This window comes from Carica papaya, chromosome 7 (assembly GCF_054855325.1).
Source record: "Carica papaya isolate Zhongbai chromosome 7, ASM5485532v1, whole genome shotgun sequence".
NCBI lineage: Eukaryota > Viridiplantae > Streptophyta > Magnoliopsida > Brassicales > Caricaceae > Carica > Carica papaya.
Genome location: NC_142315.1, coordinates 18,216,292 through 18,277,239, shown reverse-complemented (window position 1 = coordinate 18,277,239; position 60,948 = coordinate 18,216,292). Strand labels below are relative to the sequence as shown.

At 37.2% G+C, this 60,948-nt stretch overlaps 2 protein-coding genes across 2 annotated transcripts; one reads left to right on the top strand and one right to left on the bottom strand.

Moving 5' to 3' along the window:
• The first annotated feature begins 11,888 nt into the window (after nt 1–11,888).
• Nucleotides 11,889–17,287, top strand: NADP-ME1 (NADP-malic enzyme 1). The gene is made up of 19 exons (XM_022044388.2): nt 11,889–12,108; nt 12,629–12,749; nt 12,849–12,923; nt 13,242–13,393; nt 13,469–13,574; nt 13,914–13,979; nt 14,196–14,291; nt 14,394–14,465; nt 14,568–14,651; nt 14,735–14,833; nt 15,192–15,239; nt 15,376–15,429; nt 15,548–15,646; nt 15,729–15,818; nt 15,926–16,003; nt 16,108–16,182; nt 16,297–16,387; nt 16,700–16,828; nt 16,926–17,287. The coding sequence occupies exons 1-19, from the start codon at nt 11,987–11,989 to the stop codon at nt 17,012–17,014; spliced, it is 1,746 nt and encodes a 581-aa protein (XP_021900080.2). The 5' UTR covers nt 11,889–11,986; the 3' UTR covers nt 17,015–17,287.
• Nucleotides 17,288–24,422: 7,135 nt separating this feature from the next.
• On the bottom strand, nt 24,423–32,524 carry LOC148253028 (uncharacterized). The gene is made up of 2 exons (XM_088208145.1): nt 31,520–32,524; nt 24,423–26,837 (listed from the first exon to the last, which is right to left on the bottom strand). Exon 2 carries the CDS (start codon nt 26,825–26,827, stop codon nt 26,069–26,071), a length of 759 nt encoding a protein of 252 aa, XP_088064271.1. The 5' UTR covers nt 26,828–26,837; nt 31,520–32,524; the 3' UTR covers nt 24,423–26,068.
• Nucleotides 32,525–60,948: the final 28,424 nt, after the last annotated feature.

Genomic DNA, 60,948 nt, shown 5'->3' with positions numbered 1-60,948 from the left:
CCAGGAACGACTTCATTTTAATTTTGTGTAGATTGAAACTCATTTCACCATTAAATTTTTTTACCTTATACTTTGCGAATGTCTTCTCAAATCCCTACACTATGCATAAAAAATAAATAGATAAAAATACCACCGTCAAAAGTAAAGAACCACTCATAGTAAATTACCATCGCATAAAAAACCACTGCACGTAATCACCGAAGCACCCACGTGCTTCCATGCGCCACCACGCATCAACGTACACACTGTTATCAAAATCCACACATGTCACTGCATACACCATCGTTGATCACCACATGCCACCTCGAACTAGCTGTAAATACCACAGAAATACAGGTTACTCAAATTTGGCACGAATCTAGTAAAATCATGCAGAAAAATGCCAGAAAATGCCATAGATATGGCTTTGAGCAATCCAAACACCACATGCTAGTTTGTCTGCTCCAGCCGCTCGCGTATTCTCTCTCTAGGTTTTTAGTTTCAAACGTGTACGTGGGCTAAGTCACTTAATTTACACTCCTTTTGGACCGTTATATGTAAGCAAGATTGGAAACAACACTACTTTGGCGCCTTAACACCACTAAATTACATGATTTGTCTTTTTATTCTGGACAAGGCTACTACGTGCACCGAACTGTTTCTATTGGAACAGAATGTGGGTAGCTCGTCTTCTTCCACATTGGCACACAAACTTGTCGTGCTGAAGATAGTTCTTTCGCTGCTTTCCCATCCACCACTGTTGCTGCATTGTTTTCTTGTTTCAAGCTGCGCTAAGACTTTTTGACTCCTTATGGGTGACTGCATACATCTGACTGAAAGAAATGTGTTTTGATGTCGCTTGAAAATTGTTGTGTGAGAGATGATCAGTCTTTTGGTTTTGCACTACAACTTTTTAGCTTCTTCTCCTTCAACTATGACTTTCTCTCTCTAATCCGGTCTCTGATATCATTTGTTGGAAAATTTATCTCTAAACCGGTATAATCACAACAAAGTATAGCAAAATAAAAAAAACACAATATTTTAACATGGTTTGTCTTACATCCATAGACAAGATTGATTAGAAACTTTTTTACTATGACCAAAATATTGTACATTATCAACAGAGTTATATGCCCTTAAATAGAGAAACTACGAGAGTTTTCATCTCACAAAACTCTCCAGGATGTACATTAAATATTCTAGGATAAATACGAAAAATTTTCAAGATATACATAAAATATCAATTAGGATAAATGTAAAATATCTCCTTAAATATAAATAAGATATTCCTAAAATTCAAACTACATCAACAAAAAAAGGTAATTTGTATAAGAATTATATTAGATTCTTATTTTACATAGAATAAAAACTCAAATCGATGAATCTAGTAGTCAAATGAATTCAATAAAATTGTTTACATAACAAGTATTCATTAATGTATGCCTAGAATAATATGTAATGAGATCAGGTGCTCCTCATGTATGGCATAATGTGTAGTCATCTATCAGGATTCAGTGATATATGTTCACATTAATCATATGGTTAGAGATGTGGATAGATTCTATTTAAAGTTAATTCTGCCATATATTACTATGATTTGATCACAATAAAATTGATGTTGCATAATTCAATGGGCATTTATTATACAAGACTATCAAATTAACAGCATATAGTAAAAATTCCAATAATTGTTAAGTTTTTAGTTATAAATGTCAAACTCACTTTCAAATGAATAATATGTTTTTAGTTATGAACGCAAGTAAAGAATTTTTTGCAATTTAAGTGAATAGAAAGAGGGGAAAAAGAGGCATTATCAGTATAGGTAGATCTTGATATTCTCAACCTAAAGTTAATCCTAACCATTATAATCATGAGCAATATTTAAGGCATAAAAATTTGAAGTCTTATTATGAATAATAATAGTGTTTAAATACCATAAAGCAATGGTGACACTAATAATATAATAAGATTGATAAATGATAGTGCCTTAAAATGACATTATTATCACCTACTTTTAGGCTATTAAACTTGGTAGTATGTTATCTAATCTGATTTATTTTCTATATTTTGTTGCAGGACAAGATATAAGGATGAACGAGGAAAAATAACACAAAAAGAAGTAGAGTTCGTAAAAAGAGTCATCAATCTAGAAACAAGTTTTTGGCAAGGCTTGGTCTAGCAGACAGACAACTTAGCCTTGGGCAAGATTAAGAGTCACGCATAATAGCATATTTAAATTAAAACTTACACTTTTTAAATCTAGAAAAAGATATCAATTCAGTTAATATCTGGAGCTGAAAATCAAGGAGAAAATATTCTGGAAGGCTTGGTATAAGCAGAAAATCAAGAAAAATGATCATAATCAACATAAGAAGAAAACCCTAGCTCTTTTTCTATAAAAAGGGTGGCTGCCAAGCAGGATCCTCCATCCATCTTCTTCCCGACACCACTCATAGCAGCGGCGAAGATTCTACACCCTCTTTTCATCTTCTTTCATCTCTTTTATTTTCTTTAATCTTCAAGAACTTGTTTTGTATTAAAGACCACCATGAGTGGCTAATTTGTTTATTTTTCTAATTGATAGATCTAATAAACTCTAGTAATGTATTTATAAGATCTAATCAAATTAATTTGAATTTTATTTCAGAGTTGGTATTTATTTACTTCCTACACCTACATATATTTGTTTTTTTGAATCCGTTTGAACTTGGCCCATCATACGAGAAGAGAAACCATATTCAGCTAGTCGAACTCTTCAAATCCGTAATTATTTGAGTGGTTTCGGCACCTAGTAGCGATCAGTGCTGCATTGAGGAGGTAAGTCATCTAGTTGACCGATTCATGTTGATGAATCTAACAACTTGAATCTGGTCCTTCTAGCTCTCAAGGTCATTGACAAGTTAAATCCTATTAACGTTCCCAAGACTGCTTGACAGCAAAGATCCAACTAACGAACCTTTCTTGGTTGGTTTAAGAATAAAAAATGATTGGTTGTCAGAACGTTTCTAACAACTATAGCTGATTTGTCATATTTTGGATAAAATAAATCCTTACATCTATAATTAATTACATTGCTAGAGCTAGTTATTTCATCAATTAGGAATCCTTTTTATAATTGTTTTTGTTTCTAACTTATAACAAGAGTTCATTTAATATTATTTTACTTATTATTTATTTTATATTTTGCGTATTATATTCTACAAAACTCTCCTTTTTTGTTTACTATTCATTCGTCGGTCAAGGAAAAAAATTATTTTCTAATTACCTATAGATTTGACCCTACTTCCACCACTACAATTTTATTTTATTGGTTAAATATGAATTTATTTTTTGTGGAGTCTACACTCATCAAATTTTGGCGTCGTTTCTTGGCAATTGAGATTAACTAATTGTTTTTCCTTTTTATAACCAAAGCTAATCGTGGAGAACCTCTTTTTTATGATCTAAAAATGAGAAAACCGCAAAAGGCTTAAGAAAACAGACTTAACTAAAGAGAAGAACGTGTCAGCAGGACACGATTTTTGCAGACAGCAATGCAACCGTTGAAACCAAAGTAGAAACTTAGCAAATGATCGAGGCATGTACCTTAAGGGATATGACAACACCACCTATCAACTAGTAGCCCCTCTGCATAACTTGTCTGTATCTGAAAGTAGCTTTTGAGTTGAAATTTGTCTAATTCACTTACTACACAAGTTCAGAGGTTTAGAGAATAAAAACTCGCAAAACCACCTCAAAGAATTTCATATCATGTGTTCAAGCATGAAGCCACACGGTGTGTCCAAAAACAGGATAAAATTGAGGGCATTCTCTCTTTTTTTAGATGATGCAGTCAGGATTGGTTGTTTTACTTATTTTTGGACTCAATCACTGTATGGACAAACATGGTAAAATTATTTTTAGATAGGTTTTTTTCCTACTTCTAGAGTTGTCGGGATGGGGAGGGAGATATATGGGATCAATCAAAGAGATTCAGAAAGTCTCCATAATTATTATGAGAGGTTTAAACAGTTATGCGTAAATTGCCCATAACATGTCTTAGAATAATCTCTCATTCACTATCTTTATGAATGACGACTGTTTGCAGAAAGAAGAATGTTAGATGCAGCAAGTTGTGGTGCCATAGTAAACAAAACACCTCGAGAAGCTAGAGAATTGATAGTGGTCATGGTTGCCACTTTGTAACAGTTTGGGAACAAGCAGACACCCTAAGAAGGGTGAATGAAGAAAGTATTTTCTCTTAAATCTCAAATTTCTGGACTAACTCATTTGGTAAAAATATGATTGTAGGAAATAACCCTCAGGCAAGAGTTTGTGGAATTTGTGCGCATCTCGGACATCCTACAGACATGTGTCCTACACTTCAAGATGATAACCAATAGTAAGTTAATTTGATTGGAGGATTCTCCAGCCAGCCACAAGGGAGATATAACCCCTATTCCAACACTTACAACCCAGTATGGAGGGATCATCCTAACTTTGGGTATAGAGTAAGACAACAAAATTTTTAACAATATTAACTAAGACCACCTTCACAACAACAACCAAAACCTCCAAAACAAGGTATGCCTCTTGAAAAAATTGTTAAATTACTTGTTATTAATACACAACAATTTCAATAGGAAATAAGAGCAAACATTCAAAATTTGGAGACCCAAGTAAGCCAATAGTAACATTTATGAGTAAGCTGGAATCCCAGGACAAATTATCATCTCAAACCAAAGTTAATCCATGGAAAAATATAAGGGCTATCACATTGAGAAGTGATAAAGAGTTGTTGAAAAATTTCGATCAATTAAGTCTTGGGCAAGGCTTACAAAAAAATAAATAACCAAAAATAGTTGTTGATGATAAAGCCAACAGAGATGAGCTAGATTCTGACCAATTAGTATCGTTTATAATCCCTCCACTATTTCCACAAAGATTTGCACAATTAAGGAAGAAAAAATAAGAGAAAAAGATCCTAAATTTTTTTGACAAGATTAAGGTAAACATTCTTTTACTTAATATAATTAAACAGGTACCTTGATATGCTAAGTTTTTAAAGGAGCTGTGCACCAACAAGAAAAAGTTAAATTGCAATAAAATGGTAGGTGTGGGAGAAAATGTTTCAGCTATAATTCAGAGGAAACTACCCTCCAAATGCAAGGATCAAGGTATGTTTGCTATTTCTTGCAAGATAGGCACCTTAAAAATAAAGAAACCCAATTGTGATTTAGGAGCATCAATAAATTTCATGCATTTGTCCATTTATTCAAGATTAAATATTGGTCCATTAAAAGAAACGTGTGTTATAATTCAGCTAGCTGATAGATTAGTTATTTATCCTGAAGGAGTTCTAGAGGATGTGCTTATCAATGTTGATAATCTCATTTTTCATGCATTTTTTTATGTGTTAGATATGGAAGACGATAAATTATTTAACCACTCTGATAATTTGCTCAGAAGACCTTTCCTTAATACGGCCAAGACGAAGATAAATGTGCAGGATGGTACACTCACTATGGAATTTGATGGAGAAATTATAAAATTTAATATTTATGATGATATAAAGTATCCTAATGATGTGTCTTGTATGTATGGTGTTGATACTGTAGATCTTCTAAGTCAAAAATATTTTTATTCAAGTCAATTGATGACAAGCTGAACATTGTGCTTCCGAATGATTTTGATGTGGATAGCTTAAAAGTTTTAGAAGAGGAACTTGTTGCTAAGAAAAATCCATAATGGTGTTTGAATTGGAGGTACTTAAGCTCAAAGGAGCAATACATCACGTGTTGACCTTCCTATTTCTGACATAAAACGTCTGCCTTCTATTTTGCAAGCACCCAAACTGAAACTTAAACCGCTGCCTGAAAATTTAAAATATGTGTTCTTAGGAGGATTGGAGACCCTTTCGGTGATTAATTCTAATGAGCTAAGCATACTATAAGAAAGTAAACTAATTTAAATGTTTAAAAATTGACAATGTCTAGCCTAGGACATTAAATAAGGGCACTTGATGGGAGACAACCCATTCATTTATTATTATTTTTTTAATTTTCGTTAATTGCATTAGTGATTTCTATTTATTTATAGTATTTTTCTCTGAGTTCTATGGTGATTAGAGTGCAGGAACAGGAAATTCAGGTGTTGGAGTTGAAAAAAGTCAAACTCTGAAACAACAGAACAAGCCTTCCCCAAGGTTTGCAATAGACCTTAAAGCATGACCGTGTGTTACCACCAAAGCGTTTTTGTGAGGGAAACAAGACCGTGTGCCTGTACAACACGGCCGTGTTGTGTATACAACAAAGAGAACAACAAAATTCTAAAGAAAACACGGTCGTGTGTTATTCCTCACATAAGCCTTGCCCAAGGCTTACACCACCTGACAACACATTTGGTGGTTCTCGAAATGCAATCTTTTCCAGTGCACCCCACCTTCAAATCAAGTAACTAGGGGAGTTATTCTGTCACTTATTTTTATTTTTCATTATTTACATCATATTGGGGACAATGTGTAATTGAAGTGTGGGGAAGAGATATTCCGTATTTTGTATCTTAAGTAACTAGTTTTTTCTTTTTAGCATTTCATTCTCGGTATTTAGACTTTTGCCTAATTTTTGCGACACCACACATATATCTCCAACCGTTTTTTTGCTCCAATCTTCACAACCATCTCTATGATTTTTAAACAACTCAAATGAAATATTTTAAAAATCAAATTGCACTTATAACCATTTCCTAGGAACTGTAGCTTATTTTTTTTATCCTTTCACACTATGAATGGTTATCTTTGATTATATATTGAACATGACTTATTTAAGGACTGCCTATTAAAAAATAATAATTAATTTTTATTATTTTTGGGTGAATATCAATGCTCATAAAGAACTCTTCTACAACTTGTCCATAATTGTGTGTTTTGAATGAATAAATCAAATTGGTCATCGTGTGATAAGTGAGATAGAGTGTAAAACGCACTTACTTTCAAAAATAGTTGGAGTAAAAGTGTGAAATGAAGCGTAAAATGCACTCACAATGAAAAAAAAAAGAACACAAATAATAATCGACTCCTCTAGCCAAATGACTACGAGTAGCACTAGTAGTTACTTGAAACTGTGACCAATTGAGTAACTGGGTGCATTCATCATAAATGTTTTCCATCATGTCAAAAGGTTGGTAACATTTTAAGCAAGCAAAAGTGCTCAAGTTTTTTTGTTTTTGGCATGAATCAATTGTATAAATCCTTATATCTGGACAGGTTTGGTGGTTGTTCTACTAGGTATTGGCTAAATTTGCAAAACTCTCCATCAAATTTTTATGTGCTAAATTTATAAAACTCTCTTATGTCGTATTTGGATGTTGTCAAAATGGTTATTTATTAGTATGGTTCCATGAAACTCAAGCCTACAAATTACTAGTTGATGGTTATTCTTGCAACTTGAGGGTTGTGATGAAATGATTGGGAGTTGGTGAGTTAAAGGTGAAGAGATGGGGATTGATGGAGTGTACTATATAGTGCTTGAGGGCAAACACAAGATAAGTATAAGGGAGTTTGATAATGCCTTAAAATAACATCATTATCACCCTTTTTTTGTTGTTAAACTTGATAGTATACTATCTAATCCGAGTTATTTTCTATATTTTCTTGCAGGATATGCTATAAAGATGAGAAAAGAGAAAACAATATGAAAAGAGGAAGAGTTCGTGAAAAGAGTCATTAGCCTAGAAACAAGCCTTGGGTAATGCTTGGTCCAGTAGACAAATAACTTAGTCTTGGGCAAGGCTAAGAGTCACGCACATAAAATGTGTGTTTTTTAAATTCGAAAAAAAATATCATTGAGCCAAGATTTGGGATCGAAAATCAAGGAAAAAATATTCTAAAAGGTTTAAGATAAGCAGAAATCAAGAAAAATGATCATAATCAACAAAAGAAAAAAAAATCATAGCTCATTTTCTATAAAGAGGGCAGCTGCCAAGCAAGATCCTTTATCCATCTTCTTCTCGATGTCACTCACAGCAGCAACTGAAGATTTTGCACCCTCTTTTCATCTCCTTTCATCTATTTTTTTCTCTTTAATCTTTAAGAACTCGTTTTGTATTATAGATCCCCATGAGTAGCTAACTTGTTTCTTTTCCTAGTTAATAGATCTAGTAAACTCCAGCAATATATTTATGAGATCTAATCGAATTAATTTGAATTTTATTTCAGAGCTGGTATTTATTCACTTCTTGTACCTATATATATTTGTTGTTTTGAATTCATTTGAATAGGACTCGTCATACGAGAAGAGAAACCACAAGCAACTAGCCGAACTCCTCAAATTTATAATCGTTTAAGTGGTTTTGGCACCTAGTAGCGATTAGTGTCATACTGAAGAGGTAAGTCATCTAGTTGACTAGTTCACGTGATGAATCCGAAAACTTGAATTGGCTCCTTCTATCTCTCAAGGTCGTTGACAAGTTAAATCTTGTGGACATTTCTAAGACTGCTTGACAACGAAGAACCAACTAACGAATATTTTTTGGTTGGTTTAAGAATAAAAAAGGATTGGTAGTCGGAATGTTTTTGACAACTATAATCGATTTGTCGTATTTTGGGTAAAACAAATCTTTGCATTTATGATAAACTACGTTATTGGAGTTAGCTATTTCATCGACTAGAAATCTTTTTTATAATTGTTTCATTTTCTAACTTGCAGTAAGAGTTTGTTTAATATTATTCTACTCATTATTTATTTTATATTTCATGTATTGGATTCTACAAAATCCCCCCTTTTTGTTTACTATTCATTTGTTGGTCAAATAAGAAAATTAGTTTCTAATTTCTTGTCAATTCGATCCTACTTACCATTACGACAATCTTATTTTATTGGTTAAATAAAAATTTATTTTTGGTGAATTAGACACCCATCAATAAACTAGAGAATAAAAAAAAATAGAAGCTTATGGTACAACAAAATGATCAACACAAATTTGGTGAGCATTCATTAAAACTCTAGAAAATATAATTTACAACATATGTTTATTGAATGATCTTTAAATTTAACAAGGATGTTTATTATACTTGGCTTCCCTTAAGATTGTTGTTATCTTCAATAAGTGATGTTAGATGGAGTAAACAATAATACATCAGATGAGGGCTGAGTCAAACTTTTAGTATCATATTTACAAGAGGTAGATTAAGATCTTCCATATCAAGGACTTGATGGGTTAGTAATTGACCATGTAATTCATGAAAAAAGATGGATGCACGCTTGTAATAACTTTGTGGAAATCGCAATCAATATTTTTATATATAATGACATTAAATTTCGTTACAGACAAAGTGCGTGGATCCAGTAAAATAAATATTTTGTTTTTTTTTTTAAAGAAATCACAAAGTTAAAATATCATTTTATTCAAATCCTAAAGTCCTATATGAAGCCGGTCAGTAATTTGTGATATAAAACTAGAAGCATGTACAAGCATATTGCATAACTCAAGATAAGAGTTGAGACTGACAACATAGAAAAAGACTTCTTCACAAAGTAAATAGAGTGACCGAGAATGAAGAATTTAGTTTTGTTGTGTTTTAATGGTAATAATCATTTGAAGAATGAAATATTTTTCTTGGTGTAGGAGTTGCACTGTCAAAAATACCAGCAAAGATCACTCAATAAAAACAAATATTTAATTTTTCATATCATATAGTTTCAAAAAATAGATTTGATAAAAAAAAAAAAAAAAAAAAAAAAGAACAAGTGAACATGAAGGGAAAAGACAAAAATGTTGGGTGATGACAAATCATCGTTGTAAAGGTTCTTTTTGTTACAAAAATAATTAACTAAAAATTTTGCAATAGATATATATGGAGCAAATACGTGCATTCCCGCCGTAAACACATACTCTTTTCGGTAGAAAATGGTTTATTCGTTACTCACATCACAAATAAATGAATAATTAAAAATCATAAATGTTAATCCAAATAAAGTGTAATTTAAAGTAATATTTAAGTATAATCTATTCAATAATAAACATAAAATAATATTATAAATATAAAAAATAAAATATTTGTTAATTAAAATTTGATTAAATTAAGTAGAACTTGGACAACACAGATTTATCATTAAATTCATATTCATTTTACAATTATATTTATTTAACTTATAATTTTCTATTTATACTCGATTACATCATATTAATTACAGCTTTTTTATCAATCTCGATGTGGACTTCTGTGACTACGCATATATAATAAAAGACCATTTTTCAGAAATAAAATACTAATCTTATATTTGGTGATTAATAAGGTTTGGTGAATGGATGAGTTTAAAAGTCAAAAAGAAATGGATTAGTTTTGTTGAATGAGTCAATGGGTTCTCTATCTCCTTTTATATTTGCCCGACACGGACAAAATATTTCCAATCTCGGCGTAATGTTATCCATTTTAAAACACTAATAATGTAAGTTGTATTTCTTTAATCATTATTTTCGTTAAATATACTTTTTAATTTCTTTAACGTCTAAATTAAATTTATTAATTTTAGTATATCTTTACAGCTATGAGTAGTTTTATTTGAAAATTATTAAATGAAAATATTTAAATTAATAAATTAGTTTATGTCCACATTAAACACTTATTTAATATCTAAAAGATTATAAATATTTTTTATATTACCATAAAAAATTAAAAGAAATTATTGTTTAACAAGAACAAATCATGAGTCAAGATTTAAACGTTGATTATTATTATTATTATTTTTTCCACTGACAGAAGGTTTAAAGTTGAATTTGCAAACTTCTCATTTTCATATTAAGCCCCATAAATCTACTTCTTGGTCCGGTAAACGTAGAACATTCTACTGAATGATTATTATTATTTTAAGAAAGATATTTACTATAATTTTTATAAAATTAATATATAGTTTTATTTTAATTCTCTTTCAAATAATTAAAAGACAAGAAAATACAACTCTAATACATTTTTAACAAAACTATATAACACTACAAAATAATTATATATCTTAAAGATATACCCATTATATATAGTATTATAAATATTAACTGACTGCAGTATTATATTATTTAATCTATAAAAAGACAATATGGCTATTAGAGTAAATAATTGTTTAGAGTATAATTATAAAGTTAAGATTCAATTTTTAATTTAATTCATCTTGTATAAATACCTACCTACTGTTTATTAATGAAATAATCTTCTCATTTTTTCCAAATTCAGAAGTCGAGCATCGCTTTTCTCTCAACTCAGTATTTTTCCGAAACTTTCATTTCTTCATGCTTTGATAGCTCTGAAATTAAAATTACATTCATGATGGTCAAAAGATCGATAAACAAAGACTAGAATTTTAAAATCAATTTTACGATTAGCAATTTATAAGAAATTTTTTGTCTGCTTTCATACCATGTCGAATTTGTTAATAATTTGCATTCAGATTTTACCTACTGTTGAAAAATTGATGAATTTGAAGAGATCTATGATGAAGAAATGAAAATTTTAGAAAAATATTTAATTGAGAAAAAAAAGTTGCTCGTTTAAATTTGGAAAAATAATAAGATTTTTTCACTAACGAATAGTAGCTGTATTAAATTACAAATTTAACCCTAATTTTATAGATAATTACAATTATGCACCAGACTTCTATTTACTCTAGTGCCAAAGACAAAAATAATTATATGCAAAATAATATTAATTTATTATTAAGAAACCCGTATATATTAGCATTTAGAATACAATTATCACCGTTGCTAATTCTTTTTTTTTTTTTTTTTTTTTAAAAAGACTAGTTTCTCATGCAAAAGATTTTTCAAGCACGTGGCAGCCACCTTCAATTATATAGAGCGAAGATATTTTTTATGATAGTTTATTTGGTTGATCAACTTTGACTTTGACTTAAAGCTACTCAGCTTCTAGTATAAAGATGGCCATGGCTCCCTTGACGTTTGCACAGACTCAGTTTTGCTTCTTCTTGATCGCAGAGTAGAAAAAGAGTTGTCGGTAGAAGAAAAGATTTCAACGCTCAGGATGGAGAGTACCGCAAAGGACGGATCATCAGTCACCGTTGGTGGCGGAGTCGAAGATGTTTACGGTGAGGATCGCGCCACAGAGGATCAACTCGTTACCCCCTGGACTTTCTCCGTTGCAAGGTTCACTTCTTCTAATCATCTTTCATGGATTACGGCACTGTATCATAAGATCGTTGGTTAAAAAAAACAAAAATGTTTGATGTGATTTTATGTGATTCACTGTGCTCCAACTGCCAATGGTTCATCCCAAAGAAATAGCTTTTGGTTTTATTTCTTCATGCTTGAGTTTTGTAAGCTGAATCCGATTTTATGCTTAATAGTTCTCTAAATTATTTAACGGGTCTCGTTTTCATTTTCTGGGAGTTCCTGGAAAGTGGGTGGATTTTTTTTTAATGATCTCTTCTGTTTTCTGTGCTGACTAATGTCTCAACATAGTCTCTGATTTGTTCATTTCTCTGTTCTTTTACTACTTTTTTGATAAACAGCGTATGAATTGGGAAAGTTACTACATATATATATATTTCTTATTCTCAACGGTGTTTTGAATTTTGGGGTCGATTGCTTAGAATTTTACGCCTCTGGAAGTAATTCAAATAATCTGAGATACTAAAGAGTTTGAGATTTATGGAACATGGTGCAGTGGGTATACGTTGTTGAGGGATCCACACCACAACAAAGGCCTTGCATTCACTGAGAAAGAACGAGATGCTCACTACTTGCGAGGTCTTCTGCCTCCTGCTATTTCCACTCAACAGCTTCAGGTTTACCCTTTGCTAGCAATGCCTTTTTCTTTTTCAAAAGAAAAATAATCTTTTAAGCCCTTATTAATCCTCTTTGGGTTTATTAATTTTGTGAATCAGGAGAAGAAATTGATGCATAATATCCGACAATATCAAGTTCCACTGCAGAAATATATGGCCTTGACTGAACTTCAGGTAACTGCTTTAACCACATTGTTTACTTTTCAATCTTGATCATAATCTGATTGTAATATTTGATGCCTTAGAATATACGTGCAAGTTAACTACTTTCAGTTTTTATTTTGAAGATTCTGAAATGAGATTAGCTTTATAGTTTATCATCTCAAGTTGAATGATTGGTTTTTGTGTCTTCGATGCTGTGAAGGACAACTGGGGGAATAGTAAAATTTTCTTTTGTGTTTGTGCTTACAGGAAATGAATGAAAGACTATTCTACAAGCTCCTGATTGATAGTGTTGAATAGTAAAATTTTCTTTTGTGTTTGTGCTTACAGGAAAGGAATGAAAGACTATTCTACAAGCTCCTGATTGATAATGTTGAGGAGTTGCTCCCTATTGTTTACACCCCGACTGTCGGTGAAGCTTGCCAGAAATTTGGAAGCATCTTCAGACGCCCTCAGGGTCTATACATCAGTTTGAAAGAGAAGTATGGAAATCCCTTTGTTGTGTGACTTCGTGCATGGAGTAAGTCAGTTTGTGACTCAATTTGATAATTCTGCAGGGGAAAAATTCTTGAGGTACTGAAGAACTGGCCTAAAAAGAGTATCCAAGTTATAGTTGTGACTGATGGGGAACGGATTTTGGGACTTGGAGATCTTGGCTGCCAGGTACCATATTACACTTCATTTCTCTCAGCTACAAAATTCATGGTCCTTTAGATTCAAATCTCATTCAATTCCATTCTTATTCTTTCATTTAATTACTAAACATATCTTCATATGTAGAAATATATTATGATTTTAATGTTTGAATCTCCTTCATTCCCATCTTGCATACTTTTGGTAGGTTGGAGGTGGTTTAATAATGAAAGTTATAATGCAATCCATGTATTAAAGATTAATATAGTAAAAGAATATGGTGGCAAACGATTAAATAGAATGGTAAATTCTTGACTTGTGGTGTTGAGCTTGTAAATCTTATGTTTGACTCTTTTGGAAATGCTCTAGGGAATGGGAATTCCTGTTGGGAAATTAGCTTTATACACAGCACTTGGAGGAGTTCGTCCCTCAGCAGTAAGCATTTCTTGATATAGTTTCTTGTTACTATCATAGTTGCTCTAATATTGTCTTTTATTATCTATGTTTTGGAAAAAAAATTCAGCATAATAGTAGATTAAAATTCTGGCCGAAATGGAAATGAAAATTGAAATTTTCAACCATGAAATCTGCCTCTGATTCATTTGTTTCCTCAACACCACTATAATTAATTGTTTTTTCAATATCTTGTAGTGTTTGCCTATAACCATTGATGTGGGTACCAACAATGAGAAATTGTTGAACAATGAGTTCTATATCGGGCTCAGACAGCAGAGGGCAAGAGGACAGGTTTCAACTCATTTTTGTTATCTGGATTTTATCTGCAGATTTTTGTTTATGTTTGAATTACTTTATTTCCATACTTCAGCAGTTTCGAATTTTTTGTTGCAGGAATACTCTGAGCTTCTACAAGAATTCATGACTGCTGTCAAGCAGAATTATGGGGAAAAAGTTCTCATACAGGTGGACATAATTAACTAATGGTTTTATTATATTTGGGTTTGCAAAACTGGAAATCTTTGTCCATTTCTGGTCATGCTTATTCACTTGCAACCAATTATGCAGTTTGAAGACTTTGCAAACCACAATGCTTTTGAGTTGCTTTCAAAATACAGAGCAACTCATCTCGTTTTCAATGATGATATACAGGTAAGAGGTAGAAGTAGTGTGACAGTGGATGCTCGTGTTTGGGAAGATTTTTAGTCTCTAATTTGCTTCACCTTTTGCTGCAGGGGACAGCATCTGTTGTTCTTGCAGGGGTGGTCGCTGCATTGAAGTTACTTGGTGGGTCCCTGGCTGATCAGACATTCTTATTCCTTGGTGCTGGTGAAGTAAGTCTTTGTTCCTTTCATTTCACTTCCCTGCTAATATCATCAATGATTCTGGTCCTGCTGCTAAAGTAGGGATAATCAAAGGTTTAAAGCGAGCATAAAAACTTGATTTTAGTATATAGGAGAATGTAACTTGAGAATGGGCCTACTGCTTGTTGTATGATTGTATTTTTTCGGTTGTCAAAGCTTCACTTTTTTACTTTTGCTTTGTTGTGCATCATCTTTCTCCTTTCTTTCTTCTTTTCTTTGTTCCAATAGATCATGTAATTAACTTTCAACAGATTTGTATTCTCTTCCTCTCTATATTCTAGCATTTGGTCTATCCACTTTATCTTATCGGTTAATGTCATTATTTCAGGCTGGCACCGGTATAGCAGAGCTTATAGCACTTGAAATGTCAAAGCGGGTATAGAAATGCAAACTTTTCATGTTTGCAAATTGGTTTTGGTTTCTGTTTCTGTTACATTTGGGGATTTGGAGTAATTTCAGTACGCTGATAGAAACTATTCCTTCATTTATTTCGTTGCATCTGTTTTTGGTAGATAAATGCTCCTGTGGAAGAAGCCCGCAAAAAGATCTGGCTTGTGGACTCAAAGGTAGTAGGGAACCAGATCAGAATTCCTTCCAAACAAAAGCTCTTGGATATCCATTTTCTTTCAACTTTATCATCCCCATTTCCTCTATATATTCAAATGGTTTTTCATTTTCCTTCAGGGACTGATTGTCAGGTCTCGTAAAAATTCACTTCAACACTTCAAGCAGCCTTGGGCTCATGAACATGAACCTGTCAATACTCTCTTGGAGGCTGTCCAGGTGTGAAATTTATGCTTTTCTTTAGGTTTCTATTTATTTTCAGTGTTTTTTTGGTCCTTACAGTACCTCCATATTTTGTCAGGCAATCAAGCCAACAGTTTTGATTGGATCATCTGGAGTTGGAAGAACTTTTACAAAAGAAGTGGTTGAGGCTATGGCCTCCTTCAATGAGGTATTTTCACTTTCTTCCTTTTAATGAGCTTGGCCAGTTTGACTATTTATTTCGGCCAGAACTATGTTCCAACTTGAAGATTCCAAATCATTATCTGTGGCCTACAGAAACCTATCATAATGGCTCTTTCAAACCCCACGACACAATCGGAGTGCACAGCGGAAGAAGCTTACACTTGGAGTGAGGTAATGTTCAAGGATTTTATATCCAGTAATTAAGGAATATGCCTAAAATTGCAAAATCCTCAGTTTCCATTCTTACCTTATGTTTACTTCCTTTGTTTGTGCAGGGTCGTGCAATTTTTGCTAGTGGCAGTCCGTTTGATCCTGTTGAATATGATGGCAAAATTTTTGTTCCTGGCCAGGTTATATGATTATAACTATTTAGTACTTGGGCAAGTTTTCCCTAAGATTTCATCTACTGCTATAATTGATTGAATAATCTTGAACTGATTTTTTTTTCTTTGGTAATAAATCAGGCCAATAACGCTTACATTTTCCCTGGGTTTGGTTTTGGTCTGGTCATTGCTGGAGCAATTCGTGTGCATGATGATATGCTTTTGGCAGCATGTAAGTAACAAGCATAATGGAATTAAGAATAAGCCTTTATACTTTTCTACTTTTGCTTCCAAATAGTGTCTTCAAGTAATAATTGATATGTGGTGTAAAAGATCCTACATACCCAAGGTGCACCAGAAGAATTTTGTATCATCGGGTTTCTGTAGGCACATTTTTCTTGTAGTAATAAGGAACAAATGCAGAACTGGGACACGTTCTGATTGATTCCCTAATAAAACACGATCTATCGAAATAAATAGTACTGTCAGAGCAGGTTTGGCAATGGCCTAATACCAGCCTTTGTTATTGTCTGATGTGTAACAGCTGAAGCCTTGGCTGAGCAAGTTTCTGAAGAGAACTACGAGAAGGGGCTGATTTACCCACCATTCTCTAACATAAGAAAAATCTCAGCTCATATAGCTGCTAAGGTGGCTGCTAAGGCATATGAACTTGGTAAGTCGCTTCTGTTTACCCTATAGTCAGGTAGATTACTATGGTTTTTCCTTTCATCTTTCAGACATGATCATATCTTTTTCTTGTGCTTTTGCAGGATTGGCTACGCATCTACCCCAACCTGCCGATCTTTTGAAGTATGCTGAGAGTTGCATGTACAGTCCTGTGTACAGAAGTTTCCGCTGAAAGAAAGACCTTTGAGTTACTTATTCAGAGTATCCCCTACACTTTGTTTTAAAGCTTCTTGTGAAGCTGCTTTCGCATAAAATGTATTATGTCCTTCAGATTAGGTTTCAGTAAAATAAACTTGTGTGAGATTAGTATTTTCCCTTAGCATGTTTTCTGTATCGTCTCATAAACAATAAGGAAGAGTGTGTAATATTAAGGATGTAATATCAAATAAGAGTTTCTTTGATATGTTTATCATTTTGTTGAGTAATAATATTACCATTATTGTTATTTTTGTTTATGAACCACTAAAATATAGTATAAAATGTGTCAATTCTATGTTGAGGTTATTGCCATTATGATGTGAGCATAGATGGGTTGAATCATTTCAACAACAATTTAAGTCAAGGAGGCCATGGGTTGGTCTACGGAAAGGAAGTCACAAACAGGCCAGGCCATCCAGAAGAAGCTACAAGCGGCCAAGAGAAAGATCAATGCGGCCAAACATGTCCAAAGAAGGATACAAATGGCCTAGGAAGAAGTTACATGCGACAAGGCCTATACAAATAGTAGCTTGAACCGTATACTCTTAATAGTTTATAACAAAGGTTGTTTTATGGGAGATCAAAAGTTTTGGGTTATAAACAACATCCACATAAAGGGAAGCAAAGCATGAAGGCTTCATGTGATGGACTAAGCACAAAAATATGAGCCAAGAGACTTGAGGAAGGTTTAACCATATCAAGAGATGGATTAATAAGAAAGAAGGGCTTGGACCAAGCATGGAAGCCCACAAGGAAAGAAGAATAAGCCCATTCGACTATGGAAAAATTCGGTTGTGCATCCTCACCCAATTAAGGGAGGAAGTTGAGACAAGTTTATGGAAAATTTCCTTAAACTGTAAGGGATCTTCCCCTAAGGAAGAAAACATTCTTCCCTTAAATTTTTCAACCCAAAACAGCAATTAAATATAAAGAGAATTGATAATTAATCCAAAAGATCTTCCTTGGCCGATCTTAATATTTAAAAAAAGGAAATCGAATCTTAAGCATTTAAAGGCATGTATGTGACATCCTAGGGGCCAATTAACGCAACTGGGTGTTAAATACAGATTCAGAATAACGAGTGCATAATAATATTTATGCAGCAGAATTAGGACCTTAACAAATTCCTTACAGATACATATATATAATCCTAAATACATACATCATTGAGGCAAGAAGTGACTACAGAATAAAAAACATAAGGACCACTTCTTTCACTATGCTACTGAAATTCATCAGAATGCGGGAACATACATGCACTCAGACTTGTAAATCCACAGGATCCGCATAAACTTCCAAGGGTAAGTTTGCCTGTGATTCCTCATTTTCTTCCTCATCTAGGGGTGAAGAGGAGGGGGAAAGAATGGAAAGAGTGAGTTCCATATGCTCAATAAGTAAAATAGTATTAAATTAACATCGTAAGATTTTAAAAGTATATTGTTTTATCTTACCGATTAATTTTCATGTTTACCCAACTCATCATTAAGAAAAAAAATATTTATTCGAATATCAAAATAGTACGTTCGCACAAAAAATTATATATACATAAATCATACTAAATAATAAAGAAAATCAAATAAATAATGAAATGCTCAGATTTTTTGTGTCATGCTTCGCGAAGTCGTTATAAACTTCCATCTCTGATGATAGATATAAATACAGATTTCCAACTGCCCAAGTAGAATGACCAAATCATATACAGATACGACAATTTGCTCAAATCCACTTCCGCCTGGCCAAACCATGGTACGATCTATGACCACGATCGTATTAACCATAGTGGTCCTAACAAATAACTTAACCACGAGTGACCCCTACAAATATTGCGATACCACTCTCGTCAGAGGGCACACTGTCATCCACTAGGAGCAGTCCTCTTACATCTTTCCAAACCAGATAGGGGGAGGAAAAACAGATACCCCGAATGGTAAGGGGAACAGATACCTCTCAGAGATAAAAAACTTAACAAGACACTTGATACAATATGCATGTCAATATAGATACACTTCGGACCATACAGGCTTCATTCTACTTTTCTCTTTTTTTTTTTTATTTTATTATTTTATTATCACGGGCTACATATTATGTAGCACCCGGAAAGGAGGAGGAAAAAAAAAAAAAAAAAAAAAAAAAAAAAAAAGGGGGCCACGTCAGCAGCCGCGTCAGCAGCCACGTCAGCAGTCCCGGCCAACCAGGGCCTGCCACGTGGCAAGATCGCGTCACTCCGAAAGGAGCCACGTTGGCGATCCGCGTGGGTGCGATCCGACGGCCCAGATCAATCACGCGATCGGACGGCCCAGATTCAATCGCACGGACGGCCCAGATTCAATCAAAAACGAACGGCCCAGATTAAAACAAAATGAACGGCTGTGATCAAAAGGCAAGGGGTTATAAATAGAACCCCCACACCAGACCACAAACCCTAGCCGCCAGCCGCTCGCCGGAGAAGACGAACCAGAGGCCGACCGCCGCCACCCGCCGCCGCTCGCCGCCGCACCGGGGAAATTTCCGACCGCCGATCGAGGTAAATTTCATACCCCCGACTCGTTTTTCCCCACTGATTCCTCCTATGGCCAAATCGAAGCCGAAATCCCGGCCAAACGGCCGGAATACGCGGCCGAAGCCCAGCGGCGCCGCCGCGCCCCCTCTCGGTTTTTGCCTCCGACGAGGCCCTTCCCGGCCTCCGTTCGATGCAATTTTTATATCACCGTGATCACCATTCTTTTCTCTACAGGTTGACCGGAGCCGAATCACCAAAACACGAACCTCGCCGGAGAGCCGCTGCACCCGAGAGCGCCGCCACCGGTAAGCTCCGTTTTTCCGTGATTTTTTGGCCCCCCGAGGGCCCTAGGGTTGTTTTCTGACAAGGACCAATGCGAGTGTGGCCGAATTCGGCCGGAAACGGCCGAAAACAGTCAACCCGAGGTGACTCGCCGCCGCCAGCGGCGGCGCCGTTGCCGGAGCACGGCGGAGCCGCCGTGCCGGAGTTGCGATTTGGGCCGAAAGAGGCCCTGGGCCTAATTTGGAATTTTTTTGGAACACGTGCAGGTACTGTTAGTGTGTTTCAGTTCCCCGAGAAAAAATTCAGGGAAAATTAGGGACAGCCTGCAGGCGCACTGTGAATCGTATTCGGATCTCGAAAACAAGTAAGGACCCCTCACCCTATTTCCTATCACGGTATTAAAGTTCAAAATGATAAAACGGTATTTCTTGAATTAACGCATGTGTGAAATTGCTTAAGGTTGCTAATGGAGCCCGAGTCTAGTGTGATTGATGATTTACTGTTATTTGGCCTGTTTTACACTGTTTTACAGCTTTAAATGCATTATGGGGTTTGATGTGTTCATTTTACAGATTTGTGTGCATATACTACGTTTTTATTAATTATGGGTTGAATGACTGAAAAACTGATATTGTATGTTGTCTGTTGATATGAATTACGATTTGCTTGTTTAAATGTGAATTGATGATGTTGATTGAGGAAAAGGAAAATGAAAGATTGTATAGACTGATAATTGTATTATGGGGGTCAGCCTGACTAGATATCCTGGGAGATGGTGGACGGACCGGGTCCGTAGGGAACCCTACCGGGATTGTGGTCTCACATGCCGGACGGGGTATGGAGATCTTATGGTTTTGGCGCCCATACCGGACGGGGTATGGGGACGGCCCGTTTCACCCTCATACCGGACGGGGTATTGAGGTTTATGGTTTTGGCGCCCATACCGGACGGGGTATGGGGACGGCCCGTTTCACCCTCATACCGGACGGGGTATTGAGGTTCATGGTTTTGGCGCCCATACCGGACGGGGTATGGGGACGGCCCTGGAAACTGATTATGAATGTTAAAGGTTAACGGGTAGCGGAACCCCTATGGACCCCCATGGATACTAGTAGGCTGGTAAATGAGAAAAAGGGATATGTTGTACAATGATTGAATTACAAGAGGCGTGATAAGTGTTATGTTTTACAGCTTAGATTATTCAATGATTATGATGATGTTATTGTTTTTCTCATATTGTTTTCATAAATTCCACCAAGGTAAGTGGATGGTAAAGGTTTTCATGTTAATAAACGAGTTTATTGTAAATTGTGCTCCATTGGTCTTTTTGTGTTTTTCTACCCACCTTTATCTCCGTGACGGTGAGATATCGTGATGTTCTTACTGGGCTAGTGTAGCTCACTCCTTAATTAACCATTTCAGATCAGGAAGACATGGTTCCCGAGCCCGTTCCGCAGGAGGACGACGAAGGGGATGCCTAGAGACTCTGTAGTCATACGCATAGTTTATTTTCGAGTTTTCTTTCTTAGTTAGTTTAACCTTTTATATTTTAAGTACGTTTGTTTGGTTTTTCGTGTAAGGGATGTTAATTGAAATTTTGATCTCGCTTCCGCATTCGATATGATTTAAATACTCATTTCATTTTAATATTTTCCGGGGCCGTTACATATTACATTTATCACATGCAAATTCACCAAGTATCAGTAAATCACACATCATGCTTGAAAATAAGACAATTTGATTCATTTGAATATAGAAGCATGCAAAACAGACAAAATAACTATCATATTAAATTTGTTTATCCAAAAATATTCCTAAGGATGTCGAAAGTAATACTAGATTCCTTACCGAAACCTCGATATTTTCTCCTTCATCGTTTTCATTTCTTTTTCTTCTCTCACTATTTTACTCTCTCTCTCTCTCTAAATCTTTGAAAAATAGAAGAAATAGAAGTGTGGAGAAAAAAGGAAGGGGAAGAAAAATTTATAGAATTTCAGAACCGTTGAATTGGTACCAAGTGGCGAAATCCGGTAAAGTGAGAGGAGAAAAAGATTTTTAGCATGAAAAACGAGGGAGAAAAATTTTCTCCCTTGGCGGCAGCAATGCGCCACACAAGGCAGCGGTGGAGCTCCGCCCGAGGTAGCATAGCCCAGTTGGCACGCTGTAGGCGCACAAGCCTGCTACTGCGCGCGCGCACAGTGCCAAGCACCCACGTGGGCAAACCTATTTTCCCGTGGGATTTTTCCCTACGAGTTGGTTTTCTCCCGCTTTGTATTTTTGATTTTTTTCTAATTTTTTATTTTGAAATAAAACAGAATAATGTAAAATAAATAAAAATAAAAATAATAGTAAAATTAATAAAATAAATAAAAATAAAAATAAAAATAGATTAAAATCACAGATCTTGAGAATGACGTAAATTAATTTAAATTTAAGACGGTCAAAGTCTCGAATAAATAGAGTTTTCAAATCATTTTAGTACAGTGATGGGCGAGGTGTTACAATGGACTTCACAAGTTTAGGAAGATTATAGATTTGGTGTCCATTTTGAAGTGAGCCCTAATTTTTCTTTTGTTTACTTACGATTCTCATCAATTAAAGAGAGATATTCTCCAATTAAGAGGTTTCCTTAAGGGGTTGAGATACCTACACTATTTTAATTAAATCTTTCCTAATAGTAATTTTTTCATTATTTTATTTTTGATTTGGTTTCCTAATCAAGCTTATGCAATTAATTAGGAGATTTTCTTTCCTTATATTTTACTTAGCCTACAACTATAAATATTCCTTTAAACTATGATTATAAGTATCAAGTTTCAAAGCAATAAAAATACAAAGTTTTATCTTTCTATAAGTGAAGTGTTCTTCACCAGTCTCATTAATCGAGGAATTGGTTTAATTTATCAAGATAACTCTTGTGGCATTTTATCAATTCTGAATTTTTTTCATTTACCTTAATTCCAATTATCTATTGATTGCAGGTTAAGTAGGAAGAGTTTATCTAACTATAAGTTTTGACACTAACTGAAATAATGTGAGTTTTGAATTGTATTATTGATCTTGGGTTTCACATCATTTGGTATTAGAGCTTATACTCGAAATAAATCTTACTATCTCTTATATTTTATCCTTATATATTTGTTATCCTTAATAGTTAAAATAAAGAATCAAGTAAGAAGCAAACTGATTGGGTTTTCCTTATTTATTACATTCGATTATTATTTTATCTTTGCATAACCTTGTATCCGCTCATAGACATCACAAAAAAAAAAAAATCATATCCATTTTTTGTTTCTTGCATTATAAGTTTCTCTCTTTCATTGTGCTTTTCTTTCATTATATCACTAAGTAGCTAATTGTGTCCTAGTTACTTAGCATCATTCATAAACACACATTATCTTTATTTGTGTGTTTAAATTCTATTACTTTTAGAATTATTTTGCAATTTTCTTTTTCTATGATTCCTTGAAGTGTATTGAATAAAGCTTGATTACTTTGATCCAAGAGAATTCAATTATGGTATTCAACTTGAAGGGAGAAGATTGAGAGATTTTTACCATGGCTTGTCACAACATATGAGGTTCTATATAGAAGATATCCAAAGAAGGCTTAAAAAGCTTAGTGGGGTGATTTAAGACTTAAGAAATCTTAAGGAAGTGATGTGAACAAAGACAACCCAAAGGAATTCCTAAAGAAACAAGACACATTTTGCGAGTTATACCAACCCGTGGAGAGGAGAGAACTCGCAAGTGATAACTTGCACAAGGAAGCAACATGCACGTGCACACAACAAGGAAGCCATGCGCACACACAATGATGAGCGAATTCGCAAGTGCATGAAATCGTTCAAGTAATAAAGTGATAAGTAGAGTATTGTCCCACATGGATTGCGTATCAAGTATAAAAATTGTAGAAATTCTATTATTATCTAGAAATTAAAATTAAATTTTTGAAGGAAAAAAATTTAAAATAATTTAATAAAAGCAGAATAATTAAACTGAGGAAAACTTATCAATAGAAGGACACCAGAGTAATTAATTTCACCTGAATCTTAAGTATATTCGAGTTTTAACTATGCAATCGATTTAATCTAGTTTACAATGGTCAAACTATCTTAATATACTTTCGTTTTCCTTTTCTAAGTATTTTCTATGTCAATCAGTTAACAACTGCTAACCTTTTATAACAATTATTAATTTGATTTAATTAAATATGTGATAATTCGATTTTTTTTATATTAACTTGATTACATTACTTTGTTCAAGTCTTATTAACACTTTATAATATATGTCTAATTGATAAAATTTCACTCCCATTACTTTAAAATTATCAATCACAAATAAAGAAATGAGTTGGTCAATTTTTACAACCCAATTAAATTCGATACTGCTAACCAAAAGAAAGTTAAAAATTAAGTTACAAATTTATCTTTAATTCAGGTAACAAAGAAAAATTAACCGCACATAGTGAAATGAGTAATGACAAATATAATTGAGAAAAATATAATCACATAATAATAAAAAATAAATTTATAAAAATTTCCAAATACTAGCATTCGAATTTTATTATAAAAAAATTCTTGAAAATTTCCACCCAACAATATGCTGATTGAAAATTTAAATAAATATTGCTCGATTATTATTATTTTTTCTCTCCACTAAATTCTCTGTTTTGCGTTTCTGCTTCTTCTGCAATCAGTTGACGATTCTGCTTCTGTCACACTCAGTTCGTCACGTGCAGCTTTGGGTTTTTGCTTCTAATATGCTCCCGTTCAAGCCTTCTGCTTGCTCTTGCTATGTTTGCAAATCTATTTTTTTTCTTTTTCTCTCTCTCTCTCTCTGTATGTTTCTCTTTTTCCCTATTTTACGAAAGGCTGTTTTGGGGATGTTTTCTGTTCTTATTTTCACTTGATGGTAACCTGATCGCAGGTCTATTTTGGAGAAGACCTGCGCACCCTGCAGCTGATCGAAGAGGTTGTCAATTCTGGGTAGGGGATATTTGTTCTTGATTGTGACATTGTTCAATCCTCTGTAATCAATACACAGTCTCTACGTTCCATCTCCCTTTCTGGCAAACGTGACTCCGGCACCCCAAGGAGACACACTGTGTCTAATAAAACTACTGTCTTGCAATTCAGTGATATATTTCCTTAGCTTTTCCATCTCAACGTGGCTCATGCGGTAAGGAGCAACTAAAATGGACTGGGTGCCTGGTTGCAGGTCTATAGTGAACTCAACTTTCCTGTCCATTAGTAATCTGGGCAGTTCGTCCGGAAACACATCTGGAAAGTCTCTTGGATACAAATTTCCTTCTTGGGCTTGTCTAGTTAGAGAAAATAGCAAGGTTAAAGTACTTAAAAATTAAAGAAACTTGTCATCAAGGAATAAGTATCAAATAATTTTATTAATTTGTAAATGGCTCCTCATTAGGAGGATTGAATACAATCTTCTTGTTAAAGCAATCTATGGTGGCGTGATACGCCGCTAGCCAATCCATTCCTAAAATTACATCAAAATCCCCCGTGTCTAACCCTATTAGGTCTACACTCAGTTTCTTATTTGCTATCTCCACGGCACAAGCTCTGTAGACAACTTTCCCTAATACTGTTTCACCCCCAGCAGTAGACACAAACAATATTGAATCAAGTTTATCAGGTGATACATTAAGTTTAGATGCAAAAACATGTGAAACAAATGAATGCGATACACTAGTGTCAAATAAAACATGAGCAATATGGTCATAGATAGTGTACATACCTTGTACCACGTCCGGGTCGGCGTCGGCATCCTGCTGTGTGAGGTTGTAAACCCTGCCTTAAAAAGGAGGTCTTCATTGGTTTTGGTTCCTCGGGCACTCTCTCGCATAGTGCTGGGCACTACCACATATGCGATAGGTGTTGTTGAGGCGATAGCATGGTCGGTCCCTGTGATCCCTGCCGCAGTGCTGACAGATCTTGCCACATGCTGCCTCTGGAGCCTGAGGGGGAGCCTGGATCGCCGATCTAGGCCTCATATTTTGTTGGACAGGCGCAGTAGGTGCTGGTCTGCAGGTTGGAACTGAGGGTCTGTGACTCCCTGATGACTAGGAAAGGGTGTTGAAACTCCTCTCCACGATCTGCACTTTTGCCAGAACAGCTGAACATGTCTTGAGCTCTAGTACCAACAAGTGCCGCTTGATCTCTAGGCAGAGGCCCCACTGGAACCTCCTGGCCTTGCTGCCCTCATCCATCAATGTCTCAGGGGAGTATCAGCCCAGCTCTAGGAACTTACGAGCATACTCCGACACTGTCATGTTTCTCTGGACCAGCTGAACAAACTCCGTCTCCTTTAAATGTCGGATGTGCTCGGGGAGGTACTCAGCATAAAAGGCTGCTAGGAACTGCTCCCAAGTGACAGGCGTGGGCAGGGTGGTCTGCTTGAGCTCCCACCAACGATCTGCTTCCCCCACCAACATGTAGGAAGCAAGAGTAACCCTCTGCTCAGGAACTACTCCTAAGGTTTTGAAAGCCTTTTCTGTCTCCATCAACCAGTACTGGGCATTTTCAAAAGAGGACTCCCTTGTAAAAGTGGAAGGGTTTAGTCTCCTGTACCTCTCTACGTAGCCCGGGTCAATCAGGGAAGGAGCTGGGTCCCGTGGAAGAGGGACTAGGCCGGGCTTAGGATAGACTAGGGGGCCCTGTGGTGGCACCTGCTGATATAGTGGGGGCACCAGATCATACTGTGGCAGTGCCGGGCAACACTGTGGCTGAGGCACCAGATTATACTGCGGTGGTGGTGCCGGGTGGTACTGTGGAGGAGCAAGCTCTTGCCGGGGTGGCTCGGGATCCACTCGCTGCAGTGGTGGCTCAAACTGTGGTAGTGGGGGAGGGTCGAGAAATTCCCTTCTCTCATCTCGACCTTGTTGAGCAGTAATGATCCTTTCGAGCATCTCAAACATTCTGTCAACATCCTCCCGAAGCGAATCATCCCGGGCTGCTCGGTTTAGTGGGGGTCTTCCTCTCCTCATCTCTCTGCACCTGCATTTTACAAGTAAGGGTTGAGTAATAATTCCCAATTTGGTATTCCTCTAAGTATTATTGTGTAAGAGATGGGTCCGAGGAACGCGGCTCTGATACCAACTATAACGGCCTCGGAAATTAAAAAGAAATGAATAAATTTATTATAAGTGCGGAAGCGAAATAAAATAGATTATGATTAACATCCCTTACATAATAACCAAAACGAATTAAACGTATGAAAGAATAAACTAACTAAAGAAAATACTATAAATGAATACTATAAGGAAAACTAATAAATTCTTATGATTCTACTCGCCGTCTTCCTGCAGAACGGGCTCGAGGACCAAGTCCTCCTGATCTGAAATGGTTAAGTAAGAAATGAGCTACACTAGCCCAGTAAAGACATCACACTATCTCACTGTCACAGAAGTAAAGGTTGGTAGAAAATCAAAAACGACCAATGGAGCATAATTTATAACAAACTCATTTATCAATAATAAAAATCTTTACTGCCCACTTACCTCGGTGAGATTCATGAAAACAACTTATGAGCAACAATATCATAAACATCATAAGATCATGCACACTCTGTAACATAACACATATTATGCTTTTGTATTTCAATCATCAGGCAACAAATTTCCTCTTTTATCAGTCTACTAGTATTCATGGGGATCCATAGGGGGTCCCCGCTACACGTGAACCATTCACATTAATAACTTAATTCCAGGGGCGTCCCCATACCCCGTCCGATATGAGTGCCAAAACTATAAACCTCAATACCTCGTCCAGTATGAGGGTGAAACGGGCCGTCCCCATACCCCGTCCGGTATGGGCACCAAAACACATAAAGTCTCCATACCTCGTCCGATATGAGAGACCACGTTCCCGGTAGGGTTCTCTATGGACCCGGTCCGTCTATCATTTCCCAGGATATCTAGTCAGGCTGTCGACATCATCCATTTATCAATTCACATACCCTTTTTTTATTTTTCTTAATCTCAATTATCCAACCAAACATAAATATGTAAACCGGTAATGGACACCAAACAAAGCAACACAACATCGGGTTCACAATAATTCAAAGCATAATAAATGAAACCGTGATTCATGCATATGAAACCATAGAATAAGCACATCAGGCACCATACTGCATTCAAAACTGTAAAATAAATCAAACAACACCTGACCGAAAAATACATCAGTTTTGGGCTCCATTAGCGATCTTAATTAATTATACATATCCATTAATTCCTAAAATACCGTTTTATCATTTATTAATCTTTAATTCCGTGATAGGAAATAGGGTGAGGGATCCTTACTTGTTTCGGAATCTGAAATCGGGTTCTCACTGTGCCTACGGGCAGTCCCTGGATTCCCTGAATTTTTTTCCAGAAACTGAAACACACTTCCGGTACTTGCACATGTCCCCAAAAAATCCCAAATCAGACTCAAGCCCCTTTCGGCCAATTTCAGAATTCCGGCACGGCGGCTCCGCCGTGCTCTGGCGTCGGCGCCGCCGTCCACAGCGACGATCCGCCTTGGGTTGGCCGTTTCCGGCCGTTTTCGATCGAATTCGGCCAGACTTGCATTGGTTCCTGTGATAAATAACCCTAGGGCCCTTAGTGGGCCAAAAAATTCTAAAAAACTGAGATTTACCGGCGACGAAGCTCTCGGGTACAGCAGCTCCTCCAGCGTGAGTTGCGATTTGATGTTTTGCTCCGGTCAACCTGTAGAGAAAATGACGATGGTCACAGTGGTATAAAAATTACATTGAACGGGAACCGAGAAGGATCTCATCGGAGGAAAAAACTGAGAAAACTAGCGGCGGCGCCGCTAGACTTCGGCGGTGTTTTCTAGCCAATCGGCCGGTAGTTTGCCTCCGATTTGGCCATAGAGAGGTTCAGCATCGAAAAACGAGCCAAAAGGAGAAATTTTACCTCGTTTGGCGGCCGAAAAATCCTTCGGTGTGGCGGCGGATGGCGGCGGTCGGTTCCTTCGGTGGCTAGTTCGTCTTCTCCAACTAGGGTTCTGGCGGCTAAGGTTTGGGGTTGGGTGTGGATGCGATTATTTATAACCCTCCCCTTTTAATTTGAGCCGTTCATCATGATTTAATCTGGACCGTTCGATCGCAATTAAATTGGAAATAAATCTGAGTCGTCCGCACGCGTGAGATTTGGGCCGTCCGTGCGCGCGGGAACGGATCTGGGCCGTCCGATCGTGCGCACACGGATCGCCCACGTGTCTCCGTCCTGCGTGGCTTCCCGCATCAGCGTCCCTGCCACGCAGCGTGTCCTGGTTGGCCGGGGCTGCTGACGTGACACTATTTTTCTAAATTGCATTTTGACCACCGGTTTTCGATTTTCTTTTCAAAAACACCCCCAAAATTCAAATTTTCACCGATTTTTTTCAAAATCAATTTCAATTAAATTTTAAAAATAATTTTACCTTATTTTATTATTATTATTATTTTTATTTGTATTAAATTAAATTAAATTAAATTAAAACCTTATAAATTAAATATTAAAATAGAATAAAATTAAACAAAATTCCAATAAAAAATTAAAATAAAATAAAAATAAAAATAAAATAAAGAAAAATTTTGGGTGTTACATTACTACTATGTATACTTACTCCGCACGTTAAGTAGGAGGATCCAAATACTAAACCAAATCAGTAGGAGGCACACTCTGTACTCTGATGAGAGTCTATTTCATTTTGTTCTCTTACTGGTACTGTATATTTTGTTATGACTCTATTTTCGAACCCATGCTCTTGTAAGTGATATTACAATGTTATCAAGGGATGTTGTATAGAACATTTTGTTTTGAATGTACAAAATTATCTATGTCGCATGTTAAATAGTCAATGAAGACCCTTAGATACTTTGGGCTATCACAGAAACAGCGAGAATAGAAGGATGAAATAAAAAATTTAGAGGGTTGGTTAAACATTCATACTTAAAAAAAAAAAAAGAAAAAGAATTTGTGACAGCCTGCAGTCCCTCCCCCCTTCCCCTAAGAAACTACACAGCCAAAAAAATTGAATAAAAAAATACAACACAAACATTTAAAAAAAAATACAACAAAAGCTATTCATCCCTTATATAACATGTAACATAATTTACGACATGAGATTACAAGATTCTGTAGAGTCTACTACTGAACTAAGACTCACCTGATGAAAAGTAAAATATGAAATTTTTTATTTGGCTTTATAAGTTATCTTTCTGGAATTGATCTGAAAAAAATTAAAATTTGAATGGAATGAGCAAAATAATAGGCTTAGTAAGTACGTCTAGTAGACTACACTCTTGGCAGGCATATACAACACCCATTTAACTATTCAAAGATATAAAACTTTTCTTTTCATTTTCATTTGAAGACTATGAAATGTAGAAAGATTTAAATTTGCTAATTTGCCCCTTATTATCTCCTTAATACCCATTTATCCAACCAAATCTCTCATGATTACCCCTTGAAATTCCACCCATTAGTTTATCCCTTAAATACACGTCTCAATTTATCTCCCAAAACCCCTCTAAGTTCACTTTATCCCTCATATTCCACTATAACCGAATCTTATTCTCAATATCACAATTCAATTTCCCTCGTAATTCACGACTAAATTAAGGCATCTGTAACCCTTCAGTAGGTGACCCTGATCCTCGATTTACTCCCCAACACAATCACCATATTAACATTGTTAGTGTTTTATTTGATGTTGAGTAATTTCAGTTTTCCTACTATTCTTTCTAACTTTCAACTGTTGATTCCTAATCATATACGAAGTGACTAGCAAAACAAATACCATTTTGGGATTTAGTTCCCCACTACGTTACTGGGAGACACACACAATTCATGCAACAATTGGTCACAGCAGTCCATCACTAGGTGACCCAAAACAGAACATGCATCCCAACCACATCTGAAAGGGCTTTCATCCACCCTCAGGTAGAGTTCAACCACCACTGAATTTCACCCATATTATTTTGACGTATATTGAGAGTTTTTGTTTGAAAGGTTCTATTTACCTTTTTATGTGTTTGTATAGTGATTTTTGTTTCTTGAGTTTTATTTGTGTCATTAATTATGCTATACATTTCTTGCTATGTTATCTGCATTCTCAAGCACTTCTTACATCTCTTTAATTACATACACTCTTTTCTATCACTTTACAACACTTCCATTCTCAATGAATTCCACACTAACTCAACTATGTTTTATGTTGTTAATTTAAAAGTTTTCAAATATTCTATTTAATTTATTGTAATTTATTTATTTTGATTTATGTTAGTTTATTTTGTGTTTTTATTTGTGTTATAATTCTATTTTGAAATTTATAAGTTTATTGAAAATTTATTTTATTTGTTGCTTTGTTTCATTATTTATAATTTTATTCAATTTAAACTCATCTTCTTTACATTTTACTATTTCTTCGATTTCCTAATCTACTCAAAACACATCCAATAAACCATCACATTCAAACAACAAGGAATCATGAATAAATCGATCACACAACATGCATTATTAATGAAAATCCATTTTCACAATTTCCAAGTTACCTGAATTAATTACTAATTCCCGATTTCTTATTCTTTAAGTCCTTTTTTAAAACTCTTCAAAATTTGATTTTGAAAACGTTCCTTGATTTCTATAACATGTATGTGTTGCTTCGTGTTAGCTACTACATATATTTACCTCCATTCCGGATGACTAAAGCTCACTTTATGATCTTTTAATGCCCTTTTTCCCAATTCTACATTGCCTACGCAAAAATAAAATAAATTTTCATAAAATTTTATTACAATTGAAATTAAATTAAATTACTTATCTATCTAATTTAATTTATTTCTAGTTAATTTGAACTAGAAAAACCTTAGATCTATACAGTCACCCACGGATGCAGGCACAACTACCTGCGCATGCGGGCACAGTCCCCCCCAGACGCGGCACAGTCGCCCGCGACAACGCACATTCCAACCCCTATTCAGATCTCCCTCTCCCGCAGCACCAGCACCCCCCTCATGTACACAAATAAGTCCCCTGCCCGCGAAAGCCGCGCACACGGCAACACCCACTCGCGACCTAGCTGCTTACGGCCAAGCCCCCTTTTCTTCTCCGCACTCGCAGCTCACACTGCTCGCACATGTGAACCACTCGTCTCCTCTGCTTTACGGCCCCAAACCGCTCCCTTTCTTCTCCTTCTCCTCTCTTAGCTCACCTTCCTCTTTCGCTCACCCAGTTCTCCTCTCTTCTCCCTCAGCTCGCCTTCCTCTCTTGCTCACCTCGCTCTCCTCCCTTCTTTCTTGGCCTTCTTTTTCCCTCTCTCTTTCTTCTTTTCCCCTTTGTAGCGAGCCCCTCTTCCCTTTCTCACCTCTCCGCTCCTTCCCACTCCATCCTCCTCGCGCATGTGGCCACCACCACATGCAGCGCCACTACCCCTCTCTCCCTCGGCTTCCTTTCTTTTCTTCTTCTCCATGCAAGATCATTGCTGGACAATCTCTCTCCTTCTCCCCGACTCGCGGTGGTTCGCCACGAGTAGCTCCTCCTTTGAGTGGAGATCGTGGCTATGTGATCTCCCCACCTTCCTCTCCTTTCAACCGAATGGCCTCAAGTGAGGGAAACCCTAATCGGGTTTCCGCTAAATAGGCTGACCGTCGGCCATTGGATATCTATTGAGAGATCTAGGTCGTTCATTTTGGTCAGGGGCATTTTTGTCATTTCACATCCAAAAATGCATCTTGACCATTCAATCAGGAGCACCTAGATCGTAGCCGTAGGATCTAGGGTTTCATTAAGGGCAAAAGGGCATGTGTGAAATCTCGACCGTTAGATAAGATGTCATGCAATCTACACCATTCATTCGAATTTTGATTGAGATAGAATCCTAACCGTTTGATCAAATTAGGCAGGAAACAATCCAGGGCATTAGATCATGATCCGCATGAAGTGGCCTCTCAGCCGTCGGATTACCCTGCCCACAAGTGATCGCAACCATCCCTTAAGAGCATAACAAGGACACGTGTGGACTGTTGATAATGCCAAGGTGGGAACGCCCCTTGGCTGTCTGATTCGTTCATAGGCAAATCACCACAAGGGCAACCATGCATGCATAGGCATGCTTGCGTGTCAGCCACATAACTTGAGGCCACTGCCTGCATTGCCACATCACCCACTGATATGGCCCAACTTTTCAAAATTATAAAAAGTCCCAGTTTTTTAAATTATTATTCATTTAGGTCCTCGGATCCCACTTTGAGCCCAAACGACCTTTGATTTTTTTTTATTTCTCGCATGTAGGTTCCAAAGTTTCTATTTAATTTATTTTCACGTTTGAATGTTATTTTTAATTTGTTTAAATATTTATTTAATAATATTTAATTTTATTAATTTCTTATTTCTTTATAAATCTATTTTCTACTTTCCTAATTTTCTGAATAATTTTATTTTAAAATTTGTTCGGGGTGACCATGTTTTCCTCAAGGTCTTTCTATACAAAGAAAAATTATGGTATGGTAAGAGAGGAAAGTTGAGTCCTTGTTTTATTGGATCTTTTAAGATTTTGGAGCGTACAGACCCAATGGTATACAATATTGCTTTGCCCCTTGAACTCTCTGGCCTACATGACGTTTTCCATGTATTCATGCTCAAGACATATCACCATGATCCTTCTCACATCAACTCACATCAGCAAACTCTTCTCTGTTTAGATGTGGCTTATGCGGAATACCCTACCAAGATCATTGATAATGTGGAGAAGGTTATAAGAAATAGGAGGATTTTAATTGTAACACTCTAAATTAATTTTTTTTGTAATTTAAGGTGTAATTATAAATATAAATTCTTAATTTTTCAATTTGTTAATTTTAATTTAGAGTAAAAATGAAGTAAAATTGATAGATGATTAAATTGAAAACAATTTTGGGAAAAATGGGTGAAAATTTAGGTTCTGATATATTTTTGAAATTAGAAAATAAGAGTCAAAATATAATTTAGAGAAGTTTCACCACGTCAGATGCCTGGTCAAATGGCCCGCTAAATCAGGACGCGCCGCGTGGAAGCGGACGCTGACGCGGTGCCACGCGGGGTGATCTACGTACCTGCGATCAAACGGCCCAGATGCGTTCCCGCGCGCACGGACGGCCCAGATGCGTTTCCTCTCCAAACGCGATCTGACGGTTAGATTTGAATGCGATCCGATGGCCTAGAGTGGATCGCGTGGACGGCACAGATTAGATCGCGATGAATGATCCAGATTCACTCCCTATTTAATCGCGATCGGATAGTTTAGATCAAACGTGATGGACGACCTAGATCAAAAGTGGACGGATATAAATAACTCCCATCCACACCAAACCCTAACCCTAGCCGTCAGACCCCCTTGTCGGAGAAGAAGACCCGGCCACCAGAAGGACATTGCCGCCACCTGCCGCCGCACCGGAGTTTTTTCTGACCGCCAAAAAAGGTAAAAATTTTCTTTTTGCTCGAAATTCAATTTTAAACACACCCATGGTCAATCGGAGCAAAAAGACTGACTAAGGCCAGAAAACATCGGTGAAGCCCGACAGTGCAGCTGTGGAAAATTTCACATAACACCTACGATGAGACCCTTCCCGATTCCTGTTATGTGTAATTTTTTCACCGTTGTGATCACCATGTCCTTCTTTACAGATTGATCATAGCAAAACACCCAAACCACAACGTGAGTCGGAGGAGCCGCCGCATCGGAGAGCCCGCTGCTGGTGAGTTTCGGGTTTTTATGTTTTTTCAGCCGACCAAGGTCTTTTAATGTATTTTATTGCAGGGATCGATGCAGAATCAGCTGAATTCGACCAAAAACGGTCGAAAACAGCCAACCTGAGGCTGACCGTCGCCACAGGTAGCGGCGCCGTCGGTAGAGCCGCCGTGCTGGAATTCTAAAATTGGCCAAGTGGGCTCCAGGACTAATTTTGGATTTGATTTGAATATTTGTAAGTGCTATTAGCGCGTTTTAATTTCCGAAGAAAAATTCAGGGAACCCGAGAATCACCCATAGGCGCAGTCGAACAGCTTAGCTTTTCGGCCATCAAATGGAATAAGGATCCCTCACCCTATTTTTTATCATAGAATTGAAGTTCAAATAAATAATAATATAGTATTTTGTGTAAATTTAATAAATGTGCATAATTAATTACAGATTGCTAATGGAGCTAGTACTGGAAATTATTCTCTGTTGATTTCTGTTGATTTATTTTACAGTCTAAAAATATGATAGTATCTGATTTATCAATTTTATGGTTTGAATGCATGTATTGCTATCTTACGTGACCACCGTTTAGTTGAAAAATTGAGATATGATTGTATTCCCTGATGCATGTTTGTTTACTTATATGATTATGGTTGATTTGAAAAATGAAGACTAACGTAAAACGGAAAAGTTGTGTGAGAAAATGAATAGATGAAAACGGCAGTCTTATTGGATATCCTGAGAGATGGTGGCCAGACCGAGTACATAAAAACTCTTACCGTGAACGTTGTTTCATACTGGACGGGGTATAGAGACTTTATAATTTGGCGCTCATACCGGACAGGGTATGGGGACGGCCCGCTTTACTCTCATACCGGATGGGGTATTGAGGTTTAATAATTTGGCACTCATACCGGACGGGGTATGAGGACGGCCCGTAATTGAGATTGTTTAAGAAAATGATTCACGTGTAGCGGGGACATCCCTATGAAGCCCCATGGATACTAGTAGGCTGGTGAAAAAAGTGACAGTTATTGTTTGGTTTATTGACGATGTATATAGACTTATGATATGTGCTATGTTGCTGATTTTACATAAAATTATGATCTGTATGATATTATTTTCTACATAGGTTATTTTCATAAATTCCACTATGGTAAGTGAATGGTAAATGATTTTATTATTGATAAATGAGTTTGCTAAATTTAGTGCTCCATTAGTGGTTTTCGATTTTATACTAACTTTTACTTCTGTGTCGGTGATATAGTGTGATATCCTTACTGGGCTAGTGTAATTCATTCCTTATTTAACTATTTCAAATCAAGAGTACCAGGTTCCAGAGCCCGATCTGCAAGAAGATTGCGAGTAGATGCTAGATTTTTTTTTTGTTTTCCATTTATTTTCTTTGTATATTTCTGGTGTTGTTACAGTTGGTATCAGAGTCGCATTCCTCGAACCCATTCCTTACACACAATTCCTACAGAACACAAAAACATAGGATTATCACTCAACCATTCCTTATGAAATGCAGGTACAGATAGATGAGGAGAGGAAGACTCCCACTAAATCGAGCAGCCCGAGATGGCTCGCTTAAAGAAGATGTTGACCCGATATTTGAGATGCTGGAGAAACTCATTGCTGCCCAGCAGGGCCAGGAGGAAAGGAGGGAACTACCTAACCCTCCCCCACTACCACAGCTTGAGCCACCCCTACAACGAGAGGATCCTAAGCCACCCCGGTACGACGCTGCTCCTCCACAGTACCACCCGGCACCACTACAGTACCACCCGACACCACCACAGTACAATCCGGTGCCCCCACCGTATCAACAAGTACCACCACAGGGCCACCAAGTCCATCCTCAGCATGACCTAGTCCCTCTTCCACAGGACTCAGCTCCTTCCATGATGAACCCAGGCTACATAGAGATGTATAAGAGATTAAATCCATCTACTTTTGCAAAGGGATCCTCTTTTGAAGATGTCGAGTACTGGTTAGCAGAGACAGAGAAGGCTTTCAAGACCCTATGAGTGACTCTCAAACAAAAAGTCACCCTTGTTACCTACATACTAGTGGGAGAAGCAGACCACTAGTGGGAACTCAAATAGACCACCCTGCCTGTTCCAGTTACTTGTGAATAGTTCTTGGCAGCTTTTCGTGCAGAATACCTCCCAAAGTATCTCCGACATCTGAAGGAGATGGAGTTTGTACAGTTGGTCCAAGGAAACATGACTGTGTCAGAATATGCACGCAAGTTTCTAGAGTTGGGCCGATATTCCCCTGAGACACTATTAGATAAAGGCAAGAAGGCTAGAAGGTTCGAGTAGGATCTCCGCCCAGAGATCAGACAGCAGTTGTTTGTGCTAGAGCTCAGGACTTATTCGGCTGTTCTGGCCAAGGTATAGCTAGTGGAGAAGAGCTTCCGCACCTTCTTTCAGGCAGCAGGGAACCTCAGACCCTCAGTTCCACCCCAGAGACCAGCACCTACTATGCTTGTTCAATAGAACAAGAGGCCTAGGCCGATGATCCAAGCTTCTCCTCAGGCTCCAGTGGCAGGACGCGATAAGATCTATCAACATTGTAGCAGGGATCATGGGGACCGACCCTGCTATCGCCTCAACAACACATGTCGTATATGTGGTAGTGCCCAACATTATGCGAGGGAGTGCTCAAGGAACCAGAATCAGGTCAGACCTCTTATGCAGGGCAGAGTTTACAATCTCACTAGCAGGATGCAGAAGCTAACCCAGACGTGGTGCAGGGTATGTACACTATCTGTAGCCATCTTGTTCATGTTTTGATTGATACTGGTGCATCGCATTTATTTATTTCACATACTTTTGCATCAAAATTTAATGTATTACCTGATAAACTTGATTCTGTGTTATTTGTATCTACTACTAGGAGTATGACACTATTGGGAGAAGTTGTATACAGAGTCTATATTATAGATATAGTAGATAGAAAATTAAGTGTGGACCTAATAAAATTAGACACAGGGGACTTTAATGTAATTTTAGGAATGAACTAGTTAGCAGCATATCACGCCACCGTCGATTATTTTAGTAAGAAGGTTGTATTCAATCCTTCTAATGAGGAGCCGTTCACAAATTAATAAAATTATTTAGCATTTATTCCCTCACGGTAAATTTTTTTATTATCAAGTAGTTTAACCTTGTTGTTTTCTCTAACTAGGCAAACCCAAGAAAGAGATTTGTATTCAAGAGATTTCAGTAGTTCGAGACTTTTCAGATGTGTTTTCAGATTAACTACCTGGACTGCCAGTGGACAGAGAAGTCGAATTCACCATAGACCTTCAGCCAGGCACCCAACCCATTTCAGTCGCTCCTTACCGCATGAGCCGTGTTGAGATGGAGGAACTGAGGAAACAGATCATTGAATTGCAGGACAGCATGTTTATCCGACATAGTGTGTTTCCTTGGGGTGCCGGAGTCACCTTTGCCAGAAATGGAGATGGGACATTGAGGTTATGTATTAATTACAGAGGTTTGAATAGAGTCACAATCAAGAACAAGTATCCCATTCCCAAGATTGATGACCTCTTCGATCAGTTACAGGGTGCCCAGATCTTCTTCAAAATAGACATGCGTTCAGGTTATCATCAGGTAAAAATTAGGGCATAAGACATCACCAAGACAGCCTTTCGAACTAGGTACGGGCACTATGAGTTCCTAGTCATGCCATTTGGACTAACCAATGCTCCAGTCATCTTCATAGAGTTTATGAACAGGATTTTCAGACAATTCCTGGATCAGTTTATTATTGTATTTATCGATGACATCTTAGTTTATTCAAAAAGCAGAGAGGAATACGTCCACCATCTGACTCAAGTTTTGTAGGTTCTTAGAGAAAAGAAGCTGTATTCAAAGTTGAGTAAGTGTGGGTTCTGACTTGAATAGACTACCTTCCTGAGACACATCATATCAAATGATAGAGTGTCAGTGAACCCCGAAAAGGTTGAAACAGTGCTCGGTTGGAAAAAATTGACATCAATTAAGGAGATCCGTAGTTTTCTAGAAATTACAGGTTATTACCGCAGGTTTGTGGAAGAATTTTCTAATCTAGCTGCTCATCTGACTCGGCTCACGAAGAAGAATGTCAAGTTTGAGTGGAACGAGAACTGTAAAAGAATTTTTTCAGAACTAAAGAAACGACTGACTACTGCACTTGTGTTGGCCTTGCCAAGCGGATCGGGTGGATATACAGTTTACAGTGATGCCTCCTACCTAGGTTTGGGTTGTATATTGATGCAGTATGGGAAGGTCATAGCCTATGGGTCCAGATAGTTGAAGAGTCATGAGAAAAACTATCTCACCCACGACTTACAGCTTGCCGTAATCATGCACTCTTTAAAAACTTGGCGCCATTATTTATATGGGGAGACCTTTTAGATCTATACTGATCACAAGAGTTTGAAACACATATTCACTCAAAAAGATCTCAACATGCGTCAGAGAAGGTGGATATAACTTTTCAAAGACTATGATTGCAACATCTTGCATCACCAGAATAAGGGTAACGTGGTAGCTGATGCACTCAGTAGAAAAAGTGCAGGTACATCAGCCCAATCGATGGTTTCAGAATGTAGGCAGATAGGGGCTGCACAACAGGTATGGCTTCAGGACTGAGGAGACTCATATGTTTGGGCCACCTGACCGTTCAGCCTGAGTTAATCCAGAGAATAAGGGAAGCTCAGTCCGCCGATTCCACCCTAGCAGCCCTCAAGAAAGATACAGAACAGAGAGTTAACTCAGAATTTTGAGTCTCCGTCGATGGGTTGCTCAGATTCCAGGACAGGATATGTGTTCCAAGTGACAGTGAGTTAAAGAGAGACATTATGATAGATGCCCATAACTCAAAGTTCGCCATGCATCCCGAAAGCACTAAGATGTACTAAAGTATGCGACTCTGATTTTGGTGGAACGGAATGAAAAGAGATATAGCTGACTTTGTTTCTAAGTGTTTATATGTCAGTAGGTCAAGGTAGAGCATCAACGCGCAGGTGGACTACTTTAGCCATTACCAATCCCGGAGTGGAAGTGGAACATATCACCATGGATTTCGTGACAGGATTACCTAAGGCATGCTTAGGACATGATTTTATCTGGATAATTGTTGACCGGCTCACCAAGTCTTCTAACTTCTTGGCCATCAGGATGACCGATTCCTTGGACAAATTAGCAAGAATATATATCCGGAAAATAATCAAATTACGTCGAGTAGCAGTGACAGTAGTGTCCGACAGGGATCCCAGGTTCACTTCTCGATTTTGGTATAGCTTTCAGCAAGGCATGGGAATGAAGCTGCCCCTTAGTACTGCATTCCACCTCAGACTGATAGACAGTCAGAAAGGACAATCTGCACACTTGAGGATATACTCCGAGTTTGTGTTCTTGACTTCGGGGGCCATTGGGATGACCATCTACCCCTGATAGAGTTCGCCTACAACAACAGTTACCAAGTGAGTATTGGCATGGCTCCGTGTGAGGCGTTATATGGGCGCCAAAACAGGTGATAGAAAACTGTTCGGCTTAGATCTGGTAGAGGAGACTACATCCAAAATAGTTAAGATCAAGAAGAACATCCAGACGGTTCAGAGTAGGCAGAAGAGTTATGCAGACACCCAGATGAGGGATTTGAAATTTGAGAAGGGCGATCGGGTGTTCCTTAAGGTCACTCCTTTCAAAGGAATCAGTAGATTCAGCAGGAGAGGAAAACTGAATCCCCAATTTATTGAACTATTTGAAATCTTAGACAGAATTGGTACTGCCATATACAAACTAGCACTGCCTCTAGAATTTTTCAAGGTCTATAATGTGTTTCATGTGTCCATGCTACGCAAGTACAACCTGAACCCCTCTCACATCTTGGCCCACGAACCTCTTTCACTTCAGGAGGATCTGTCCTACGAAGAAGTACTAGTCGACATTGTGGACCGAAAGAGCAGATTACTCCGCAGCCAGAAAATTTCCTTTGTTAAGGTCCTATGGCAGAACCACACACCGAGAGAGGCCACATGGGAGCTAAAATAAGACTTCAGAGCTAAATATCCACAGCTTTTTGATTTAGAGTGGAAGAGACAAATTTGAGGGACCGAATTTCTTTTAAGGGGGGGAGAGTTGTAACACCCTAAATTAATTTTTTTGTAATTTAGGGTTTAATTATAAATGTAAATTCTTAATTTTTTAATTTTAATTTAGAGTAAAAGTAAAGTAAAATTGATTGAGGATTAAATTGAAAATAATTTTGGGGAAAATGGGTAAAAATTTGAGTTTTAGAGGTATTTTTGAAAAAAAAAAAATCAAAAAACAGATGTCAAAATACAATTTATAGGAGTTTCACCACGTCAAATGCCCGATCAGGAGACTCAGCGAATCAGGGCACGCCACGTGACAGCAGACACTGGCCCGGTGCCACGAGGGAGGCCACGCGGGCGATCCACGTGCTCACAATCGAACGACCCAAATTCATTCCCGCGCGCACGGACGGCCCAGATGCGTTCCCTCCCTAAATACGATTGGACAATCAGATTTGAACGCAATCGGATGGTCTAGAGTGGATTGCGATGGACGGCCCATATTGAATTGCGATAAACGATTCAGATTCACTCCCTATTTAATCACGAGCAGAGGGTCTAGATCAAATACGATTGATAGCCCAGATCAAAAGTAAATGCATATAAATAACCCCTATACACACCAAACCCTAACCCTAGCCGCAAGACCCCTTCGCCGAAGAAGAAGACCTGGCCACCGGAAGGACACTACCGCCACTCGCCGCCGCACCTGAGCTTTTTTCAACCGCCAAAAAAGGTAAAAAAAAATTTTTTGCTCGAAATTCAATTTTAAGCATATCCATGGCCAAATTGAAGAAAAAAAAACTGGCCAATTGACCGGAAAATGCCGGTGAAGCCCGGCGCCGCCGTCGCAGAGAATTTCACAAAATGCCTCTAATGAGGCCCTTTCCGATTCCCATTTTGTGTAATTTTTCTACCGTTATGATCATCGTGTTCTTTTCTATAGGTTGATTGGAGTAAAATATCCAACCGCAACGTGAGACGGAGGAGCTGCCGCACCAAAGAGCCCCGCCACTAATGAGTTTCAGTTTTTTGTATTTTTTGAGCCAACCGAGGCCCTTTAACGTGTTTTCTCGCAGGGATCGATAAAGAATCGGTAGAAAATAGCCTCACCTTATGTTTTATCATAGAATTGAAGTTTAAATAAATAATAATATAGTATTTTTTACGAATTTAATAAATGTGCATAATTAATTACGGATTGTTAATGGAGCCAGAACCAAAAATTGTTCTTTATTAATTTCTGTTGATTTATTTTATAGTTTAAAAGCATGATACTATCTGATTTATCAATTTTATAGTTTGAATGCATGTGTTGCTGCCTTATGTGACCACCATTTAATTTAAAAATTGAGATATGATTGTATTCCTTTATACATATTTGTTTGCTTATATGATTATGGTTGATTTGGAAAATGGAGACTAACGAAAAATGGAAAAGTTGTGTAAAAAAATGAGTAGATGAAGACGGTAGCTTTACTGGATATCATAGGAGATGATGGACGAAACGGGTATATAGGAAACCCTACCGTGAACGTTGTTTAATACTAGACGCGGTACAGAGACTTGATAATTTGATACTTATACTGATGGGGTATGGGAACGACTCGCTTTACGCTCATACCGGATGGGGTATGGGAACAACCCGTAATTGAGATTGTTAAAGAAAAGGGTTCGCGTGTAGTGGGGACATCCCTATGAAGCCTCATGGATACTAATAGGCTGGTGAAAAAAGTGACAATTATTATTTGGTTTATTGATGATGTATATAGACTTATGATATGTGATATGTTGCTGATTTTGTATGAAATTATGATATGTATGATATTATTATCTGCATAGGTTGTTTTCATAAATTTCACTGCGGTAAGTGAACGGTAAATGATTTTATGATTAATAAATGAGTTTGCTAAATTTAGTGCTCCATTAATAGTTTTCGATTTTATACCAACTTTTATTTCTACATTAGTGTAACTCATTCCTTATTTAACCATTTTAGATTAAGAAGATCAGGTTCTAGAGCCCGATCCGCAAGAAGATTGCTGAGTAGATGCTAGATTTTTTTTTGTTTTCCGTTTATTTCTTTTGTATATTTCTGGGGTCGTTACATTAATGGTCTATGTGTTATGGTAGCATCAGACTCCAGATGAAGTTACATGGGAATTGGAAGGTAAAATGTAGAACAAGTATCTCGAGTTCTTTTAAAAAATTTTAAATTTAGAAGACTAAATTTTTATAAGGTGGGGAGGATGTAACAACTCAAAACCTCTGTATTAAAATGCTGTGTTTTAAAACTTCATGTTTTAGTAAGTTACGATACTTAATATTAATTTTAATTTTAATCGGTATTAAAATCTTATTTTGCTTGATTTGATTTTTTATTTTTTTAATTTTAAATTTTTTATTTATATTTATTTATTTTGCACAAAAAAAAATTTATTTGGTAATTTTTTGGAAACAAAAAAAGAAAACAAAAAAATGGAAAAATTCAGAGCGGAAAAGGCTTGCAAACCCGCGGGAACGACCCGCATGCCCGCACCCATGAGCCCACGTGCCCGCGCACCTATTGCGAGCATGTTGTGCGCTTTGGCACACACGTCACGTCGCGCTCGCCTGTGCTCATGTCATGTCGCACGCAACTCGCGATGTCCCATCGCGCACGCCTGCGACCTGTATTGCATGCTTATGCACTTGTTGCGCTACTGTGCACTGATAACGTACATGTCCAATTGGCCTGCACGCATCTCGTCAACCACCCACGCATGTCAGCTGTCACCTCGCCTGCAACTGCCCAACCATCCGGTCGGTCACCGTCCGTTGCTGACTACACCTCTCTATCGGCTGCCACGTGTCGGCCATGCATGTCGCCACGTGGCGTACATGTATCCTCTCTTCATGGCTATTGAAAGCCTTCCCTACTCACTCTTCGCTCCTATTCCTTCCATTTTCTAATCTTCTTCACTTGATCGACAGTTTAGAGAGAGAGAGAGAGAGAGAGATCTTGAGAAAGAGACCAAAAGGCCTTTAATCTTCACATGGTAATTCTCCTCCTTTTCTCCTTGGTTTTCTTTTCATACTACAACTTCAAAGAGCTCACCCTTAAGCTTTTTCTTCACTAAAAAATTTAGAAAAGCTACTTAATGCAAGGACTCTACAAAACAACGTTCTTTCTCCTCCGAAGAACAAATAAATCTCGAAGAAGTTTAAAGTTTTGGGTGAGGGATTTCTTAGTATTTTCTCATATATTTCTAAGCTAATGTTTAGATAATTAATGACCATCGATTTGTCTTGATGCATGAAATTGAACATTGTTTATCGATTATAATGTATGAGATAATATATATATATATATATATATTGGTAGTCTTCCTTAAAAATAAAAATACATGTTTAGATCAGATCTGTAACAACTTGGAAAAAAAAAATTGGACTTCGAGCTTCGTTTACGAAACTCGGGAAAAAATTAGGAAAAAAAATTAAAATGAACTGCTTTAAATGATTTTAATTATCAATTATTAATGAATTTATGTTTTTTTTAAATATATATATTAATTTTTGCTTTAGAATAATTAAAATATTAAAATTAAATTAAGAAACAAATTTGGAAATGAATTTAATTAAAATTAATTCAAAAATATTAAATTAAAAAATTTAAAATGAATTTGAAAAGGATTTTTGAAGTAAGTAAAACTCGTAATTCATAAAATAAATTAAATTAAGAATATTTAGAAAATATTAAAATTAATAATTTAATAAAATTAAATTAAGAAATGAATTTGAAAATTAATTTAAATTAAAATTAATTGAGAAATATTAAATTGAATAAATTAATCAATTTGAATATTGTAAAATAAATATTAAAACTATTTAAAAATAATATTTAAACCCTAAGAAAATTAATAAAATTCAAATAAAAAAATTAATTTATTTAGAAATCAGAATTTTATTTAGAAAATCGAAAAAAATTAGAAAAGGATTTAAAAAAAAAATAACTAAATTAAATTGAAAGTAACTAAGGAATATTAAAATTAATAAAGTAAAAAATTAAATTGGAAAGAAGTTAGAAAATTAAGTTATTAAAAATATTATGTAATACCCAGACTCGGAATTTGGTTCGGGATTAATTTTGTAATAGCCAGGTCCGGAATTTGGCACGAGATTAATTTTAACATTAAAAAATGTATAAAAATTTATTTTTGAAATTAATAAATTTTAATTTAGTGGGGAGTTATGAAAAAAATAAGTTGAGAATAAAATTGAAAACAATTTTGGAAAAAAGAGGTGAATATTTGGGTTCGCATGGTGTTTTTAAAAGAAAAATCAGAAACTGGGGGTCAGAAGTCAATAAAAAAATTTTTTGCCACGTAGGACTGCCCAGTCAGCAGCATCGACAAACCGGAGCGCGCCACGTGGCAAGGCATGCTGACTCGGTAACACACGGGAGGCCATGCTGACGATTCGCGTGCCCCACGATCGGATGACCCAGAAGCGTTCTTGCGGTCCGGATCCGATCCCTCCTCAGGCACGATTGGACGGTCGCGATCAAATTCAATGAACAATACAGATTCGTTCATTCTTTAAATATAATCGGATGGTCGAGATCAAACTGCAATGAACGATATAGATTTATTTTCTTCTTAAACACGATCGGCGGTCAAGATCAAATGCGATGAGCGACCTAGATTAACGTAAGACATGTATAAATATTTCGCATCACACTTAACCCAAAGCCTAGCCGCCAGTCTCCCACCGGAGAAGAAGAACCAGTCGCTGGAGAAGGAAGCCAACTGCCGATCACCACCACACTGGAGCCACCTCCGACTGCCAAAAAAGGTAAAAATTCTCTTATCAGCTCAGAATTTGATTCCGAGCACCCCAATGGCCAAATCTAAGCAAAATGAACAGCGAGTGAGGACCTTTTCGTTTCTCGTTTTGTGCACTGTTGTGTTCACCGTTCTATTTTCTACAGGTTGATTGAAGAAAAACGCACAACTGCGAAGGTGAGCCGGAGGAGCCGCCGCACCGAAAAATTCCACCACTGGTAGGTTTTTATTTTTTGATTTTTTTCGGCCAACCGAGGCCCCCCTAATATGTTTTATCGCAGAGGTTGGTATAAAACCAGCCGAAACCGGTCAAAACTGGTCGAAAATAGCCAGACCGAGGCAAACTGCTGCCGCGAGCGACAGTACCATCGCTGGAGCACGGCGATGCTATTGTGTTGGAACCCCAAAATTGGCCGAAAAAGGATTTTTAACACCAATTTTTAGTTTTTGATGTATTTTTAGGTACGTGAAGCGTGTTTTAATCTCCGCAGGAAAATTCAAAAAAATTCGGGGATCACCAATAGGCATAGTGGAAAGTTCAGTGTTTTGGACACCTATTCGGGTAAGAATCATTACCTTATTTTCTATTATGGAGTTGAAGCTTAATAATCGATAATATGATATTTTATATAATTTAGAAAACTTTGAGAATAATTACAGGTTATTAATGGAGCCGGAATTGGTTAGTTATTTATTTATACTGTTTAACTGATTGTTGAATTTACAGTTTTAAATACATGATGATATACTAGAATGGTTAAATGATTCAGTTGTGCTTCCTTGATATATATATTGCTAGTCTTGTATGATTTACGGTTGATTTGTGAAATTAGAAATTAATATGCAAACGAAAAATTATTTAGTCATGTGAATTAATGAATGGTAGTCTTATTGGATATCTTAGGATATGGTGAACGAACCGAATACATAGCGAACCCTATTGTGAACGTTGCCTCATACCGGACGAGATATCAAAGAATGGTGTTTTTGGTGCTCATACCGGACGTGGTATAAGAGCGGCTCGATTCACTCTCATATCGGACGGGATATTGAGGGATGATATTTTTGACGCTCATACCGAACGGGTATGGGGACAGCCGATTAGTTGACAATATTGGATATTGATTCACGTGTAGTGGGACATCCTTATGGACCTCCAAGGATACTAATAGGTAAATAAAAAGGAAAAGTTGTTCTTACTCATTTGAATATGAAACTATAATGTTATTTGAGTTATTATCCTTATAGGTCGATTTTGGAAATCTTGCAATAGTAAATATATGCAATAAATAGTTTTTCTTATGATAAATGAATTTACTTAAATCAAGAGCTCCATTGGTTGTTTTTATGATTTTTACCAACCTTCAGTTTTTGTATCGGTGAGTAGTGTGATATTCTTACTGGCTAGTGTAGTTCACCATTTCATTAACTATTTTATATCAAGAGGACTAAGACCTATATCCCGATCATAAGAGGGTTGTGAATAGTTCACCACCCGGACTCACTTCAAAAGCTAGTGAAGATCGTCCTAGAATGCTCAGTATATTGTCTTTTGTTTATTTTTTGATTTTCATTTGTTCTTTTAGAAGGGATATTCTCATAACCCTATTGGGCATTATAAATTATTGTGTAAGGAATGTAAACCCTAAACTCTATTATTTCGCTTCCGCATTTAATTTATGACTTTATTTTCTTTTAAGTTCTGGGCCTTTACAGTTGGTATCAGAACCACATTCCTCGAAACCATTCCTTACACAAAGACTTAAGGCAACACCAAAAAAATGAATTATCACTCACCCATTCTTTATGAAATGTAGGTACAGATAGATGAGGAGAGGAAGACCCCCACTAAACTAAGCAGCCTGGGAGGGTTCGCTTCAAGAGGATGTTGACGGATTATTTAAAATGCTGGAGAGACTCATCGCTGCCCAACAGACTTGACAAGAAAGGAGGGGGCTACTTGACCCTCCCTCGTTGCCACAGTTTGAGCCACCCCTGCAGCAGCAAGATACTAAGCTACCCTGGTACAATCCTACTCCTCTACAGTACCATCCGACACCACCACACTATAGTCTGGTGCCCCACCCGCATTACTCGACACCACCACAGTACAATCCAGTGTCTCCACCGTATCATCCAGTATCACCACAGGGCCATCCGATCCCTCCCCAACACAATCCAATCCCTCTTTCACGGGACCCAGTTCCACCCATAATGGACCCAAATTACATTGAGAGGTACAAAAGAGTAAACCCATCTACTTTTGTAGGGGCATCCTCCTTTGAAGAGGTTGAGTACTGGTTAGCTGAGATAAAGAAGGCTTTCACGACTCTTGAGGTGATTTCCGAACAGAGAGTTATACTTGCCACCTATATGCTGATAGGAGAGGCAGGTCGCTAGTGGCAACTCAAGTATGCCACCCTGCCCGTTCCAGTCACTTGGAAACAGTTCCTGATGGCCTTCAATGCAAAGTACCTCCCATAGCATCTCCGACATTTGAAGGAAATGGAGTTTATACACCTGGTCCAGGGTAATATAACTGTGTCAGAGTATGCCCGAAAGTTCATAGAGTTGGGTCGGTATTCCCCTGAGAGCATGATGGATGAAGGCAGAAAGGTAGGGAAGTTCGAGTGGGGCCTCCGTTATGAGATTAGACAGCAGCTGTATGTGTTCGAGCTCAGTATTTACTTAGTCGTTCTGGGCAAGGCACAGCTAGTGGAGATGAACTTTCGTATTTTTCCTCTAATAGTGGGGAACCTCAAATCCCCAGTTTCACACTGCAGACCAGCACCCACTGTACCTGTTCAGCAGAATAAGAGACCTAGGCAAATGACTCAGACTCCTCGTTAGATTCCGGCAACAGGACACAGTAGGACTTGTTAGCACTATGGCAAGGATCATGGGACTGACTCTACTATTGTCTCAACAATACTTACTATATATGTAGGAGTGCCCAACACTACGTGAGAGAGTGCCCGAGGAATCAGAATTAGGCCAGACTTCCTATCTAAGGCAGAGCTTACAACCTCATTCAGCAAGATGCAGAAGCCAACCCAGACGTGATACAGGGTACGTACACTATCTGTAATCATCTTGCACATGTTTCATTTTATACTGGTGCCTCACATTCATTTGTCTCACATGATTTTATACTAAATTGAAATGTATTACTTGAAAAATTTAATTATGTGTTTTTTGTGTTTACTCCTGGGAGTAGTACACTACTAGGGGATGTTATATACAGAGTCTGTATCATAGATATAGCAGATAAAAAATTGAGTGTGGACCTAATAGAGATTGACACGGGAGACTTTGATGTAATCCTAGAAATGAACTAGCTAGCGGTGTATCACGCCACTGTAAATTATTTTCACAAGAAACTTGTATTCAACCCTCCTAATAAAGAGTCATTTATAAATTAAAAAAATTCTTGAAATATTATTCCCTCATGGTAATTTTTCTATTACCAAGTGCTTTAAGTCGGCTATTTTCTCTAACTATGCAAACCTAAGAAAGAAATTTGCATTCGAGAGATTCTGATAGTCTAAAACTTTCTGGATGTGTTTCTTAATGAACTACATAGACTACTAGTGGATAGAGAAGTTGAATTCACCATAGATCTTCAGTCAAGCACCCAGCCTATCTCGATTGCCCCTTACCGCATGAGTCGTGTTGAGATAGAAGAGCTGAGAAAACAGATCAATTAATTGTAGGGTAGTGGGTTCATCCAACATAGTGTGTCCCCTTAGGGTGCTGGAGTCACATTTGTAAGGAAAGGGATGGAACGTTAAGGTTATGTATTAATTACAGGAAATTGAACAGGGTCACGATCAAGAACAAGTACCCCATTCTCAGGATCGATGACCTTTTTTATCAGTTGTAGGGTGCCCATGTCTTCTCCAAAATAGACCTATGTTCAAGTTACCATCAAGTAAAGATCAAGGTAAAAGACATTTTCAAAACAACTTTCCGAACCAAATACGGACACTATGAGTTCCTGGTCATGTCATTTGCACTAACCAATGCATCAGCCATCTTTATAGATTTGATGAACATGATTTTCAGATAATTTATGGATCAGTTCATCATTTTATTTATCGATGATATCCTGGTCTATTCAAAAAGCAGAGAGGAACACGCTCACTATCTAACTTAAGTTTTGCAGGTTCTCAAAGAAAAGAAGTTTTATGTAATTAAATAAGTGTGGGTTCTGACTCGAGCATACTACCTTCCTATGGCACATCATATCAAGGGATGAAGTGTTAGTGAACCCCGAAAAAGTTGAGGCAGTGCTTGGTTAAGAGAAATTGACATCGATCAAGGAGATTCGTAGCTTTTTAGGGATGGTAGGCTGTTACTGTAGGTTTGTGGAATGATTTTCTAGCCTAGCTACTCATTTGACCCAACTAACAAAGAAGAACGTCAAGTTTGAGTGGAACGAGAACTGTGAAAGGAGCTTTTCAGAACTAAAGAAGTGGTTGACTACTACACCTGTGTTGGCCTTACCAAGTGGAATAGGTGGATATACAGTTTATAATGATGCCTCCTACTTGGGGTTGGGTTGTATTCTGATGCAGCATGGAAAGGTCATAGTCTATGGGTCTAGGCAGTTGAAGAGTCATGAGAAACTCTACCCCACCGACTTAGAACTTGCCGCGATTATCCACGTCTTGAAGACTGGGTGCCATTACTTGTATGGGGAGACTTTTCAGATCTATACCTACCATAAAGATCTCAACATGCATCAGAGACGATGGATAGAACTCCTCAAGAACTATGATTGTAATATTTTGTATTACTTGGACAAGGGCAATATGGTAGCTGACGCACTCAACAAAAAAAAGTTCAGGTGTGTTAGCTCACCTAATGGTTTTAGAATGCAGGGTAATAGGGACCGCACAACAAATACGACTTCAAGACTTGAAGAGAGTTACATGTTTGGCCCACTTGAGTATTCAACTTGAGTTGATCCAAAGAATAAAGGAAGCTCAATCCGCCGATTCCACCCTAGTAGCTCTCATGAAAGATGTAGAATAGGAAGTAAATTTAGTATTTTGAGTATCTATCGATGGGTTGCTCAGATTTCAAGACAGGGTGTGTGTTCGATGTGATAGTGAACTGAAAATAGACATCATGACAGAGGCTCATAGCTCAAAGTTTGCCATGCATCTCGAAAGCACTAAAATATATCAAAGTATGCGACTTTGATTTTGGTGGAATGGGATGAAAAGAGAGGTGGCCGACTTTGGTTCCAAGTGTCTAGTGTGTTAGCAGGTCAAGACAAAGCATCAACGCCCAAACGAGCTACTTCAGTCATTACTGATTCCGAAGTGGAAGTGGGAACACATCATAATGGATTTCGTTACAAGATTGCATAGGGCACACTCAAGACAGATGTCATTTGGGTAATTGTTGACCGACTCACTAAGTCTTCTCACTTATTGGCCATCAAGATGACTGACCTCTTAGATAAGCTAACATGAATGTATATCTAGGAGATATTCAGGTTACATGGAGTGCTAGTGACAGTAATATCCGATAGGGACGCTAGGTTCACTTCTCGGTTCTGATATAATTTTCAGCAAGTCATAGAAACAAAACTGTCTCTTAGTACTACATTCTACCCTCAGACCGATGGACAATAAAAAAGGACGATTCCCACACTGAAGGATACGCTCCAAGCTTTTGTTCTTGACTTCAGGGGCCATTGGGATGAACACCTACCTTTGATAGAATTCACCTACAATAACAACTACCAGGTAAGTATCGACATGGCTCTGTACAAGGCATTGTATGGTTGTTTGTGCAGATCATCGATTTGTTGGGAAGAGGTGGGTGATAGAAAATTATTCTGCTTAGATTTTGTAGATAAGACTACAACTAAGATAGTTAAGATCAGGAAGAACATTCAGACAGCTCAGAGCAATCAGAAAAGTTATGCGGACTTTCGGAGGAGGGATTTAGAATTTGAGAAAGGTTATCGAGTGTTTCTTAATGTCACTCCTTTCAAAGGGATCAGTAGGTTTGGCAAGAGGGGAAAATTAAATCCCTAATTCATTAGACTATTTGAGATCGTAGACCAGATTGGTACAACTATTTACAGACTGATACTACCTCCAGAGCTATCAATGGTTCATAATGTATTTCACGTATCTATGCTATGCAAGTACAATCTAGACCCCTCACACATCCTGTCCCACGAGCCTTTTTTACTCCAGGAGGATCTATCCTATGAGGAGGTATCGGTAGGCATTGTAGACTGAAAGAGTAGAGTACTCCGCAACCGAGAAATTTTATTCATCAAGGTTCTATGGCAGAACCATACGCAGGAGAGGCCACTTGGGAACTGGAATCAAGCTTCAAGGCCCAGTATCCCCAGCTGTTTGATTGGCAAAAAGGTAACAAATTTGATGAACCAAATTTTTTTAAGGCGGGAAGAGTTATAACACCCGGGTCTAAAAATTGATTTAGAATAATTTTACGGATTATCGAATATATATAAATAATTAAAACATTTATTTTATTTTAGTTTGAATGAATTTTTGAAAAAAAATGAATTAGGGACGAAATCAAAAATAATTTTGGGAAGAAGGGGTAAACATTTGAGGTCGGGGCGTGTTTTAAAAGAAAAATTAAAAATAGGGCATCAAAATACAAATAGAGAAAGTTTGGCCATGTAGGATTGCCTAGTCAATAACCTCGACGAATTGGAGCGCGCTGCGTGGCCAGGCGCGCTAACGTCGGTGCTACGCAGGAGACCACGCTGGCAATCCATGTGCCCCGTGATCAGACGGTTCAGGATTGATCCCACGCGCGTGGATGGGCTGGATCCGTTTCTACCTTAGGTACGATTGGATGGTAGATATTAATCACGATGAACAGTTCAGATTCGTTTTCTCCTTAGGCGTGATCGGACAGATGAGATCGATCACGAAAGACGGCCCAGATTAACGCATAATGGTTATAAATACTTCGTATCACACGAAAACTTAAACCCTAGCCGCCAGCCCCTACTAGATAAGAAGAACTAGACATCGGAGAAGGAGGTCGACTGTTGACAGCCGCTGTGCCGGAGCCACCACCGACTACCAAAAAAGGTAAAGTTTCTGTCTACCCGCTCGAAATTCAATTCTGAGTACCCTTGTGGCCAAATCGGAGCAAGAAGAATAGCGGGTGAGCCGAAAACAGCGGGCAAAGCCTGACGGATAAAAGCCCAAAACTCCTTCGATGAGCCCCTTTCCGATTCCTATTTCACGTAATTTTTCAATCATTGTGCTCACTGACCTTTTCTATGCAGGGTAGCCAAAGAAAGAACCTCAATTGCAAAGGAAGACTGGCGGAGCCACTGCACTTAGAGGTCCCCCTACTGGTAGGTTTAATTTTCTTTGAGCTTTTTCGGCTAACCGGGGCCCTAACGTGTTTTTTTGCAGGAATACGGCCAAAACCAATCAAAACTGGCTAAAACTGGCCAAAAACTGACTAGGCTGAGGCGAACTACCGCCGCCGTGCCGAAACCCCAAAAATTGACCGGAATGAATTTTGGACACTGATTTTAGATTTTTTGGATATTTTTAGATGTGTGACGAGTGTTTTGAATTCCACAGAAAAATTCAGGGAACCCAATACCCTTTAGGAGACGTAGTAGACAGCTCGACATCTCAAAACGTCGATCCGGGTAAGGATCCCTCACCCTATTCTCCGTTACGGTAAATTGAGGTTTAACAATGTATAATTTCATGTTTTGTAAAAATTTGGAAAACCTTAAAAATAATTACAGGTCATTAGTAGAGCCAGAACCAGTCAATTTCACAATTATTTTGATTGCCTCTTTATTTTCCTGTACTGTCCTACTTGCTTGATTTTCGTATACTACATATTCTTAATTTATAACTTCAATGGGTTTATCAACTTATCTAGTTATTTTGGTTATATACCGTTAGCATGAATATAGTTTAATTGATCTGTGAATGTGATATGAAATATTGGTATGCATTATTGGTTGTTTATTGATGAAAATTTGTATGTGAAAGACTTACTGTGTACCTAGGAAAAAGGTGGATAGCCCCAGTACATAAGAAATTCTACCGTGAACGTTACCTCAGTCGGACGGGGCTAAGAAGTCCCTTACTGGAAAAGATTTGGGAGATATGATTTACTCTCATACCGGACAGGGTATCGAGGTGATGGAGTGTTTAGCGCCCATTATGAAATGGGGTATGGAACGACCGATTAATTGTTAAAATTGGTTGTTAGATTCACGAGTATGGGAGACACCCCATATGGACCCCCTGGAGTACCAGTAAACATGTAAGGAATGAAAGTTATTGTTTCTTATTCTCTTATGTATGAAAGTGAAGAGTGATATGGATATGGGTCTTCATGGGTTGTTTTGAAAAACTCGTTACGGTAAGTTCGGAATAAATGGTTTTCTTTATATTAAATGAATTTACTCAAATTAAGTAGTTCATTAGTTATTCTATGATTTTACCAATCTTCAGTTTTTCGTATTTGTGATTAGTATGATATTCTTACTGGAATAGTGTAGCTCACCCTTTCATTAACTATTTCATATCAAGAGGACCAAGATTTAGATCCCGATCAGCAAGAGGGTTGAAAGTAGTTCACTATCAAGACTCCCTTCAAGTGCTAGTGAAGATTGTCCTAGGTTGTTTAGTTATTTGTTTTTCGTTTCATTTCTTTAATTTTTATTTATCTTTTAGAAGAAAAATTCTTGTAGTCCTATTGAGCATTCTAAATTATTGTATAAGGAATGTAAACCCTAACTCTATTAATCACTTCTGTATTAAATTTATGAATTTATTTTCCTTCTAATTTCGAGTCTCTACAACAAATCTCAAACCGCCTAAATGAATTAGAGTTAGATTAATTAGAATGCATAAATAAAAAAGAAGATAAGATAAACATAATGATCAAGTTTAAAGTATAAAAAAGGCTAAACAAAACAAGGTTAAGTTGATAAGAAATGTAAAGTCTTCGAATAAAACTGAAGAAACAACACAAGTATATGAATCAAGTAAAAGTACAAAGAATATCTCAAAGCAAAACTGTAAATATGTGTTAGATTAGTATGGTTGAAATTCAGCGGTGGGTGAACTCTACCAATGGGTGGATGAAAGCCCTTCTAGACGTGATTGGGATACATGTCTTTGTTTGGGTCACCTAGCTAAGTAATGTTGTGACCAATCCGTGCATGATCGTATTATCCCAGCTCATGTTGTAGTAAGGATCCAGATCCCTAAATGATACTTATTCTATTAGACATTGCACGTGCGATTAGGATCGATAATCAAAATTAGAAAGAACAGTAGGAAAACATAAAACTACAAGAGCACCAAAGAAACTATAGAAAAACACAAACTCTAGGATTATAGATTAAGATTTAAAACCCTCTTGTTTGAAATTCATCATTTTTTAAAAAGGTAAGAAATATTTTACATGTATGTCTAATTGTATGCTATATGCGCATGCCTACGGTGTAGTCTATTAGGCGTAATTACTGAGCCCATTGTTTTGCTCATCCCATTCAAATTCACATCTATTTTATATCTGAAAGCATATATTGCAATGCCCGAATCAGAAGTTCTGCAATTTATTTTATTTTCATATATGTTCTATTTTAGTTTGATTCTTCATATTTTGATATCTCATGAGTTTTAATTTATTATTTTTATAATGTTACAAGGGATATGTAGATGCACTTCTACATTGCATTGTGTTGTGGCCAGCTAATTTTCTAAATTAGCTGGTGCCCAACGATCGTGGTTCTCTGGTGGAACTGCAGGCAGTCACAAGATCGAACTTTGATTATACTTGATATATGTGCATATTTGCCCCTCTACCTTAACTTGGGAGATGGTGGAGAGGGTTATTCTATTGAGTCTCAGCACGAGAAGATGATCCGATGGCGAAGTCCAGGTATAAAGGCTTTTTTAGATAAGAATATGTTGATTGGACCCCCACCGAGTTCTAGATTCATGATTATCTGTGAATCAGAGTCAGTAAAGAAAGGAGGAAAGAATTGAAAATCTATTTGATCGTTATCACCGCGAGGCTTTTATTTTTGTTTCTGTATCTGTATATGAATCTATTGGTAAAGAACTCCTTGTGAATGTTAGTGGTGTTCCCTCTAACAAGAGTGAATTTGCGACTGATTGTAGCAGCCACAGTGGTGAAGTACGACTATGGTCATTACTTTTCACTATTATTGTAGGGGCCTCAATGGTGAAGTACAACTATTGTCATTAGTTTCCTATCTAAAAGATTTGATATTAAAAATGATCTGTTTGCCCATTCACAGTTGATGTGATAATGAATGACCCAAATTTGGTATCAAAGATGCTGATCTACATCAAGGAGGAATCATGAAGGTCTCAACTTAAATAAAAAAGTAAGTTCCAGTTTCTTAAACGGGAACATCTAGAACAGAAAAGTAATTTCATCTATAATGACTTTCCTAATTGGGATTATTCTAAGAGATTAATGGCCTTGAAGAATTGTAAAAAAGTTCACGCTCGAGGAGGAGGCCCACACGTGTACCGAAGAAGCGGCCTAGCTCGCACAGTCCATGAACATGCACGCATGCCCACGCAGACCTCACACACAAGCGCCCGGCATGCGACCCTCTAGGCCCACGCAGAATCGATCATGCATGTGTAGGCCCAAGGGGTCGAACGTGCTCACCCCATGCGAACAGACCTGCAGATGGCCCAACCAGCCCAAGCCCACAGCCCACGACCCCCGCAGGCCTTTTCTTGCACAGTACGCGTGGACCAGCCGACCCAACTCATCCAAATGACCCAAACCCGGCCGACCCCCTTTCCCCTTTTTAATTATTTAATATTTTTATTTATTTTCTTATTTTAGAATTTTGAAAGGCTTTTGAGACTTACTTTTTAAATTACCCATGTTTTAAATTAAAATCTCACATGACTAAATTAATTTGCATATGTGTTTAAAATGGAATTCACATGGGATAAACATTAGATTATTTTATGTATTATTTTATTGTAATTCTTTCTCTTAGGATTATTTAACTAATTTATTTGGGATAGAATAATTATTTTATTATGTATTTATCCTAAATTTAGATAGAATTCTATCTAGGATATTATTTTATTAAATTATCCCAAGAGTTTGTACTCATCTAGATTATCCGGGAAAGACTATAAATAGGTCTTTATCCATAGGTTGTAAACAATATATTTGATAATCAATTTGAGAGAATTTTTGAAAGTTTCAACTTTTCTTCTTTTTAGCATTTTTTTTAAAATTAGTTTCTTCAATTTCTTTGGAAAACAGGAGTTTTCAGAAGTCTTGTTGAGCTAATGAGCAGAGATCAACTTATCGGTAAGTCTGTGACATTTTTCCTTTCCTTGTTTTATTTTTCTAGTCTTTGTTTTTTCTTTCCTTTTAGGATTGTAGACTCAATTAGAGGGAGATGTTAATTCTAGGTGGTTCTAGTTTTAGTATTGCATATGTTGAGTGGGTTTTATGAGTTAATTCGATCCTCCCCATACCTTATCGTGTCAATAGTGGTAGTTGGGGATTCCTTCTGTACTCAGCTGAAGTAAGTTAGAATTGTTTTGCGCTAAAATTTGTAAAATATGTAAATAAATTAAACCATTTGACGATATGGCTAGAATAGTTAATTGATTTCCTTTGCTTTAATAGTTCTCTTGAATATAATATGTTTCTCACTATTTCGTCATGACATTACCATGATTTTAGTTGATTTAATTAGTTTCTTTTACATTGTCCCTTGCATCATTAACTCTTTTATGTCGTAATGTTTCATTTTTACTTCTTATAATTGTGATTTGAATACCGATATTTCTAATTTAATTTTTTTAAAAAGCAAACATTTTCTCAATATTTCAAATGAACATGTTCTATGACAAATCCAAGAGATAAGTCACTTATTTATACAATAATGATATGTTTTGAAAATAAATAATCTTTGAAAACCTTGGTAGTGTAGTTTAAATAATATTTCTCTTACTTAATTTATTAGAACTCATCCCAATCCATGTTGTAACACCCAATATTTTATTCATTTTTATTTTTATTTTTTTATATAAATATAATTATTAATTAATTTAATTGAATTGAATTGAATTTATTTTAATTTGATTTAATGAAAATAATAATAAAAAGGGTAAAAAAATAATTAAGAATTTAATTGAAAATAATTTTGGAGAAAATGAGTGAAAATTTGGGTTCTAGAGGTATTTTTGAAAGAAAAATTAGAAATTGGGGGTCAAAACGTAATTTAAAAAAGTTACGCCACGTCAGCTGCCCGGTCAGCAACCCCGACCAACCAGGATGCGCTAAGTGGCAGAGGCGCTGACGCGGGGGAGCCGCGTGGGCGATCCACATGCGCACGATCGAACGGCTGAGATCCGTTCCCGCGTACACGGACAGCGTAGATCGAAAACGCGCACGGACGGTCCAGATTAAATCACGCATGGATGACCAAGATTAAATCGCGCATGGAAGGCTCAGATTGAATCGCGATGAACGGTCCAAATGCACTTCCTATTTAATCGCGATCGGACGGTTCAGATCAAAAGCGATGGATAGCCCAGATCAAAAGCGGATGGGTATAAATAACCCCATCCGTACCCAAACCCTAATCCTAGCTGCCAGAGCCCCTCGTCGGAGAAGACAACCCAGCCGCCGGGGAGCCGACTGCCGCAACCCGCCGCCGCAATGGAGCAATTTCTGACCACCAAACGAGGTAAAAATTCTACTCTTTGCTCAGAATTTGATTTCAAACCCACCCATGGCCAAATCAGAGTGAAAGAATCGGCCAATTGGCTAGAAAATGCCGCTGAAGCTCGGCGGTGCCGCCGTAGGGTGTTTTGAAAAATGCCTCCGATGAGGCCCTTCCCAATTCCCATTCGATGTGATTTTTCCACCGTTGTGACCACCGTTTTCTTCTCTACAGGTTGACCGGAGCAAAATACCCAACTGCAACGTGAGCCGGAGGAGCCGCCGCATCGGAGAGTCCCACCGCTGGTGAGTTTTAGTTTTCTACGTTTTTTCGGCCCACCGAGGGCCCTAAGTATGTTTTCTCGCAGGAACCAATGCAAGTTTGGCTGAATTTGGCCAAAAACAGCCAACCCAAGGCGGGTCGCCGTCGCCCGCGACGGCGCCATCATCGGAGCACAACGGAGTCGCCATGCCAGAATTATGAAATTGGTCGAATAGGCCCTGGGTCTAATTTTTGGGTTATTTGGGACATTTATAGGTACCGTAAGGGTGTTTCAGTTCCCGAAGAAAAATTCAGGAAACCTAGGGACCGCCCGTAGGCGCAGTAACCATCTAGTTTTCAGCGTCGAATCAAGTAAGGACTCCTCACTCTATTTATTATCATGGAATTAAAGTTCAAATAAATAATAATACGGTCCTTTGTACAAATTAAATAGATGTGCTTGATTAATTATGGATTGTTAATGGAGCCCAAATCGGACATCGTTTTCTGTCGATTACTGTTGATTTATTGTACAGTTTAAAAGCATGATGATATCTGGTTTATATATTGTATGGTTTAAATGCATGTATTACTGTCTTACTTGACTACTGTTTGATTTTGGGAATCTAAGATATGATTGCATTGTTGGATGCATGTTACTTATTTATGTATTTATGTTTGATTTGGTGACGGAGACTAAGGACAAATAGGAATGAGATGTGATCTGATAAATGGATAAGATGACAGCCTCACTAGATATATTGGGAGATGGTGGATGGACCAGGTTCATAGGAAACCCTACCGTGAATGTTGTCTCATACCGGACGGGGTATGAAGACTTGGTCATTTGGCGCTCATACCGAACGAGGTATGGGGACGATCCGCTTCACCCTCATACTGGATGGGATATTGAGGTTTAATGTCTTGGCACTCATACTGGAGGGGTATGGGGACGGCCCTGGAATTAAGATTGTTAAGAAAAATGGTTCACGTGTAGCGGAGACACCCTATGGATCCCCATGGATACTAGTAGGCTAGTGAAAAGAGAAACGGTGATGATTAGTTATTGTTAATGAATATGAATTTATAATATATTCTATGTTATTGATTATGCATGGAATTGTGATATGTATGATATTATTGCTTCTATAATTTGTTCCATAAATTCTCCAATGGTAAGAAACAAGGTAAAAGGGTTTTATTTTAAATAAATGTATTGGTTTAAATCTACTACTCCAGTAGTTGTTTTGATTTTCTACCAACCTTTACTTCTGTGACAGTGATATAGTGTGATATCCTTACTAGGCTAGTATAACTCATTCCTTATTTAACCATTTCAGATCAGGAGGACCTGGTTCCCGAGCCCGATCCACAAGAAGACTACGAGTAGATGCTAGATGTCTTATAGTTTCCTTTATTTTTTTTATTTCTCGTATTTCTTTCAGAGAACTTATTCCGTGATATTTGTTTAGTACTTTTAAGTTATTGCGTAATGGATGTTAACCTTAACCTTTTATTTCGCTTCCGCACTCAAATTAATATATGTATTTTCTTTGAATTTCGGGGGCCATTACACATGTCCCTTCTCAGATGATGTTGAAAGTGACGATTCACTTATTGAGTTGCCCATTTAAGCTTGTTTGAATTTGTTCCCGGATCTTTAGAAAGATTTTGAGTACATTATATGTCCACACTTTAATAAAACACCCTTGTAATGGAAAAAGTGGCTACTCATAACTTTTGTATATATGTATTTTGGTAGCCATCTTCTTGGCCCTAAGTGTAAAATTTAAAACTCAAATTTTTATAAGTGATGATCTTTTTCGCTTAATATATATACATATATATGTATATTTATTATTATGCACTCGTATATGTTATATTATCAGACACCTTTTACTCTACCAGGTATGGGGATGTCACATTTCTATGTTTTATAAATATAAATAGGCAGACTTAAATAATATGTTGCATTATTGTTAGAGGATTTTTAAGATAGAAAAAGAATATGCATATGTATATCTATATTCTTCTCTTATTAATTTCAAAGAGTTTGTTTCTCTTCTCTGAAACCCAAATTTCAAACAAAATTTTTCAAGTCTAATTATCATCTATCATGCAATACAAAGCTCTTCGAATAAGAGCATCCAATACATGGCCACCACAAAACCTGAAGAAATGACAACGAGTTAGGGAGCCTTATCCTCTACCACCTCCATGCCCAGAGCCTTTACAAATGTTGCCGCCACCACTGCATGAATTTGTATACTATGTAGTGGAAAATGGCATGTGCGTGCAGATTCTAATTGACAGTAGTGATCAAGTTCAGGCCGTGAATGACTGGCAAGCTGACACCAAAACCATCAACACCTTGAAAGAGGTGCGTCGGAGAAAGAACCGAAGGGGACATGCCTGCGCCAATATCTCTATCTACTTCGACAAAGAGACACATGATTTCAGTTGACTAATTCAAAGATCGATTGTCGA

Coding starts and splice junctions, on each gene's coding strand:
- LOC148253028 (XM_088208145.1), bottom strand. CDS start 26,827: ATGAGGAGAGGAAGACCCCCACTAAACCGAGCAGCCCGGGATGATTCG.
- NADP-ME1 (XM_022044388.2), top strand. CDS start 11,987: ATGGAGAGTACCGCAAAGGACGGATCATCAGTCACCGTTGGTGGCGGA. Junction 14,652..14,734: donor TTTTCAATGATGATATACAG/GTAAGAGGTAGA, acceptor CTTTTGCTGCAG/GGGACAGCATCTGTTGTTCT. Junction 14,834..15,191: donor TATTCCTTGGTGCTGGTGAA/GTAAGTCTTTGT, acceptor TCATTATTTCAG/GCTGGCACCGGTATAGCAGA.